The 68,474-nt window shown below is 49.9% G+C and overlaps 6 protein-coding genes across 10 annotated transcripts in view; 2 read left to right on the top strand and 4 right to left on the bottom strand.

Annotated features, from left to right (window-relative positions):
• The window catches only part of SYNC (syncoilin, intermediate filament protein), a 10,331-nt gene extending 3,572 nt beyond the window's left edge, over positions 1-6,759 (top strand). The window contains exons 3-4 of the mRNA XM_066638305.1: positions 5,120-5,244; positions 6,284-6,759. Of these exons, the coding sequence (XP_066494402.1) occupies positions 5,120-5,244; positions 6,284-6,344 (186 nt within the window). The 3' untranslated portion in view covers positions 6,345-6,759. The remainder of the gene's footprint in view (positions 1-5,119; positions 5,245-6,283) is intronic.
• Positions 6,760-7,779: 1,020 nt separating this feature from the next.
• RBBP4 (RB binding protein 4, chromatin remodeling factor) lies at positions 7,780-18,357 on the bottom strand. Of its 2 annotated transcripts, none has more exons than XM_066638303.1 (12): positions 18,146-18,357; positions 15,843-15,990; positions 14,753-14,898; positions 13,935-14,108; positions 12,193-12,308; positions 11,498-11,658; positions 11,238-11,364; positions 11,015-11,092; positions 10,424-10,500; positions 10,282-10,339; positions 9,186-9,296; positions 7,780-8,824 (listed from the first exon to the last, which is right to left on the bottom strand). In XM_066638303.1, the coding sequence occupies exons 1-12, from the start codon at positions 18,159-18,161 to the stop codon at positions 8,759-8,761; spliced, it is 1,278 nt and encodes a 425-aa protein (XP_066494400.1). In that variant the 5' UTR covers positions 18,162-18,357; the 3' UTR covers positions 7,780-8,758. The 2 variants fall into 2 exon arrangements, with proteins under 2 accessions (XP_066494400.1, XP_066494401.1); XM_066638304.1 differs by lacking the exon at positions 18,146-18,357 and adding an exon at positions 18,000-18,070.
• A 6,445-nt stretch (positions 18,358-24,802) lies between these two features.
• ZBTB8OS (zinc finger and BTB domain containing 8 opposite strand) lies at positions 24,803-33,168 on the top strand. The gene is made up of 7 exons (XM_066638423.1): positions 24,803-24,970; positions 26,446-26,470; positions 27,025-27,146; positions 27,561-27,643; positions 28,298-28,350; positions 29,143-29,179; positions 31,613-33,168. Exons 1-7 carry the CDS (start codon positions 24,883-24,885, stop codon positions 31,697-31,699), a joined length of 495 nt encoding a protein of 164 aa, XP_066494520.1. The 5' UTR covers positions 24,803-24,882; the 3' UTR covers positions 31,700-33,168.
• Positions 33,169-36,622: 3,454 nt separating this feature from the next.
• Positions 36,623-39,162, bottom strand: LOC136661460 (ferritin heavy chain A-like). The gene is made up of 4 exons (XM_066638737.1): positions 39,061-39,162; positions 38,205-38,351; positions 37,500-37,625; positions 36,623-36,790 (listed from the first exon to the last, which is right to left on the bottom strand). Exons 1-4 carry the CDS (start codon positions 39,160-39,162, stop codon positions 36,623-36,625), a joined length of 543 nt encoding a protein of 180 aa, XP_066494834.1.
• Positions 39,163-42,781: 3,619 nt separating this feature from the next.
• ZBTB8A (zinc finger and BTB domain containing 8A) lies at positions 42,782-52,716 on the bottom strand. Of its 3 annotated transcripts, XM_066638432.1 has the most exons (4): positions 52,604-52,716; positions 49,917-50,881; positions 45,132-45,301; positions 42,782-43,852 (listed from the first exon to the last, which is right to left on the bottom strand). In XM_066638432.1, exons 2-4 carry the CDS (start codon positions 50,857-50,859, stop codon positions 43,520-43,522), a joined length of 1,446 nt encoding a protein of 481 aa, XP_066494529.1. In that variant the 5' UTR covers positions 50,860-50,881; positions 52,604-52,716; the 3' UTR covers positions 42,782-43,519. The 3 variants fall into 3 exon arrangements, with proteins under 3 accessions (XP_066494529.1, XP_066494528.1, XP_066494530.1); XM_066638431.1 differs by lacking the exon at positions 52,604-52,716 and having other exon boundaries at positions 49,917-51,656; XM_066638433.1 differs by lacking the exon at positions 52,604-52,716 and having other exon boundaries at positions 43,760-44,264; positions 49,917-51,656.
• A 4,828-nt stretch (positions 52,717-57,544) lies between these two features.
• Positions 57,545-68,474, bottom strand: part of ZBTB8B (zinc finger and BTB domain containing 8B) — a 17,102-nt gene continuing 6,172 nt past the window's right edge. For both annotated transcript variants that reach the window (XM_066638601.1, XM_066638602.1), the window contains exons 3-5: positions 67,605-68,474; positions 64,352-64,530; positions 57,545-63,614 (exon numbers count right to left, since the gene is read on the bottom strand). The exon at positions 67,605-68,474 is cut by the window's right edge and continues 113 nt beyond it. In XM_066638601.1, the coding sequence (XP_066494698.1) occupies positions 63,303-63,614; positions 64,352-64,530; positions 67,605-68,474 (1,361 nt within the window). In that variant the 3' untranslated portion in view covers positions 57,545-63,302. The remainder of the gene's footprint in view (positions 63,615-64,351; positions 64,531-67,604) is intronic.

The raw sequence follows: 68,474 nt of genomic DNA, 5'->3' as shown, positions 1-68,474 counted from the left end.
CTGCAATTCAAAATGGTACATGTTTGGGCCTCTTCAGCCGAGAAAAGAGGTGCCTGAGGGGGGACATGATTGAGACATACAAAATTATGCAGGGGATGGATAGAGAGATGCTCTTTACGTTTTCATATAACCCCAGAACCAGGGGACATCCACTAAAATTGAGTGTTGGGAGAGGTAGAACAGACAAAAGAAAATATTTCTTTACTCAGCATGTGGTTGGTTTGTGGAACTCCTTGCCACAGGATGTGGTGATGGCGTCTGGCCTGGACGCCTTTAAAAGGGAATTGGACAAGTTTCTGGAGGAAAAATCCATTACGGGTTACAAGTCATGGTGTGTATGTGCAACCTCCTGATTTTAGAAATGGGCTATGTCAGATGCAAGGGAGGGCACCAGGATGCAGGTCTCTTGTTATCTGGTGTGCTCCCTGGGGCATTTGGTGGGCCGCTGTGAGCTGCAGGAAGCTGGACTAGATGGGTCTATGGCCTGATCCAGTGGGGCTGTTCTTATGTAAACTGGAGGAGCCACACTCTGTGCTGGTCATGATCATGTGCTTCAGCTCAGTCAATGATCACAGAGCAGGATCAGCCCAAGACTTCCCAGTGTTTGAGATGGCGCTTTGCCCAACTGCACTCTAGCCACGGCTTCTTCTGGTTGTCCTCCTTACACTGCATGGATTAAAAAAAAAGGGGGGGGGAATGGAGCAGAAGAGAGTGGTGGGCTAGAAAGGAAGAGTTGCCCCATCCGCCTCTCCACCAGCTACTCTGTTCCTCCCTTTTTTAATCTATAGAACAGGAAGAGATGGGAGTCCCAAGGCAATGACCTGGTCAGCCTCATGGAAGGTGGGCCAACCCTCTCAATGACATGGAGAATATAGTTTTAAAATGAGTTAATGTGGATGCAATCTAGCAAGCTTAGCCAAGCTTCTTTGCTTCTGCATTCAGATTGGCTAGTTTGTGAAAAAGGAGGCTGGGGAACAGGATTTCCACTCTAGTCCTTAAAGGACAGTTGTTATTTAATTGGAACTCCATCCCCTCAACCCCATTAAGCCTGCAGCTTACTTGGGAATAAGCCTGGGGGACCACGCAGATGTCTGTTTTATTATCCAGTTTAAATGTGCAAGAGGGATCTGAAGGCCTTAGGAGTGGGAAACCACTCCTCTCCCACTCCAAGTGGGAAACCCTGGCCTCTGAGCGGCCCGCTTGGAGGCAGGCTGTGCAGCATGGCCTTTCCCAGTTTGAAGAGACACTTGGCCAACAGTCTGAGGCTAAGAGGCAAAGAAGGAAGGCCCACAGCCAGGGAGACAGACCAGGGACAGACTGCACTTGCTCCCAGTGTGGAAGGGATTGTCACTCCCGAATCGGCCTTTTCAGCCACACTAGACGCTGTTCCAGAACCACCATTCAGAGCGCGATACCATAGTCTTTCCAGACTGAAGGTTGCCAACAAATGTTATTAAAACGCACCACTATATCAATATATCAAAACATACAAAAGGATACAAAAAAGGACAAAAAACTAACCGCAGCAACTGAACAGAGAAGAGCAATACTCGTAATTACTGGTACTGTTAGAATTAACTTAAAGGGAAGAAATGTAATCCTCAATAAGCAACAGAGAGCTCTGGCTGAAAATCACAGCCTAATTGTACATTTCTCTATTTCCCCAAGTAAATTAACATGTCAAGACCATGTCGCAACCACTTTTTTTGGATGGTGCAGAGGGAAATTCCTGAACCCAAGCCTCCACTTTTCCCCCCAGATTCAACACTAATCACTAAACTCGGGTATTTCTGTCCCCTTGAAAATGTTGCACAAGGAAGTAGCATTCACACATCCACGGCATTTGAGCTCCTAGAGTCTTTACGACTTGCTTGCCACGGTCTGCTGGTGACCGGAGCAAAACGAGGACCAGTGTAGGAGTTCAAGCAACAGCCTAGAAGGCCTTCTAACAAACATATGCAAAAGCGTGTTACACATTAACACATACTAAACATGGAGCCCAGGCAAGAGCTACTAGTTCAGATGGGTTAGAAGTTCCTGGGGAAACAGACGGCTCTGAGGCAGACTGCATGCTCAGAAATTAGAAGGCCTCAAAACGCTGGATGACAAGGACATCCTTTGGCCTGCTCTGGCAGGACAGTACGGAAACAACTGAAATGCGAGTGCCCTTCCTTTAAAAGGAGTCAGACATTCTGGAGTCCACCCTGGTCAGCACCCACTCCTCCTCACATCTGGAGGAACAATTACACGCTCATCACCCTCACTAGCAGCCACCTGTCTCTCTTGACTTAAAGGTTATTTATAGATGCTAGAAAATACCCAACTCTAAAAGCACTGCTGACCCAGCACTGCTGTCTGGTAACAGAGGAAATTACTGTAGCAGGAACCCAGATTGATGCAAGCACCTCAGGGAGATGCATCTAATCCCTTCTGTGCCTCTGCTGAGGACGCAAGCTCTCACTTTCAAGAGCTACATTCTGAATCTACCATCTTGCTTCTGTGGTGGAGACTTGCATTTGGCAGGTTCAGAAATATGCACGACCGATGCTTCAAGGTTTGTCTAGTTATCTGCCTTTGTTAACATTTCATTTAGAGTCCCCATGGAGGATGTCTGCTTTGGTCTTTTTTGTGTTTTCACATTGCAAAAATGTATTTGGAAGATGGTCCTGCCCTGCTTTTTCTATGTACTAGCCCATGAGCTATATTTATTTAGAGCATGTGATCAGTGCTCTCTAGTCACAAATAACTACCTATTTTTGTGGCAAGGCTAGGCTACAAGTATTCTGTGAAGAGGACTGGCCTGTTATGCATTCAGCTAAATGGAATCTTTGAGGGGAACCCAAAACATCTTGCATTAACATCAGAGGTGCCAGGAAGACCAAATTTGGGCCAAGCTCAACTCTGGCACCTCATTTAAATACCTGCCCCAAGTACTGCAACATGCAAAGAAACAGCCTCTGAGCATGCATGGAGTTCTGCCATGCCCCCCTACACAGCTGCACAACTATTTCTTGACCCCATACATTTCCAATTGAGAGAGTAGGCCTCTCCATCTTGACTCTTCAAAGATGAGATTAATATGCAGAAATTCAAACCATTCCATACTCTTAAGCTGAGGGACAAATAAAACTGAATCCTTAAGGCTCCAGGGTTGGTACCCTTCTGAGCAGAGGGACTTTGGCACACCTGGACAGGACTGTGGTCACATGCCAAGTCACTGTGACATTCAGCACAGAATATACTGCAGCCAGCCACTCCTGTATATTAAGACTTGTTAAATATCTGAAAAGTGACTCACCCTGATGGTGATTTGTTTTTTTAAAGCTAAGGATAAACAGTTAAAGAGTGAGATGAGTGGTCTGGGCATGACCTCAGCAAAGAGGCTTTCTTTACAATGTGTTGCCACTCTTGCCAGGCAAGGAATGCCTCTGCCAACAAACCAGGATACTGTTGTTCCCCTTTCAGCTCTACAACTAAAGTAACATTAACACGATTTTGGATGTAGGACCATCCAGAAGAGCAGGAAGTAGCTTGAAAACTTTTTTCACTTTTAAGGAAGTCTTATGGGAGTAAATTGAACTTTAAAAAGGATTTGTACAACTGGAGTAAATGTGCATAGCATATTCCGATTAGTGACTTGGCAACTGAACTTCCTTGATGATACCTGCCATTTGCAGCACACCTGCCCCACGTTAAGCCATCATCAGGCTTCTGGAGTGAAGATGAATATCTTCAGTGCCTTTACAACAGCTGCCTTGGGGATCTTTATATTGTGGAAATCAAATGAAATGCATTGGAAGAGGGGCTGCTCCAATCCCTATATGCACATGGCACTGCTGCTTCTCTTAAGTTTCAATCTTGCAGCCTCACCAGATGCAAAAATTAGGTTCAGGGCTGCGTAGGCTCCATGATTCCAGGCATGTCCAGAAAAAAAAGACAGCGTAGTAGATAATTTGGAGTCCTGAGGATCTCACGTACGTCTTTTAAAGCAAATATCTACCCCTCACTGCTGCAAAGATGTGTGGACACGAGGTGAAGTCACCAAAGCCAAAGGAAGCTTAGGCTGCAGTCTTAAACATTGAGGAGTAAACCCCATTTTACTCAACAAGGCTTAGACCCAGGGATGGGCAAGTCAAGCACAGGCTGAATTGAGTCAAGACACAAGTCCCCAACTTGACTCGAAAATGAGCCCTAACGGGTAGACATTCCAAGTTGCCCAGCACGTTTCCATGACTTGAAAAGACTTGAATCATGAGTATTCCCCTGGTTCCCCTCCTCCTTTTTCCTCCTCCCTGGTTGTCCAGCCAATTGTAAGGCAAGAACCCCCTTGGGCTCATCCTTCTGCCCTGCCTCATCCAAAGAAACAAATCAGACTGCCCATCCTTGATCATCAGTTCCTTCAGAGCTGGCTAAGAGAGGCTGTTCCCACCCCCTTCGCTCAATTGAAAAGCAAAACATTAACCCTTCTCTGCCTCCTGGCTAGAACTTCCTTGCTGCTCTCCTGGTCTGAATGATGGCCCCACGAGGTCTTTCACATCATGAAAAAAGTAAGCAAACACACCCAGACACAGACTCGAGACTGCATGCGTGGGGACCGATTGCCGGGTCAGTGGCCTCAGGCTCGAGTCAGTGCCTGTGTCATTGATGGAAGTGGCTCAAAAATCTGCACAAGTCAGCAAAAAACAGGTGTTTTTGTGACATGGGTCACCTGACTTGAGTTCCTATCCCTGCTTAGTTCCAAGTAGGCATGCTCAGGACTGCGCTATTAACATGTTCCACTGATCAGAGAAAGAATAAGTTATGCATATTTCCTTATCCACATAATTTGTACAGGTCACAGATGCTGTACAGCACTTGTTTTCATGTTACCTTGACAAAGATTTATTTTTAGCACAATGCACCAGACCAGTTACACAGAATCCGTGGGAAGGCAAAGAAGTCTTATCATATTTGGTCAGTGCTCGGTCAACTTTTCAGTCTCTCTTAATCCAGATATGAAATTTCAATGTTGACGGCAAAATGTGATATCTTCCATCACCATTCACACACTGCAGCCATGTTTATGTCCTTTCCAGAACACCAGGACAATTTAATGCTGGCACTTTCTTCCTATCCATAGGAGCAGGTGGAGGAGATGGAAGACAGACTTAGGGAACTGAAGAATGGAGTTCAACTTCAACAACAAAAGAATCAGGAGTTGGAAGAACTGAGGGCCAGCTTACATCAGGAGCTGTCCATTTACAAGTAGGTTCAACTGCCTTGCCCAGATAAAAGCAAAAAGGATTAGGTGAGACGTTCTCATCAGTCAGTTTTAGGATAACCAGCTAACCCAGGGGTGTCAAACATAAGGCCCAGGGGCCAGATTTGGTCCCCTGAAGATTTTTATCCGGCCCTCAGGCTCTCAGCTGCTGAGGTGTTACAGCTGAAACGGCAGCCCACATGAAAATTGGGCTTTCCCAAATCTTGAAATATGATCAAGATTTGCATACTTTCTCTTCTGTCATTTGCAGTTAACGAGTTTCTATTTGAGAACAAGGTCTGATTTCTGGCCATTAGCTGCTTAATGATGTCACTTTCTGCTTAATGACATCACTTCCGGTCCTCAGCCAGAGCCCTGAATGCTAACTTTGGCCCTCTGTATGAAACGACTAAGACACCCCTGAGCTACCAAGCTGTTGCTGTATCTACTTCTTTATTATCCATATGTAAAAGAAAAATAATTTAACATGGAAGTAGTTACTAAAGAGCAACTATGAAACACACAGCCCCAAATACCAGAATGTACACCAAATACAGTGTAGCAAGAATGCTTCTGCACCATCCACAAGTGGATCAGATGCCTGTAGAGAGGGCCCATTTTCTTTTTAAAAGCAAGATTAAGGTACAAGATGAAGGACTTTTATTATTTTCTCTTGGGAGAGATTCCAAGTGACCCAATGTAAACACAAGCTTAGCACTCCTATTCACATGGCCTGCTGCTCCATAAGTGCATATTTTGCAGGCACTATTTGGTCTTCAGAAGCATAGGGAACACTAGTCCATTACATATCCTGTAAAAGTCTTTAAAAAGTAGTACTAGGTAGAACAGCAATTTTTTTTAAAAACCCTACAACATATTTGCATTTGCAATACTGTATTTTTTTGCTCTTTAAGCTCATAGAATTATCTTTCAAAATGTATCTTATAGTAGCTCTCCTGCTTGTGTAGCTCATTTAAGATCTAGATTTTGCTTGTGAAATGTTCCTTTCTTGAGCAACTGGTGACCTAGTTTCAATCCTTACAGAGACTGCTTAGAAATCTATGGACAGTTTTGCAAGACTGAAGCAAAAAAAGACCAAGACTGAACCTCAGCTTTTCTTTGATTTCCCCACTGAGAACTACTTTTTTAAAAGGGGAAGAACGATCAATATTTTGTTATCCAAACACAGAGAACAGGCATTGGTCTTCCAGAAGATGGTTTGCATCTTAATTATGTTGTAAGGTGTTGCAAATGATTTTCCAAGATCTGGGACTTACGCTGGACTGTGGTTATGTCTACAGAATATCAGGTGTGCATCACACACAACTGCACAAAGAGGGTATGAAAGCCAACGTGCCAGCACGTTTGTCAACATTTCTTTAATGTTACTCTTCAGTACAAGAACTGTTGTTTGAGAACAGGACTTCGTTTTAAGGCATCTGCTTGTGATTGACATGTTTTAGTTATCAGAAGACCAAACCTAACTAAACATTGTAATTAAACACATTTTAAAAAGAAAACACATGCACAAAAAGAGCCTTTAAATATTCCTCCCATAGAAGTTAACTGGTGTTGTGGTGACGGTGGTCAAAATTTAGCCGTTTTCACATCAAAACCCACTTATCAGGGCAATTTGGTTTTAGATCAGTAGTCTACACTATTATCCCAGTCCTCTTTCCCACCTCAGTAAAGTTGCACCAATATTTCCGCAGCGAATAAAGCAGGACTTTCTATAGCGTTACAGTGTTCTGCTCTTCCAGTAGTAAAATGCTGTGGAGACAATGGAGTCCATGGTCCAACACAGCTTTTCTAGAGGTGCCAACAACTTGTATACCTATGCAGACAAAGCAGCCAAGCCAGTTAGACCCACTCCGCCCCCCATCTCTTCATGCAAGCCCATGCTTCACAGAAGTCATCCCCCCCCCCCCCGGACAACAAAGAAGTGCAAGGTAGAAGAGACAAAGAACCAGGTTCAGGCAATGCTAGCAAATGCTCTTTAAGACCCTGGAAAGTGATGGGTGACCACACAGACAGACACCTTTTCCCCCATTGTCCTTTTCGGGGAGTTATTTCAAACTGAGTTGGCAAAGGAATAAAAGTCAATCCAAACCACCCCCCTCCTCCAGATGTGAGAATCAGCTGTGACCTAGGGAAGCAGAGTCATCCACAAATTGGCAGGGAGAGCAAACTGCTTACCAGGCTTTCCACACTTTGTAGTGGTAGGGGGTGTTAAATGGTATCCCCGAGTTGCTCTTACAACAAGTTGCTCCACCATGGCTCTCTATAACTTGTCAGCATCAGTACCCTACTCGGAAGTACAAGTATCTACAATTTTAAAGTACACTGTCAGCTTTTATGTAGGGCCCATTCACCCTGACTCCTAATGGCAAAGTGCTCCATGACTATTCCAAGATTTCTGCTTCATCATATGACTGCCTGCCCCTTTCTCCAGCAAAGCTGTACTTCAGTAGGAATCAGTTATACCTTCAGCTTGGTTCCAGCAAACTTCCAGGTTAAGAGAAAAGAAAAGCATCACATCCTACGTAGAAAACCACATTTTATTTCATTTGAAGCACTTGCAGGGAATTCAATGAAGGATTCAATGGGCTGCTGGTGAAACAGTTCACCCTTACAGGAGATGAGCCAATACAAGGGGAAAGAGCAAGTCATTCACACTGACATCATTCTTTTACTATCCCAGTTGCAAGCCTGTGTGTCCAGGTTAACTGGGCATGCCATGTGCCGCCTGTCACTCAGCTGAAATGAACACTTTTACAACCGGGTGGTCCCCCAAGTTAAACACAAACATTTCACAGAAAGGAAAGATGTAACAGGAAAATACAGTTCAAGAAACACACAAGAGTGCAAAGTGATGTGCACATCCACATCCCGAGTTGCCTCATCGAAAAACCAAGATAGAGCAAGGTGTCATGGGAAAGACTTCGGCATGATTTGGACAGACAGAATTACTCTTAATGACTGACAGCGGCTACAAATGGGGATAAGAGATAACCTTGCACTTGGTTCATCTGCAACTGAAATTACAAGGCTTCTAGACCTAAAGAGAACTAGAACTCTGCGTACTCTTATCAAAAGAACCAAAGGGGTGGGAGAAAAAATCCCTCTAGCCTTAGATTCTCCTTAGAACATTCAGATCTTTCTAACATTTGTACTGCATTAACGCAGGTGTAGCTTGTATTATTTAAAAGCAAAAATGCATCCAGTAACAAGAGGCAAGAGAGCAGCATGTCAGCTCAACCGAAAAATGTTTTGGAAAGAAAAATGCCCAGCATTGTGTGGTACCAGCTCATGTCAGGGTCAAGCCTTCACTTTGCAAGAGCAACTGTTTACTTTCTGGATTTGGTGCAAGGCTGATAGACAGTGTCTACAAATGGGCTACTGAGTGTGTGCTGTGTATGTCTCTCACAAACACCAGCGCTGACAACCTCAGGAAAGTTGGGAGAACAGGAAAGGACAACAGGAGGAAAAAAACCAGCAAGGAAAAAAAGCGGCATTCATCTACGAGCCTTGCCCTTCGGGATCCACACTTCCCTCAGGATCTTCATCATTATATATGTTCTCCGCCTATCAAGGAAGAGGAGTGAGAAATTAGAACATTCCACCAAAATGGTAACTAGCAAGCACTAAGGAACTTCAACACATAGTGACACTGTTACACATTTGTCAGACATGATTTAGTTATTCTGCTGCTCCAATACTTCTAAAGAAATACAGTAAGGAAATACTCCTTTCTATGATGTAATCACATATCCTTGGAAAGATGTATTCATACTATGCTGTCTCTCAGTGGTCAACATTATTCACTCAAGATGCAATAGGAAAAAAAAAATGGAGCACACATCTGGCAAAAGAAAACCAGGATGTCCACTCGATTTTAGCTACTGAGTCCTGCATCCACTCTGATCACAAACAGTCCAGTACTTACCATCTGCCACACTTGCATGATATTATCTTCTGATACAGAACAAATTACCCAGGGTTCATTAGGATTCCAGGAAAAGTCAGATATCTTCGCAGTATGACCGCCATGAATAAACTAGCATTGAAAACCAGATAATTCATGTAAGTATACAATGCAGAGATGTAGAATTTATCAAGAGCCAGGCTGCAACTTAAAAAAACAAAACACCTGAGGCTGAATTCAGTTACTCCTGAGTATGTATGCACAGGATTGCACTGTTATACATAACTCGGATGCCCAGTGTGCCTCACCAACACAAAAACTATCAGTCTTCAACAAACTGTATTCTAAAGTCAGCAAATCAACTTGAGGAGACAAAATCCAAACCTAGATTACAGAATACAAAACATCAGCTCAATGACAAAACCAATGCAGCCCTACTTCTACTTAAAAGACAAGATCTGCAGCAATACGAGTGAACTGCTGCTACACAATCATGTCATACTTCTTCCTCTCTTTCCCTAACTGCTTGGTTTGACTTGCTTGCAGCCACCAAGAAACACCAATTGTAGATGAGATGTGTCAGGAAGCATCTTCCAGTTTCTGGGATATACACACATCAGTTTGCAGGAAAAAAACTTGAGTTGGCTCAAAAAAGCAAGGCACAGCCTACCAGATCCATGCATGTTCTTGGTCAAGGAATAATCAACTGCTTCACTAATGTGAGTTGCTCACCTAGTCACCAATCCTATGCATGTCTACTCAGAAGTAAGTCCCATTAGAGTCAATGGGGCTAACTCCTAGGAAAGTGTGGATAGGATTGGGTTGTAAGTCACTATCACCACCCAGATTTTTGCAGTTAAGGCAGAGGAAATGAACAGATGAAGTTGTCTTACACCATGTCAGATCACTAACCCATCTAGGGGCCACTTTTCCAGTGCTGGTGCAACTGTGCCCTTGAGGCGTGCACTGCATCCTGTGGTGGGGATACAGTCACAGAAGGCTCCTCAAGGTTGTTCCTTTACCTCAGGGCTGCATTGTGGCTGCACTGGTGCTGGAAAGTTGGACAGGATTGGGCCCTAGGTCAGAACAGTCTTGCAAAACTAACACACTCACTTACCAACAGCTCAGGGGGGCCATCTTCTGCATCTTCAGGAGATTGTTCTTCTCCAATTTTGCTAAAACGTAAGACAAAAATTGGAAATATAAAAAGCCTTCTCGGTAAATTCATTTACACAGCACCACACTCATCTGGGACTCACCTCAAATCCCAGACATTTAGCCTGCGATCAGTACCACTGGAAGCCAAAATAGTTTCATTATGTGGTGACCACTGAACCTGTGTAAAAAGAGATAAGGCACAGAGTCTCTCAATGTCCTGCTTTGATGCAATTTTCCTCCCCAACTGCAACCCAGGGCACATAAGCATGCTTTTTTCACATGCAGAAAAAATACCAGATCAGCTGTAGATCCTCTCCCTTGGCTGCTAACTGAACAATCACCAAAGACACATGAGCAAACAAAGTGTTTCTATGCCTGAATTATTAACAGCATGGCACCACATTGACAATGCTTTACTGGATTTTGGCCGCTACTGAGCACAAATCAAAGTGCTGGTGCTGACCCTGAAAAGTTCAGAACTTGGGTAACTAAAGGGACCACCTCTCCCCACATGCACAATCTTTGTGGTGTGTGAATTTTTTTTTAAATTACGAGCCACCCTGAATTTATTCTGAAAAGGTAAGATACACACTTTCTAAATACTAGAACATTTCAAAGGCTCTCTTCAAAACACCTATTGTGTCAAAGATCCAGAAAAAGGGATCCTATGGAATTACATAAGGTTCCTTTACCTGAAATATTTCGTCTTTGTGCGACTCAAAGGAGTGCAGCTTCAGTTTCAGGTTTCTCAGATCCCACAATGCAACAGTCTGAAAAGTAATATCAGAAGGAAAAAACATTAATTTCTGATACAGATATAATCCAAAGGGCCATTCCATGACACTATATTACAGATCCAAAGAACAAATCCCTTACAAATATGAATGCAGATAATCCTGAGTTCTGAACAGATACCTTATCAGCCGATCCTGTGGCCAGGATGAATTCACTGTAAGGATTGAAAGAGAGGCAATTCACTTCCGCAGTGTGAGCATCCACTGAGTGACTTGGCTTGGAAGTGTTGTTTGACCGGGTATCCCAGCTGCAAAGAAAGGAATTCACAATGAGGAGCAGTGCACTAATTGCAAAGGTAACTGTTAACCCCCCTCTTTCCCCCATAATCTTCCCCAAAAAAGTCAGGAAAGTGTTATTTCGTTTGAGTAAAATTTGCTTACATCATGAGTTTCTGGTCATCCGCAACGGATCCAAAGAGAGACTCATGTAGCAAGTGCCAGGAAACATCTTCCACCACTGCTGTATGGCCCGTAAAAATGGTCTTGGCATCCACAACCTTCCCTTCCTTAGGAACAGCGCTTATGTCCCACAAGCAAATAGTCTTCAGGTAAGGGGAAAAAAAACCAGACAAAAGACATCACTTCATAAGATAGCCAGGGCGCTGATATATAACAAGAAATACAAGAGATGAATGCTTTTTTCTGACTAAATATATATTTGAGATTGCCAGGACCATGCCCCTCCTCCCAATGGACAGAGTCTTGCTCGACTTGTTGGAAGTTCAGTGCAAGGGCAATCTTCTGTTCCAAGCTGGGGAGTGTGAAGAATAATTTCTAGCCCTCTTCTTTGGCTAGGAGCAGAAAGGGATGGGGGGGGAGAAAAGCCTGCTTTTGGCAGCTGTCTTTGGAAGGCATTTTGAGGATCTCTCAGGGGACCACCACAGGCAGCCTTAATCCCAAACCTGGAGTGTCGTAGGGGATGGGGAAGCATAGCTTAATTATGGGAGGGAATGATCCCCACCCCCTTTGCCTCTTAGGAGTAAATCTGAGGGTCATTCTGCTCACGGGGGGGAGGGGGGGAAGGTGATAACATTTTTTGTAGCAAGCAAAAATGTAGAAACCTGCACAAAACTCACATGATCATCAGATGCACTCAGCAAATGCCCACTAAGGTTTGGGTTCCACGATAGGCCATAGCCTTCTTTTTGATGACCACGAAGACGGAGATCTGGATTACACTCTCCAGAAGGATCTGTAAATTAGATAATGTCAGGAGTCTCTGCTGATTCTACTTATGCATCATTACAAAATTACAGGCCGGGATTCTGTTCCCGGAATCCCTGCAGATGCCAAAACCTGAAGATAATGGTATCAGCAGGTCAGGGCCCTCACCTGACCTCTAGATGCAACTGGAAGCACCTTCTAGTCGTGTCTGGAGATGTCAGAAAGGTACTTCCAGTTTTAGGGGGAAAAGATCATGGGCAGCCTCTCCAGGCCTCAGAAAACCTCCTGGGATTTCCAGTTGCATCCGGAAGATCAGGTGGGGTCCTCCAGCGCAGGTTTGGAACCCGTGCTGAGTTAAACGCATGGGTTCCAAACCCACAGATAAAAAGGGCCCACCTGTCCAAACAAAGATCAGGTTAACACCATGTATTTGTTTATCTCTCTCACAATAAAAGGGCACAAAGCCAAACACAAGCATACAGCTCATACTCCAGGACTGAAATTACAAACTTGATGATCTAGTTAGACCATACAATTAAACTGTCACTCCAAGTCTATTCAGTCATCACATCTGTGCAAAGGAACAGCAGTATCCATGGCCTACGCTATTTTTATTTGCCTGAATTCGCCAAGTACATCTTAACTTCAACAGTTTCTTTGGTTGACGCAAGCTCTTGCTGACCATGAGCCTTAATCAATGGCTTGAAAACATGTCAATCCTTTATATGATTCAGAAAATATTTTGGAAAACTATCTGCTATGGATAAGAGGCATTTGTGTAGCTTTTATCAATTTGCATTATGAGGACACCCCGTGTGCCAGCATGGAGACAACAGCACTAAGGGAGGCACTATGGGAGGCAACAGGCACTAAGTTGAGCTTTAGCATGAAATTTGATCTGCATGTCTCACTTCTGAGTGAGAACTCAATTTCTGAGACTAACAAGCATTGGCACCAGGTCCAGTATCTTTGCAAGCCTGGTGCAGTGGGGGAAGGGGGTCACTTCCTTGGTGGTCCATCATGCTTTCCACAAGGGGGTGTGCAACACTTGCCGCTTGAGTGCTTGAAACGGCAAGGGCAGAATGGGCCCTCACGTCTGCCCGTGTCCGCTTGGCTCCCAATCACAGCCATTGCAGACACTGGGGGGAGGGGTTTGGAAGATGATTTGCCAACAAAAGGGGGTGGCATGATTGTGCCATCATGCTACCTCTACCCTAGGCACTGGCAGGCTCAGCTACACTGCAAAATTATGTTGTTGTCTGGACTTTTTTGGAGTCATTTTTTACTCACTCAGTGAAGCTAAATTAAAATTGTAGGAAATGAGATGTTAATACTTTACAAAAAGGAGTAAAAAGCAAGCAACTGCCCAAACCCACAGATTATCTTCATCATAATTGTCATACCTGACAATTTACAACGCCTACTTTATCCCCAAAGAGCAGTGGTTCCCAAACTGTGAGCCATGGCTTTCTGCGGAGCTGTGGAAACCAGCCAGGGGAGCTGCAGAATCCTTGTGAAGAACCCACCGCCTATACAATGTATTGGGGAACCGTGGCCAATGGCCTAGTTAGTAGATCAGAGTAGCTACCAGTTGAAAAAGTTTGGGAACCAACGCCAATGAGAGTGAGACAAGGACACAAGAGCAAACACATACCTGGTTTAGAAGGATGTTTGGTATAATCAAATACAAGTACATCACTGGACGGAGTCTTTGTGGCAATGATGCATGGATTCTGGGGCATGTAGCGTGCTCTATTGACTTCTCCTTCATGGTTGATCTTGATTTCAATTTCAATTTTCCCGCTTACAGAGCCAAAGCCTCCAAACTCTGTGGGGACGACCGGGGGGGGGGGCACAGTGTTAGATTGTATAAAAGACAAAAGGAACTCTAAATGCAATACTGATAAACACACACAATAAAATTAACTTCTGAAAACTAAATACTGAAATCTCTCAAATAACCATGAAACAGTGAGATTTTAAATGGCTTCTCTAATAAATTTAGATACTTAACTAGTAGTTCAGTACTGCTGAAATAGCAGGCTAGAAGCTCTACATCTGGCAACTGCTGTATCAGCAGAACAGATTTCTATACCCATTCCCATTCAGAGCAAATTCAAGTAATGTATTAAAATAAAAATAGCTTTAAAACCATTAAACAAGATAACCTCAGACACCAGAAAACCAGTGTGCTGCAAATCAACCAGGAGATCCGATTAAACTAACATTTAAACACCCAGTAGCAGTAATTTACACCCCCAAAGATCCTTTAATATCAACCCAGAACAGAACATAAAGCTATGTCCAGTCTTCTAAAAAGACTTGTACTAATAGCCAATTACCCATTCAGATTTTTATTTGGTTCAACAGCAACAGCTCACTTTGAAACCTGTGACCGGCTGATTTAACAAGAAGGCTGTCAAAGGGTTTCAATAGGAATCCTATTCCTCATACCCCTATTTCTTCTCTTACCTCCCTTCTCGCTGTCATAGTGTGAGGCATCAAACTGTGCATCATCATTAGGGAGCTGGACGCTGGCGATCACAAGGTGGTTCTGTTCATCAGAGGTGTGAGTCCCAAGCACTAGTCTATGAATACTGAAGTCTTTGCCTTCAGGCCTGCAGTGTCACACAGTAAGGAGTTTTGTGTTAATTCACACTGTTTTAATTTAATTCTAACTAATTCACAGAACAATTGTGCATGTCTACTAAGAAGTAAGCCCCATTAGACCCAATGTGGGTAGAATTGGGCTGTCATTGAAGGATACTGGCTGCCTGAGAGCACTCCCGTCATTCATGCCACTATCCCCCCTATTCCAACACGGCTGAAACTAGGGCTGCTGATTTTCTTGGATTACCAAATCAAACAAGAATATTCTAGACAAGAAAAAAAAAACTGTGAAATAATTTTAGCTACAGCACATCATTCTAAGATACTTTTATCATTACAGGTCCAGCCTTGTAAAAAATAGATTTTTTATGCATGGATTTGACTCAACACGAATGGCCACTGCAAAAGAGAAGGAATGTGCTGATCCCTGGAGAAGGGGAAAAAACAGCATCCCTTTAAAATCAGTTTAAAAAACGGAACAGTCCTTTAACAATAGTCTCCTTAATGAGAGAGAGGGCAGCTGGCTGACAATCTATCAATCCTTCTCTCTCCAGGCGACCCCTCCCATCCCCCTGAGCATGTGAAAGAAAGGTGATCACTTTGCATTGGTGAAGGGAGGTGAGTGAAGCATCTTTCTAAGAGCTTGGAGGACAACTGATTGATGGACTGTCTTCTTAATTACTCTTACCTTACATCACAAAGGTCAGCAAGGCTGTTTTTAAATCACCAGAGCAAGGGAATTTTGTTTTTTAAATTGATTTGCTTTAGTACAAATCAGTTTTTGCCATCCACATGAGTTCTGGGAACTCATAATAAAAATAGACTCAACCTGTATTTAGTTTAAAGATTTATCTCCTGCCTTTCCAGGGGATAACATAACAAACCAAACAATAACAAATCAAGCTAACATGGGTGCTTATGTACCGCACCATAATAGGAGACAGAGAATTACCTGGTTACATCAGGAAGCCACTGAGCAGTCAAACTGGGCCATTCTAAAGCATGGGTCATTACAAGATCATAGAGGAAGGGAGTGTTCTTTTTCCATATTTTATATTCTTCATTGATCACACGCTCTTCCACTGCATCATCAAAGGCAGCTAATAATTGTAAGGGCAGAATGCACAGAATTAATACTGGCAAATAAGGACCCACTCCTAAGCATGTCTAATCAGAAATGTCCTATTATAGTCATTGGGGCTTACTCCCAGGGAAGTGTGGATACATTTGTGTATACACAAATTTTTCACAGGCCAATCTACACTGCTATGAGTAAGCAGACAGCTCAACAAGAGCTATAATGGGCACCGAGAACCCACCATGGAAGCACAGGAAATCAGACCATTTGGTGCTTCCAGCATGTAACATCCTTTAACAGTGCACAAGGAGCATTAAGGCTGTGACCCTATAACACTTACTGGAGAGTAAGCCCCACCAAGTACACTGGGACTTACTTCTGAGTAAACACATACTGTGTAGGATTGCGCTGTATGTTTTTATTAGGTCAGCAATACCCAAGTTCAGTGATTTTCAATATTTTGTGTCTTGTGGCACACTGCAAAGGTACTAAAATTGTCAAGGCACACTGTACTCCTAGCAGGGGGCTCACATCCCCCAAGGGCCCTAGCAGTAAAAAACCCTCTTCTAAACCCCTGCACCACTCCTGCAGACCATTCACAGCACACCAGTTGAAAATGGTTGCCCTAGTTGAGCTGCATCAGGCTATATACAAGCATATAAAGCTACATGAAATACTATATGCATTTCTCTTCCAGTATGACAAGAGGGGGAAGGCAATTCCCCCACACACTGGACACTCAAGTTGAAAGTATTCTGTGACTTACTTGCAGCCCAATCCTATGCCTGTCTACTCAGAAGTAAGTCCCATTACAGTCAGTAGGACTTATTCACAGGTAAGTGGGGATAGGGTTGGGCTGTTAATAAGGAAAAATAATAAGGAAGCTGGTGTTAGCACAGTGCAGCAGCTGAGGGCAGAATTCTTGGCTGGGAAGTTCCAGGGTCAAGAGCCACATTGGCCAAGCAATCACCATGTGGGTTAAAAACATAAGAGTCCTCTGGATCAGGTCATAGGTCCATCTAGTCCACATTCCTGTATCTCACAGTGGCCCACCAAATGCCCCCAAAACAGCCCAATCCTATACATGTATACTCAGAAGTAAGTTCCATTAGAGTCAAAGGGGTTTACTCCAAGAAAGTGTGAATAGCATTGGGCTGTGAGGCCAGTACAGCTGTGGTTCTCAAACTTGTAGCACCAGGACCCACTTTTCAGAATGAGAATCCGTCGTGACCCACTGGAAGGGATGTCATTACCTGGGAAGTGATGTCATGACCAAAAGTGACATCATCAAGCAGGAAAGCTTTCAGCAATCCTACCCAGGCGTAAGCCCCACTGACTATCACTGTTAAAAGCATATACATAGTAGCTTGTTAAGAACATTTCCCCAAGCACAGTCACTTCCCATGGGAGCATCAAGGGTAACATATTATATGTAAGACATTGAAATGAATGGGACCCACCTGAGTGGCTCGAGAGCCACCTAATGGGTCCTGACCCACAGTTTGAGGAGCACTACAGCTGCCCTGCCACAGTTTGCCCCATCCATAAAAAGGGGACCCACTTGAATGGCTTGAGACCCGCGCAGTGGGTCCCGACCCACAGTCTGAGAAGCAGACTGCCTCAGTTTGCCCCATCCATAAAATGGGGACCCACCTGAGTGGCTTGAGACCCACCTAGTGGGTCCCAACCCACAGTCGAGAAGCACTGCAGCTGCCCTGCCTGTTTGCCCCACCCATAAAATGGGGACACACCTGAATGGCTCGAGGCCCACCTAGTGGGTCCCGACCCACAGTCGAGAAGCACTGCAGCTACCCTGCCTCAGTGTGCCCCATCCATAAAATGGGAGCAAAAAGAGCGGCAGCCACTGCGGTCCGGAGCTGCGCACACGCCTGGGGGGTGGGCCGCAGGCAGGACTCGGTGGCCTTCCAGGGCTCTTCCCTGCTCGGCGGGGGCGGCCCCACGTGCAGGGCGGCCAGAGGGAAGGCCGCAGAGCCGGGCAGGGCGGGGGGGAGTGGCGGGGGCGGCGCCCACCTGAGACGTCCCGCGGCCCTCCCCGCCTCGTCCCGCGGCCTGGAGCGAGGCGAGGCGCCGGGAAGGGCTGCGGGAGGAAGCGCTCGCCATTGGGCGGCCCGGCGAAGGGGGCGGGGCGGGGGCCGCAGCGCCCTCAGGCCGCTCACCTTCTTTGTCGGCCATGATGCCGCCTCTTCGCGGCAGCGCGGGCGGCGTGGTGGCTCCTCGTCCGCCTGGGGGGCGGGTCGCTGGCTCCTCCGCTCCGCTGTGCTCGACCGGCCTGGCCTGCGTCCGTCTTCCTGGGCAGCCCCGACTCGCCCCGCAGCAGCAGCACCAACGCCGACCGTTCGCGCCAAGCTCGGCCAACGGGCGCGCGCACCGCCCCCTCGCGCTCAGCCAATCGGCGGCACCGCTGGGGGCGGAGGAGGCGGGCCCGGCGAGGGAGGTGCTGCGCATGCGCGTCGCCGGGCTGTCGGCAGTCGCCTGAGGCGGCTACGGAGCCGCCATTTTGTTTCTCGCTCGGTGGCGATGGGCCCCTCTGGCGGGCGGTATGCAGAGAGCGCTGCTCCCGCCCTGACGCGGGGGACGTGGAAGTCCAGGGACCTACCCACACTTTCCTGGGAGCGAGTCCCATAGACTACAATGGGGCTTACTTCTGAGCAGACATGCATAGAAGAAGCTTCTAAGGTTGCAACCCTACCCACACTTTCCTGGGAGTGAGTCCCATAGACTACAATGGGGCTTACTTCTGAGTTTCCCCTGGGGGCTGGGGATAAGAATAGGCCCTCAGTTTGGCTGTACTTGTCGTAAGAGGCGACTAAACAGCCACCGGGTAGATGGGACTCGTCAGCCTGGGAAGGCAGCTCATCTGAGAGAAGGAAAACTCTGATCCCAAACCTCCACTGCCTTGTGGCTACATCCAGTTATGGAAAAGGCTTCAGGAGTCAACCTCGAGGCAAAATCCGGAGCCGGAGTCCCTGAGGCAGTTCATGGCTGAACACAGTCACGTTCTGGCAACTCCTGCGACGCCGCTGGAACCAACCGTACTGGCCTCTGCCTTTCCATTGGACCATTTCAGCGACGTGGAGAGGGGGGATTTGCTGCATGGGTAACAGTCTATCCTCCATACCTACTTTACCCAGGCTTCGCGAACTGGAGAGGACACTCTGTTCCGGAACCATTCAGAGCGCGACACCATAGTCTTCCGAGACTGAAGGATGCCAACAAACAAACTTCTGAGTAGACATGCATAGAAGAAGCTTCTAAGGTTGCAACTCTACCCACACTTTCCTGGGAGTAAGTCCCATAGACTACAATGGGGCTTACTTCTGAGCAGACATGCACAGAAGAAGCTTCTAAGGTTGCAACCCTACCCACACTTTCCTGGGAGTGAGTCCCATAGACTACAATGGGGCTTACTTCTGAGTAGACATGCATAGAAGAAGCTTCTAAGATTGCAACCCTACCCACACTTTCCTGGGAGCAAGCCCCTTAGGCTACTTGGAAGTAAGTCCCATTGTAGACATGCATAGAAGAGGCTGCAATTCTAGCCACACCTTCCTGAGAGTAAGCCCCATGGGCTGTAATGGGACTTACTTCTGAGTAGATGCACATAGGATTGGGCTCTGAGGACATAAGAACAGCCCCGCTGGATCAGGCCATAGCCCCACCTAGTCCAGCTTCCTGTATCCACCAGATACAGCACTCCACCAGATGCCTCAGGGAGCACACAAGACACTAGAGACCTGCATGCATCTGGCATTCTGGGGTATTTATTTATTCATTCATTCATTCAATTTATATTCCGCCTGTCTTCCCAAAGGGCACCCAAGGTGGCTAACAATCACGTTAAAATACAAAGCAACAGATAAACATTAAAAATACGTACAAAACACTTTAAAACAATCAAAACAAGATAAAATACATAGCAGCAAATTGAAAGCATGCAGTAAAAGACATAATTTATAAGTTTATAAAAACAGCCCTTATAGTACCTCGAAGGCTTTCCTGAATAAAAAAGTCTTCAGGCCCCGCCAGAATGTTAATAATGAGGAAGCTGCTCTCATTTCAAAGGAGAGGGAATGCCATAGTGCAGGTGCCACCACCGAAAAGGCCCTGTTTCTGGCCAACATTCTCTTCACCACTCTCAATGATGGCACAACCAACAGGGCCCCTTCTGATGACCTTAGAGAACGGACCGGATTATACAGAAGAAGGCGGTCCCTCAAATACACTGGTCCCAAGCCATTTAGGGCTTTAAAGGTCATAACCAGCACCTTGAATTCAGCCTGGAAACGAATGGGAAGCCAGTGCAGCCGCCGGAGTAGCAGCATGACGGAGTCAAACTGCCGACCCCCAGCAACTACCTGAGCTGCTGCATTCTGCACTAGCTGTAGCTTCTGGACCATCTTCAGGGGCAGCCCCACGTAGAGTGTGTTACAATACTCTAATCTTGATGTCACTATGGCATGGACCACCATGGCCAGATCCACCCGAGACAGGTACGGCTGCAGCTGGCGCACCAGCCGAAGCTGGGCAAAGGCACCCCTGGCCACAGTCGACTCTTGGACATCCAGGAGGAGCTACGAGTCCAGGAGAATCCCCAAGCTGCGAACTTGCTCTTTCAGGGGGAGTACAACCCCATTCAGAGCAAGGCGATAGTCCAGCACCCGCATCGTGGATTTCTGCACCAGGATGACCTCTGTCTTGTCCAGATTTAATCTCAGCTTGTTCGCCCTCATCCAGATGCCAGCTGCCTCCAGGCAACGCTCTAGGACAGAGATAGCCATCCTGGAGTCAGGTGGAAAGGAGAGATAGAGCTGAGTGTCATCAGTATGCTGATGTGTCATCAGTATGCTGATGACACCCAACTCCAAATCTGGATGACCTCTCCCAACAGTTTCATGTAGATGTTAAACAACATGGGGGACAGAACCCTGTGGCACCCCATACCTCAAGGGCCAGGGTGCCGAACAGGAGTCCCCCAATACCACCATCTGGGACTTGTCAGCCAAGAAGGACCGGAACCACTGCAAAACAGTGCCCCTGATCCCCACCTTGGCCAACCGTTCCAGAAGGACACCATGGTCAATGGTGTCAAAAGCCACTGAGAGGTCCAAAAGGACTAGCAAGGATGCACTCCCTCCGTCCAGCCCTTGGCGTAGGTCATCCACCAAGGCGACCAAGGCCATCTCCGTCCTGAAGCCAGGCCTGAAGACTGAAGGGTATCCAGATAATCTGCTTCATCCAGGATCCTCTGGAGCTGAGACGCCACCACCTGCTCAATCACTTTGCCCAGAAAAGGGAGGTTCGAGACTGGCTCATAATTATCCAAAATAGAGGGGTCCAGAGAGGGCTTTTTCAGGAGGTGGTGAACCACTGCTTGCTTTAATGCCAGAGGCACCACCCCCTCCCTCAAAGATGAATTTACTACCCTCTCTGTCCACTTGGCCAGTCCCTCCCGGGCAGATCTAACCAGCCATGCTGGGCACGGATCCAGTGGGCAGGCGGATGGCCTCACACTCCAAAGGATGCTGTCCACATCCTCAGGTTCTACAAGCTGAAAAGAATCCCACAAAACAGGATTGACAGGTAACCTACTTCTAAAATCAGGAGGTTGCACATCCCCATCACAGCTTGTAACCTGTGATGGACCTTTCTGCTGGTGGTGAATCAAGTAGCGCCATTGCAGGGCTACTCTCTACCCAGAAGAAGGGGACAAAAGTCAACACCCAGAGCACATAGGATGCTGCGGCAGCCATTTTCAGCACTGCTGCAGCCCTGCACCCTGGACAGCTCAGGATTGGGCTTACACTCACAATTCAAATACTTATTGTCCCCTGGGGGCTGGGGATAAGAATAGGCCCTCAGTTTGGCTGTGCTTGTCATAAGAGGCGACTAAACAGGTAGATGGGACTCCTTAGCCTGGGAAGGCAGCTCATCTGAGAGAAGGAAAACTCTGATCCCAAACCTCCACTGCCTTGTGGCTACATCCAGTTATGGAAAAGGCTTCAGGAGTCAACCTCGAGGCAAAATCCGGAGCCGGAGTCCCTGAGGCAGTTCATGGCTGAACACAGTCACGTTCTGGCAACTCCTGCGACGCCGCTGGAACCAACCGTACTGGCCTCTGCCTTTCCATTGGACCATTTCAGCGACGTGGAGAGGGGGGATTTGCTGCATGGGTAACAGTCTATCCTCCATATCTACTTTACCCAGGCTTCGCGCACTGGAGAGGACACTGTTGCAGAACCACTATTCAGAGCGCGATACCATAGTCTTCCGAGACTGAAGGATTGTGCTTTTTTGCACTGTCCGTACAATTCTGAATAAGAATTCAGATAAAAACACCACCACTTACTATTTTAATCAAGAAACATTGGGGAAAAAAATCATCCCAAAACACCCCTAGTGCTAGGCCAAGGAATGTATACATGACACTTAACACCTTCAGATCTGGGAGGAAGCTGGCCTGCTACAGCAGCTCTTTGGCTTGTGGATTTGCTTGACTTGAAGGAGTGGGGAGGAACTCAGGGACACAGCCCCCTGGCAGTGTGGCTTCCTGTGTGACCCACCAGCCTGTGCGGTGCTGCTGGGGTACTGGTGGACAGCTTGATGAGAGTGTCAACCCAATGTGCAGTGGTGGTGGTGAAGGCTAATTCCATACTTGGAATCCTTAGAAAAGGTATTAAGAATAAGGGTGCAATCCTAACCAACTTTCGAGCAATGACTTAGCCACAATGCAGCCCCAAGGTTAGGTGACAAACATGCCCTGACCTAGAGGATGCCCCTTGACTGCCTTCCCACTGCAGGTTGCAGTGCGTGCCACATTGACACAGCTACGTCAGTGCTAGAAAGTTGGTTAGGATTGCGCCCCAAGGCGGCTAATATTATAATGCAATTATAATAATTGTACAAATCAATGGTAAGGCCGCACCTAGAGTATTGTGTCCAGTTCTGGTCGCCACATCTCAAAAAGGATAGAGTGGAGATGGAAAAGGTGCAGAAGAGAGCAATCAAAATGCTTCCTGGGTTGGGGCACTCCCTTATGAGGAAAGGCTACAGCATTTGGGGCTCTTCAGTCTAGAAAAGAGGCGCCTGAGGTGGGACATGATAGGGACATACAAAATCATGCAGGCATGGACAGAGTGGATAGAGAGATGCTTCTTTTCCTCCCACCTAACACCAGAACCAGGGGACATCTGCTAATATTGCTTGTAGGAAGAGTTAAGAACATAAGAACAGCCCCGCTGGATCAGGCCATAGGCCCATCTAGTCCAGCTTCCTGTATCTCACAGTGGCCCACCAAATGCCCCAGGGAGCACACCAGATAACAAGACGACCTGCAAGGCCTCCTGGGAATTGTAGTTAAGAACATAAGAACAGCCCCACTGGCTCAGGCCATAGGCCCATCTAGTCCAGCTTCCTGTATCTCACAGCAGCCCACCAAATGCCCCAGGGAGCACACCAGATAACAAGAGACCTGCAAGGCTTCCTGGGAATTGTAGTTAAGAACATAAGAACAGCCCCACTGGCTCAGGCCATAGGCCCATCTAGTCCAGCTTCCTGTATCTCACAGCGGCCCACCAAATGCCCCAGGGAGCACACCAGATAACAAGAGACCTCATCCTGGTGCCCTCCCCTACATCTGGCATTCTGACTTAACCCATTTCTAAAATCAGGAGGTTGCGCATACACATCATGGCTTGTACCCCATACTGGATTTTTCCTCCAGAAACTTGTCCAATCCCCTTTTAAAGGCGTCTAGGCTAGATGCCAGCACCACATCCTGTGGCAAGGAGTTCCACAGACCGACCACACGCTGAGTAAAGAAATATTTTCTTTTGTCTGTCCTAACCCGCCCAACACTCAATTTTAGTGGATGTCCCCTGGTTCTGGTGCTATGTGAGAGTGTAAAGAGCATCTCCCTATCCACTGTCCATCCCCTGCATAATTTTGTATGTCTCAATCATGTCCCCCCTCAAGCGCCTCTTTTCTAGGCTGAAGAGGCCCAAACGCCGTAGCCTTTCCTCATAAGGAAGGTGCCCCAGCCCTGCAATCATCTTACGTTAGGGCACACACAGTTAGGGCACACAAAAGAAAATATTTCTTTACCCAGAGTGTCATTAGGGCCCAGTCCTATCCAATTTTCCAGTGCTGGTGCAGCAGTGCCAATGGGGTATGCACTGCATCTTGTGGTGGGGCAGCAGTCACAGAGACCTCCTTAAGGTATGGGAATATTTGTACCCTTACCTTGGGGCTACATTGTGACTACACCAGTGCTGGAAAATTGGATAGGATTGGGCCCTCGCAGCCCAATCCTATGCATGTCTACTGAGAAGTTCCATTGAATTCAGTGGGGCTTACTCCCAGGAAAGTGTGGATAGGATTGCAGCCTCACAGCTCAAGCCTATGCATGTCTACTCAGAAGTAAGTCCCGTTAGATTCAATGGGGCTTACTCCCAGGAAAGTGTGCATAGGATTGGGTTGCTCGTCTGTGGAACTCCTTGCCACAGGAAGTAGTGGTGGTATCTTGCCTAGATGCCTCAAGAGGGGACTGGACACATTTCTGGAGGAAACTCCACCAAGGGTTCCAAGCCTCCGGAGGTGGCCTCTCTGAATGCCGGGAGCAGGGAGGGCAGCAGGACGCAGGTGCTTTGCCCTGTGTGCCCCCGAAGCACCTGGTGGGTCGCTGGGATGCAGGAGCTGGGCCGGGACCGGGGCGGAGCCAGCGGGGCTCTGCTGATGTTCTTGTGCTGGACGCGCCGCGCCTGCGCCCGCTGGAGGCGGCAGCGCTCCCGGACTCCGCCCGGCGCCCCTCCGCATCAGCGAGGCGTGCCGGAAGGCGGCTGTGCGGAGCTGCGGCAGGCAGAGAGAGGCTGCTGCTGCTCCTTCCTCCCCGGGCGGCATGGCGGGCGAGGCGCGGGACTACGGCCTGAGCGAGGCGCAACGGGCGACCAAGGCCAAGTACCCGCCGGTGCTGCGCAAGTACGAGTGTGAGTGTCTCGGCCGGCGCGCAGCAGCCAGGCGCAGCACCGGCCGCCCCGCATGCCGCGGGAGGGGGCAGCGGCTGGGAGGAAGCCCCCGGGCTGAGTATCTGCTCCTGTGGCGGGGGGGGGGGAGCCAGGGGAGACGCCCTACGAAGGCTGGGCACCAGGAACGGGCGGTGGGTGGGGAGGCAGATGAGGCAGAGCCTCCCCACTGAGTCCTTTGAAAAGCACCAGGGACTTGCGGTGGGTGGGGAGGCAGATGAGGCTGAGTCTTCCCACTGAGGCCTTCCAAGAGCACCAGGGACTTGCGGTGGGTGGGGAGGCAGGTGAGGCAGAGCCTCCCCACTGAGTCCTTTGAAAAGCACCAGGGACTTGCGGTGGGTGGGGAGGCAGATGAGGCTGAGTCTTCCCACTGAGGCCTTCCAAGAGCACCAGGGACTTGCGGTGGGTGGGGAAGCAGGTGAGGCAGAGCCTCCCCACTGAGTCCTTTGAAAAGCACCAGGGACTTGTGGTGGGTGGGGAGGCAGATGAGGCTGAGTCTTCCCACTGAGGCCTTCCAAGAGCACTAAGGACTTGTGGTGGGTGGGGAGGCAGGTGAGGCAGAGCCTCCCCACTGAGTCCTTTGAAAAGCACCAGGGACTTGTGGTGGGTGGGGAGGCAGATGAGGCTGAGTCTTCCCACTGAGGCCTTCCAAGAGCACCAAGGACTTGCGGTGGGTGGGGAAGCAGGTGAGGCAGAGCCTCCCCACTGACTCCTTTGAAAAGCACCAGGGATTTGCGGTGGGTCTGGAGTGAGGCCTTCCACCTGTCCCTGCCAATCACTGGGCATGCTGGTCCCACTCCCATCCCCACTCCAGGCCCCACCACTGTGTGAGATGCAAAGCGCATGACTTTGGTGTGCTTCAGCACCTCGCTCCGCGGTGGCGCTTTTTGATGGACTCCAGTGGGGAGATCCAGGGGAGGCCATGCGTGTGTGGCATCCTCCCAAAATGGTCTGTCAGCAGGGAAGAGCACCTGCTGGGCTGGGGAGCAAAATCGGGCATCAGGGGAAGGAACGCTCAGTGGGTGGGGCTCCAGTCAGATTGACTGGAATGGGAGCCCAGGTCTACCAGCTGGGCAAACTTGGGCTCCCATTCTAGCCAATGGGTCCAAATCCAGTCAGGAGCCTAGGTCTACCCACCCAGTGAACCTTGGCCACAAACACCACAAGCTAAATTGGGAGCCCAGGTCTACCTGCTTGGTTGACCTGGGCTCTGGAGTTGCTAGTATCATGGGCCCTCCCATGATACTAGCAACAAACAATCTGCCTCCCCGCCCACCACCTGTCCCTATCCAGCCACTTTGTAACTTAACAAGGAAGGGAAAGTGGGCGTCCTCTTGTCCCCTGCAGTCTTTTCAATGTGTTTGTGAAATTGAAGAAATTCTTGTTTCTGCTTGCTAGAGTGATCTCATCATGTTTCCATATTTTAAATCCCCATTTAGATCTGGATCATACTGCTGACGTGCAGTGAGTATTCTGTGATACAGTCCAGTAGATGTGAGGGGAAGGGGAGGTATCAAGATAATCTTTTCTTAAAATATTCCCCAGTTACACAATGCAGTGTCCGTTCATTTCCCCACTTTTTCATCAAGGTCAGGAAAAACTTATTTCAGTAGCTGCATTTCTTCTCTTGCTGGGGTTGCGTGCGTGTGCATGTTCTTGCATGCAAAAGGCAGGCTCCTGCAAGTCCCAATGAAAAAACCCAAAAGGCTGAGTGTTTCCCTTGGTGGATAGGAGAGAGCAAACTTCCTCCTTTCACCCCAGTTTCCTCCTCCACCCTACTAGGAGCAAGTTTCTAATAGGGTGGAGGTGCTAACTGGGAACACACATAAGGTTGGGTACCATTCTAGACCAATGTCTATGTGTGGGTTGTAAACACAGACTGCAGGCATTTCTCCAGCTAGAAGTGGCTAACTTCTCTTTTTTTTCTGTTACAAATGGAGTCAATTGTTCTTTTCTGTATTACGTTTTTCATTTTACGGGCACCATTTCATAAAGGGTTAACACCAGTATACCTTTAGGTTGCATGCCTGGGGAGATACCTTGGAAGAGGCATTTGAACAGTGCGCCATGGCCATGTTTGGGTACATGACGGATACGGAGACGGTGGAACCCCTGAACACAGTAGAGGTGGAGGCAGAGGGTAAGAAGATGCTCCCAAAGCATCATTGAATAATTAGGCAGTTGGGTGTATTAAAAGAAGACCTGCTAATATTTAGCTAATATTCAGCCTCATCTTCTCTTGAGTCTAGTCCAGTATTGTCTGCTCTCTGAATGGTATAGGATCAGCAAGGTCTTCAGCGCTGTGGCCCTCTACACTTCCACTCTATTCCTCTCTTTTCAGATTCAGGAAGAGGAAGAGTGGAGGGGGCGGGCGGGAGGGAAAGAAGAAAGAGACAGCACCTGCTTTAACTGGCCTCCTGGGCTGCCCATCCCTAATCAAGCCTTCCCTATGCTTAGAATCTCGTTTGGGGTGCTCACCTCACCCACTTGAGAATTGCTCCCTGGGGAGGGCATCAGGGGTCTCCCAGTAATTTTCCCCCTTTCTTTTTAACAGGACATGACATGCTTTCTCTTCTGTTTCACTTCCTGGATGAATGGCTGTATAAATTCAGTGCCAATGAGTTTTTCATTCCCAGGGTGAGTCTGTGCTGTCTTCAGCCCTGAGGGGAGGCCATTCCCCCCTCCTTGGATCATATTCTACACTGTGCCGCAGGCTGGTCATGCATCAGCCATACACTGCTATGTTTCAGCCATGCACTGCTATGTTAAGATCTGCCTCCCCTGACTACTCAATTCTGAGTTAGTTTCCAGAAGCCACAATGAGCAGTTGGCCTATGAAAGAGTAGGTAGTACTTTTGTTGGGACCCATTGAAAATTGCCAAGCTGCAAGCTCACTTTTGGGTTTCACAGATTTCTTGATCTTAAACAGAGAGGGAGGGAGGGAAAATGTGGCTGTAACAGAGAGTGGCAGAAAGTCCCTCTTCTACAAGTGAGCGGCCTGAAGTGGTGATCCAGGAAGCTTTTTCCAGGCTAACAAGGCTATATGAGAAGCAGTAGATGCTGCCATGTGGTGAAAGAAAAATCAGCAATGCAGGTTCACATGGAAACTCCACTGCTGATTAAAGGAAAAATATTTCAGTGCTTGAAATTGGAGAGACAATTCAGAATTGCTCTTCTGCATGGGCTTGTCATCGGTATTGGTGCTAGAATCAAATGAAGGGAAGAGCCCCTTCTTGGCAGCCCGTGCTTGTTTACATATATTTTAAAAATGCAAATATTCTTTTTTCACAGGAAGTGAAAGCGCTTCACATTGACCGAACAAAGTTCAAAATAAGATCAATTGGGTGAGTAAGTGGAAGCAGGAAATTGAAAATTGAAACCACCCCGGGGAACGAAGGTGTAATATATGGAGGGATTTCCATGGAAGGTCTCCCAGAAGTTTGTATGGCTTTTTTTTTGCCAAGGGCTGTCTTGTAGTGCATGGGATACCCAACTGCTGACTTTCAGAAAGCTGCATGAGCCCTTTCACATAAGCACCATCCATCCATTCCAGTGGTTTTGCATAGGCAGGGCAGCACCAATCTGGCAAGCTATTCTGACTTGCAGCCATTCTGATTTCCAGATAAACCTCTAGAACAGAACCAGGATGTTGTTTGAAGTGTTGGTATATATGGATCCCATTTGGATCCCACTCTGTGCAGGAATCTGCAGGGCGCTTGCTTTAAACCAGGAAAGCAACTGCTGCCTTTTAAATACTGGGCCAGTACAATAGGGCAAGTTACCCAAGCGAATCTCAGTCTTAGACAGCGTAGTGGGAATTCTGAAAATACTGTCAGATGCTGTGGTTCTCTGTAATGCCTGAGTTACTCCTGGACATGAAGAACAGCCTCTGTGATGCTCCCTTCCGCTGCCACTTGGGCACAGACTTTTCAGGAATTGGGGCAGTGCTGCTGTAATGTTTATCTGAAAAAATTATTCTGGCCGCTACCGAAAGGATAGCCTGTTTTATTTTCTCTGTGCGCTGGGTTTGTTTCTTTTTGGTTTTCAATTTGCCATACAATGTCCTTAGAGTTTTTAAAAACGTGTGATTTAATTCAGAAATCTCCTAATGACTGTTGTCATCTTTAACTTTCAAGGTGGGGAGAGGAGTTCTCTTTACAGAAGCATCCTCAGGTATGTTATAAATAGTGCGTGCATATACAGTTCTTATGAGTACAAGAGGGGGCAGACAGAGGTCTTCAGAACCCCAAGAGGAGTGTGTCAGCCGAGTAGGCTGGGGAGAACTGGTGTAGCATCTGTGGCTGAGAGACTGAGCTATGAACTAGATCTTGCCTCTGCCGTGAGCGCTGAAAGTAGCTGTAGGCATAAGAACATCAGAAGAGCCTTGCCCTATTGGATCAGGCCAAGAGTCCTTGTATGTCTCACAGTGGCCCACCAGATATCTCCGGGAGCACACAGACAACAAGATACCTGCATCCTGTTGCCACTCCCTTGCATCTGGCATTCAGAGACAGACTACCTCTAAAACCCAGAGGTTGCATACGGTCATTGTGACTTGTAACCTGTGATGGACCTTTCTGCCAGAAATCTGTCCAGTCCCCTTTTAATGGCATCTAGGCCTGGTGCCATAACTACCTCCTGTGGCACAGATTAATTACACACTGGGTTAAAGAAATCTTTTCTTTGGTCCTAATTCTCCCACCTCTCAGTTTTAGTGGATGTCCCCTGGTTCTGGTATTGTGTGAGAGGGAAAAGAGCTTCTCTCTATAGGCAGGACACTCCCTCCCAGCTCAGTTCCCCTACAGCAATGTTGGCATCCTTCAGTCTCGGAAGACTATGGTGTCGCGTTCTGAATGGTGGTTCTGGAACAGTGTCCTCTCCAGTGCGTGAAGCCTGGGTAAAGTAGGTATGGAGGATAGGCTGTTACCCATGCAGCAAATCCCCCCTCTCCACGTCGCTGAAATAGTCCAATGGAAAGGCAGAGGCCAATACTGTTGGTTCCAGCGGCGTCACAGGAGTTGCCAGAACATGACTGTGTTCAGCCATGAACTGCCTCAGGGACTCCGGCTCCGGATTTTGCCTCGAGGTTGACTCCTGAAGCCTTTTCCATAACTGGATGTAGCCACAAGGCAGTGGAGGTTTGGGATCAGAGCTTTCCTTCTCTCAGATGAGCTGCCTTCCCAGGCTAAGGAGTCCCATCTACCTGTTTAGTCGCCTCTTATGACAAGCACAGCCAAACTGAGGGCCTATTCTTATCCCCAGCCCCTACAGCAATATGGGTGATATAATATGTACTTTAGAGAAGGTTGTTGTGAGACCTGCATCACGCACTATACATCAAATTCTACACAAGTCCTCTTGAAGTACATCTGGTCCTTGGTATCCCCAAGAATCCATTCTTGAACACTTCCCCCCCCCCCCATAGATACCAAAACCTGCAGTTAATTAAATCTGCTGGTGATGGCCATCAGAGACTCTCCAGACAACACAACCAGAAGTGCTGTCCGGTTGCATCCAGAGGTGTTCACAGCACCTCAGAATGCCTCCCGGTTGTGACCTGATGGTGCTTCTGGTCACCTTTGGGAGGTCAATTGAGGCTCTCAAGTGTGGATCATCACATATGCTAGGTCAAATCTTTGCATGCTGAACCTGCAGGTAAAGACGGTCCACTACATTACTGCTGGCAACAGCGGCCAGCCACCCAGATTCATTCTAATCTGCAAACTGAGCCAAGATCTCCGAGGGCAATGCAAGCAAACCTGGACAAGTTGCAGGCAAAAAAACTTAGAAGTCAGCTGGTTCCTGCTACCAGCTGGAGATAGTGAGACAGGGCTCCTGTTTTGTAACCTGTTGGGGCTACTGTTATCAGACTAATATGGAGCCCATGAGACTTTTGTTCCCTGCTCTTCGTTTTGGGCTCAGTGCACATACTGTGTTGCCCCTGCTCCAAGACATGGCTTGTTGATTGACTGAGAGCACCCTGCAGGCTTGTCCATTCCTCCTCCTGTTTTGGAGAGAGTGATTTTTCTAACCATGGTTATTTTTGCACATTGGGGTTGGGCTCTCAAGAGGCCAACTGAGGGAGTTGCCTCAGGCAGTGGATTGCTTATTGATCTTGGCTACTTCTCTACTGAGACCAGAGAGAAGGACTTTCAGGGGTCCTTTGGCTTCATTGACAAATATATTTCCCAAGTTTTGGATGGCTCTATTTTTCTTCTGTCCCCAAGGAAAAGTGTGCTGGAAGCATGCTAGGCATTAATTTTATTGGAGCTTTCACAACAAAACAAAATATTAACACGTTGGGGCTTCTTCCCTTTTTTCCTGGTCGACAGAAGTGCTATATTTCCCTCCCCTTCTCTCTTTCTGTCCAGTCACTGCACTGTGGTGGTCAGTGAGGCAGCATTAAACCCACATTGCATCTTGGTGAGCTGAACAGAAGATGTGGAGTTGAATAAATGCAGCTGAACACAGACTTAACACAGCTGTGCTTACAAGCAGGTCACGTCACAGCCTTCCTCTGCCTCCTGGAGATGCTGCCTCTTATTGTGTAGTCAGACTCCCGGCTCTTGTGTGCCAGCTCATGTCCCTTTCCTTGTTCCCTCTCAGGGCACCGAAGTCAAAGCCATCACCTATTCAGCAATGCAGATCCACGAAGATGAGAAGCCAGAGGTCTTTGTCATCATTGATATCTAAAGGGAAAGTGTGTCACTAAGAAAGCTGCACCCTCCTTGCTTCCTGGCAGAAGCATCACACGCTCTGAACTGAAGGGTCTGCCTCTCCTGGAAAGGGGCCAGCATGAACTACAGTGCTGGTAACACTGCATTGGTTGTGGGCATTGGGTGGGAGAGTCCTTGGACCTGTCCAGCTTTGGGGTGTGCCACTTGTGAGTACAATATCATGCCAGGAATGCCGAAAAGAGACTGTGTGGCTGTTGAATGTCGAAGCCCAGAGGAGTGTTGGTGCAGCCTATAATACTGGATTCTTTAAAAGGCTCAGTTCTTGAGCATATAGAAGAATATTGCTGGGGGGTTCATAATATTGCACAGTGATCCCCTTAGGAGGGGACTTGCCAAAGGACTGCTTGTCACTAGGTGTTGCTGACCAGGGAAGCCCAAGGATGCCTATGGTCCCTTCTTCCCCATAAATTTGATTTCAGCCATGGTATTGCTTTGTGTCTGCATTGGTACTAACCATGGTTAGCACATAGTAGAATTTCCTTGTCATTGTAGGTTTACAAACCACTTCAATTCATAGATTACAAGGGCGGTTCTACCCACAATCTTTAGAAGAGATTACACAGTGACATTACACAGTGGTTCAAACTGAACGGAGGAAAGAATTGAAGTCTGATTGGGAGGATGAAGTGCTCCAATTGACAGCGTGCTTCCAGGCTCCTAACCAGGAGAACATGGCTGGCTCAAAACATCCTGGCGTTTGAGATGATGTGCCACAAACTTCTCCTGCCCTTGCTCAGTAATATGCCTGTCCCTTCTTTTTCTCTCTCTTTTCCCTCTTTTCCCCACTTCCTGAATTCAGAAAAGGACAGCGGAACACAAGAGAAGGAAGTGCAGACAAGGGGGCTTAGAGTTGCTCTTTCATTGCTCCAGCCCACCACTCCTTTTGCATACTTCTGCTGTGTTTCTCTCTTCCTCTTTGAATCCAGGGAATGACAAAGACAAGTGGGCACTTTCCCTGCTAATCTACTCCCTGAGGCAGTTGCCTCAGTTGGCCTCATAAATGGACCAGGTTTGCACAATTAGCGCATCAGGAGCGTTGCATCTGCATCAGGCTTAAGAAAGTGTGCATAGAAAAGGGACAATTGTAAACTGTGGGAATTGCATCATTTCATTAAGATGCTCAGATGTACATCATCAAGATGTACAAAATATAGCTGGCTGGCAGGTCTCTTCATCTGGGCCATTCTGTCCCTCCCTTTCTCACCTGGGTAAAAATGCAAGATTTTTGTAATGAGATGGTAGCACAAAGTATTTTTATCCTATGTAGGACAGGACAGAAGAGCCTGTGGTCTTTTGATTCCAGTGGTCCAGCTTAGGTACCCCACTTATGTGCACTATTCTGTGTTTTGTTCAAACAGGATGAGAAGATTCTGTTTTTTATTTAAAGTAACTTTTCAAAAAATAAAAGTCCGATTTTAAAATGTAGTGTGTTCATATTTGTGTGCAGATAATGGACTGGGGATATTGTTCTGCAGCAGAAGTAAGAAACAATATTCAATATGAAGAGACCACATGTTGTAGTGTTTGCAACACAGTAGTGTAGCTGTTAGAGCATGGTGGCCAAGAAGCTGACCATTGAATCAGGATTTGAACCTCACCTCTGCCGGAACCGCACTGTGCGGGCCTGATGCAACCACTCTCAGCGTGGTGGTCAATTATTCAACCACTTGCGTGAGCTGTGGGACAAGGGCTCCCTCTGCTACTTGCTGTTTCACATCTGATGCAACAACAGCAGCAGCAAAGTCTGGCCTTGCTTTGGGCAAAGACTTTTATAGGCCTTGAGTTATTGCAAGATACAAGTTCCATCTCTAATATATTCATTTATGTAAATTTATTCAAATTTGAAATGTAAATTAATTCTTTTTTTCCCCTGGCCCCTGACACAGTGTCAGAGAGATGATGTGGCCCTCCTGCCAAAAGGTTTGGACTCCCCTTGTTTAGACCATTCCCGTCTAAGCTATTGATCCCATTCAGCTAAACCATGGGATCAATAATACTTCATTTCAGAGTTGTCATAAGGACTGTGTCAAGACAGTGCATGTGAAAAACCCTGGGCACTTGAGGAATACTATACAAAAATATTTTGGTGGAACTGGGAAGACCCTTTCCTTTAGCAGTTTACCAGATCAAAATTTCATAATGCAATTAGCCTAAATGTTACTGTTTCTCCTTGAATTCTTATTTTAAGAGAGTACTGTCTCTAATTTTCCTAGTATTAAAACATAGTAAACAAAGCCTAAACCAGTACTTTACAGTTCAGGCAGGTGCTTGCAACAGCAAAATTCTGGGAGTTTGGAACTGACATGCAAGATGTTAACTCAGTGACTATCCAATCCTATCTACACTTTCCTGGGAGCAAGCCCCATTGATTCTAATGGGACTTCTGAGTAAACCTGCATAGGATTGGGCTGTGAGTCATTCAGAAAGCATATTGGCCAAAGGATACAGAGGCAGAAAGTTATTTGTTAGCATGACATGCAAAAGTTCCAGGTAACAAAAAGAAGGTAGATTGACCTCTTCCTCTGACTACTTGTGTTTCATCAGTGAGTTTATCTGCCAGACTAGTGCATTAGATCCATTTAGCACAAAAACTGGTTTATCCCTTTAATAGAGCACAATTTTTAGCAAAGCTGCTCTTATTCAGTGTGAATTCTGCTCTTCAGCAGGATTCAGTAAGCTTCACTTTAAAGCAAAAGCAGGGAGAGCTTAGGATCAGAAAACACAGAAGAGCCATTTTTCTTGCTTGCAACACGTGACCAGCAGCCACCTGTTGTCACCAAGGAGAATAATATATTTTTTTTCCCCTACAACCAAGTCATTTTTCCTCACCTGGGTAACTCCAATACTATGTATTTAAGTGTGTGTGGGGGGGGGGAGTTATTGGCCAAGAGTTGGCAAAGGTTATTGTTTGCAGAACCAGCACGTTAGGCTGCAGTTCACACACTATTTATGCAAGGGGGTGCTGGTATTAGCTTATACCAGGGGTGTCCAAAGTTCTTGGCAGGAGGGCCACAACATCTTTCTGACACTGTGTTGAGGGCCAGGGAAAAAAGAATTAATTTACATTTAAAATTTGAATAAATTTACAGTTTTCATAAATGAATATATTAAAGATGAACTTATATGAATGAATGAAGGTCTTGCAATAGCTCAAGGCTTATAAAAGGCCTTGCACAAAGCAAGGCTGGCCTTTCCTTTGCTGCTGCTGCAGCATCACAGACATGAAACAGCAAGCAGTGGAGGAAGCCCTCATCCCACAGCTCATATGAGAGGTCAAACAGTCGCCCTCACGCTGAGAGCAGTTGCGTCGGGCCAGTGTGGGCTCCAACAAATCTCCAGAGGGCCAGAGGCTCATTGGAGACTGGGGACTTGTTGAGGGCCGCACTGAGAGGCCTCGAGGGCTACATGTGGCCCCAGGGCACCCCTGGCTTATACTGTAGTACAGGGGTGCCTAAACCCTGGCCTGGGGGCCACTTGTGGCCCTCGGAGGCTCCCAATCAGGCCCTCGAGGAGCCCCCAGCCTCCAATGAGCTTCTGGCCCTCCAGAGACTTGTTGGAGCCCATGCTGACCAGATGCAACTGCTCCCAGCATGAGGACGACTGTTCAACCTCTCACCTGAGCTGTGGGATGAGGGCTCCCTCCACTACTTGTTGTTTCACGCCTGTGATGCAGCAGTGGCAGCAAAGGAAAGGCTGGCCTTGCTTTGTGAAGGGCCTTTTATAGGCCTTGAGCTACTGAAAGACCATCTATTCATATAAGTTCCATCTCTAATAAATTCATTTATGCAAATTTATTCAAATTTTAAATGTAAATTAATTCTTTTTTTTCCTGGCCCCCGACACAGTGTCGGAGAGATGATGTGGCCCTCCTGGCAAAATGTTTGGACACCCCTGCTGTAGTATATGGAAACCAATGGACGTTACAAACAGCCCATTTGATATACTGTATAAGAACATAAGAGGAGACCTGCTGGATCAGCTCAAAGGCCCATCTTGTTCACCTTCCTGGATCTCACAGTGGCCCACCAGATGCTTCAGGGAGCATACAAGACCACAAGAGACCTGCATCCTGCTGCCACTTCCTTGCATCTGGTGTTCTGAGGTTGGTTACCTCTAAAACTCAGAGGCTGTACATACCCATCACGGCTTGTCACCTGCAAGGGACTTTTCCTCCAGAACTGCGTCCAATCCCCTTTTAAAGGCATCTAGGCCAGACACCATCACCACATCCTGTCACACGTTGGGTAAAGAAATATTTCCTTTGGTCCTATTTCTCCCGCCACTCAATTTTAGTGATGTCAGTTTTAGGGTAGTGGCAATGAGATGCAGGCATCTGGTGGGCTGCTGAGATAGAGAAAGCTGAACTAGATGGGCCCTGGGCCTGATGCAGAAGGGCATAAGTTCTTATGATGGCCCCTGGTTCTGGTGTTGCAGGAGAGGGAAAAGAACATCCTTCTATCCATTCTATTCATCCCCTGCATAATTTTATACATGTCTCAGGCACCTTTTTCTAGACTGAAGAGCCCCAAACGCTGTAGCCTTTCTTCTTAAAGGAGGTGCCCCAGCCCATTAATCGTCGTGTATTACTTTACACTTACTTATAGCGAAATGCATCTGCCATTTTGCTGCCCACTCTGCCAGTTTGGAGACATCCTTCTGGAGCCAGGGAGTGACAGGAAGAGGCACAGTGAGGAGGGCAGGTGGCTGGTAAGATTGGTGGCATTTGCCAGGCCGCCCCAGGCACTGGGGAGTCTTCAGCAGACATTGCTGGAACCTGTCACTTTGGGAGGAGATATGGACACAAACCTCTGATGGGTCCAACAGAAAGTTGCTTTATTGCTGAGATTCTGCAAGGAATGGTCCCTGCCACCAGACTCCATCACCTTCCCTTGAAACTGCAGTCCCCCAGGGTGAGCTTGTCAAAGAGGTGCTCCCCCAAGCCTTCCTGGGGCACCCCCAGGCGCCGCAGGACAGTTAGGTGGTCGCCCAGATGCTTGATGGTGCTCACTTGTTCCTTCAAGAACTGAGACTTGAGGAAGTCACATAACTGCACGAGAGAAGGCAAAGGGAGGAACACTCGTGCTGGACTTGCATGGCAGCAGACCTTCCAGAAGAGCAGGAAACTCAACCCCCAGGTCTCCTGGGGTCAAAGGCCACTCCCCTTGTCTGGCAGTCTGCCAGCTGCACCCTCTGCTCCCTTGTTTGGAAACAGGCCAAAAAAGGAAGTGTGGAGGAGAAGACCCCCACTCACTTCTCCTCCGTGCTTCCTTTTCCATTCTGTTTCTCTCTTCAGTAGGAGAAGCAGCAGAAGCGGATGAGTGGGAGGTGCCCCCCCCCAATCAAACCACTGCCTCACGGATCACCGTTCATCCATCTCATGTATGGCTGCCTTTTATGGAAGGGCTAGTCCAAAGAGGCACCTTGATTCCAGGGAAGACCAGTCCCCCCAGTGGAGGAGCCACAGGTCAGTACAGAGCCAGGACTTTGCCCTCAGGAGGTGGTCCTAGATTCAATCCTCAGCAGTATTCCCAGCGGCAAAAATCTTGGGTGGAACAGCTAGCGATGCCTCTCAGGGCAGGAAGCAGCGTCAGAACAAGCAGGCCAACGTCATGACAGATGAGGCCCCTTATGAATGGTCCCTGGACCCCAAACTTGGGAGTATTGGGGTGAGAGCGCCTCTCCTCCTCTGTGCCCCCCACTCTCCAGAAACAACCATCCAGCTTTCTGCATTGGCCGCTCCACCCCCAGCCACCTACATGTGGGTCCTTCTTCTCCGTGGCCAGCCTGTGGAGGTCCAGCAGCGCTTCATTCACAGTCTCCTCCATCTGCAGGGCACTCTGGAAGGCCCCCAGGCTGCTGCCCCACTCGTCCTGCTCGGGTTTCTGTGGAATAGAGGCCAAGGAAGAGTCAAGGGACCCGTTGGAAGGCAGGTCTTGGTATTAGGCAAGACAGGGCCGGCCCAAGAAGACACCCTGAAGCCTGAGGCAGCGTGGCAGAAGCTGCTCAGGCCTACTCAGTGGCACAGGAGGGGCCAGCTCTGCCCCTCTGCCTCCCTCTCCTTTGATTCAAACAGGAAGAAGGTTGCATGTCAGAAGAGGAAGTACGCGGGTGAGGAGACAGGTGGCCGGCAGCACATCACAAAGCATGTCTGCAAGCACCAAGGACCAGCACTCGTGGTCACTGGTAGCCTGGCTGGAGGCCCTTTGAGGCTATTTGCTCTGCTGTCCAGGCAATGATCCCCAAACTGTCAGGTGCTGCAATGTTGACCTTTCGTTCTCTGTTGCTCATTCCCCCAATTTACTGCAGTTCAGGGCTGGAGAGATCCAGGCCTGAGTATTTGTAAGCATGACTAGACAAGTGCACCTGTGAATGAGCAGCCTGGCAGTGCTGGGCACTGGCCTGCTCTGTGCCTGGGCTGCCCTGAGGCCCCCCTGCTGAGTAGGAGGCCCCCTTGCCAGCACCTGAATGTCCTGCAGGATGATGCGCCCCCCTCGCTGGTTCTGGTATTTCAGCCACTTCTCCGCCTGCTCCCTACACTTGAGCGACTCTGCCCAGAAGAAGGCGGCCACGTGCTCGAGGGCCACGTCGTCCCGCTGGAAGTAGTAGGCCTGCAGTCAAGAGTGGGGAGAGAAGCGGCCCACGAGCTCTGGTCAGCAAAAACCGAACCCACCCGGCAATGTGGCCACTGTTCCATGGGCCAGATTCACACAACAAGTGACCTTCACAATCCAGTCCCAGCAAAGGGTGGACACGAGCAGGAAGTCTGACTATCTATTCACCTGGCCTCCAGATGTGCCAGTCAGGATCAGGATTGTCAGTGACAGCCCTGGTTCCATCCCACCTCCACTGCCCCCTGGATCTGAAAGGGAAGGGGGGGAAGAGGGAGTGCAGACAGAGCAGCCCACCCCTCTCTGCCCCACTCTTCCAAACTTCCTCCTCTGCTCCATTCCCTCCCCTTCCTTTTCAAATTCACGTAGCAAGAAGAGGTGCAGCAGAGACACACCAACCTTATCTCCTGAGTGGATTGTCTCAGGCAGCCTCATGGATGGGCCAGCCTTGAACAAGGAGAGCACACAGCGCCCAGGCATCCAGGTGGTCATTGCCTGCTTGGTGAAAATAGTCCCAGCCAGCAAAGACGCCCTGCTTACATCCCCCAGTCCCCAGAAAGCAATGCTCAGGGGACAGAATGAGGTCAGGATGCGTAGTGCTCCACATCAAGGGTTTTGCACATCTTCTTTGGGCAAAGGTGTTTCTCACCGGTCACCCCCCAACAGGCACTTGTGCCCCAGATGCAAGGAGGCCAAAAACAGCACTCACCAGGGCAAGGTAGACATAGCTGGCCCGCAGCTCCAGCTTCACCAAATCATTCACGGCAGCCTCGCATGCTATGTGGTAGTTGTGGTGCACCTGAGAGGCCATTGTGGGGCTCAGCGGAGCTGTGCCTGCTGCCGACCGGTCACTTCCAGCTCTATGCAGGGACACGTCAGAGAGCTGCCACAGAGCAGACCCACCATCTCAGGCCTCGTGCCTTGGGCCAGACGGTGCAGCTGCAGCTCACTCCCAGGCAAGTACGGTCCAGTGGGAAGGATGTGAATGCCTTTCTGCTGGCCCTGGGAAGTTTTAACCCCTCTCCACAGCTGAGAGCATGACCCTGCTACACTACACAAGGGTTGCCAGGGCACCTGGGAGGTGGAGTGATGATGCCAGGGACACAGCCAGGCAGAGACCCCTGGTGGGTGGAAAGGAGCGGCCCACATTTCCAAGGGGTAGACCCACTGTTCCTGAAGAGCCCCCCAGCAGACCACCCTTCCCAGTGGCTCTTTGCTCAGCCCCCCTTCTTTCTTTCTTAAGACTGTGAACCCTTCTGGGAGAGGGACCCAGGTTGTTCATTTTTAGAACTACAGATACCATGAGGCCAGGGAAACCAGGCTGGACTAGAACCTGTTTCCCCAACATGCTGGTGTTCCACTTTTGGGCATTCGTTTTCTCTTTCTCTGCTAAGGAGTGTGCATCATGGGAGATTCCCTGGCAGTCAGGATAGTGCAGGCGAACCACAGCCTAGTATCCTGTTTGTGAAATCTAGAACACTGCCTCGGAATTCCAGGGCCAGTGGCTCAAGACAACAAAGCCCATTCCCGCCTTAGCCAGCAACCTGCCAGCCAGTCACCTCTGCCACTCCTTTGAGTTTTAAAAGGAAGAGAAGAATGGAGCAGATGTGGGGAGAGAGGCTACAGTGGTATCTGACACTCTCTAGGCCACCACTCTCCTCTTCTCCACACTTCCTCTTCTGCTCTATTCCCTTCTTCCTTTTTGAAGCCAGAAACTGGGAGGAGGAGAAACAGGAGAGGCAGCTGTATGTAGGTGGTGGATGAGGCAACCGTTCCCCAACCTGAGACAACCTCCCCAGTAAGCCTCATCCATGGTCCAGCCCTGACACTTCCACATTCCAGCTTTGGCATCTTCGTTCTAAGTACTAAAACCAGAACTAAGTCTGTTCTTCAAAAAGAGCAAAGAAAGAATATCCGGGTAGCCAGTATCTGACTGGGAATAGTGTTCTGCAAGGTGAAAAGTCCAGGCTTTTAAAAATAGCCTGCAAGACAACTGGGGAAATGGGAGCCATCGCAGGTCTGCAACATCTTCTTGCTGTCATTGCTGCCCTTCTCTGGGTCTGTGGTTTGGGGCAGGGAAGTGCAGGGTTCACCTGCTGCTAAATCCAGGCATTCATGGATAGCTCTTGAAAATCCCTGCTCCAGCCACCTCCATCCTGCCATCCACCTCCTCTAAATCGCCTTTGACCCCAATCCTCCATGCGAGTCACCTTGTCACATGCATTTCTTTAAACTGAGCAGCATCCGCAGAAACCAAATGAAGTCACAGCATCAGCATCATCTCAGCTTCCTTGCCAAGTTGACTTTCAGCAGTTATTTGACCAGGTTTGTCTCTTGCGCATTCGGACTGTTGCCTTGCACAAGCCCGTCTGCTTGCTCGGAGGTTAGACAGAGCCGGCCCGGCAACTTGTCTCTCCTTCGGGCCCAGTGTGCTTTTGCCTGCCAGCCTGAAGTAGCCATCCTTTTCATGACTGATCCAACATGGTCCCTTCTTGCAGTTCATGCTTTGCCCCACAGCAAATGCCAACCCTTGTCCACTGGTGAAGCAGCCACCTCCACCCTTCCTAGGCCTTGAGAGGGAAGACGAGTGGGTTCCCACCATGAAGGATCCCCAGCCAAATGCACACCTTTAAAATTGCTTCATACCAGGTTGTGGGGAGACCACAGAGGTCAAACCCCTCCTTGGCCACGGCCCTGTGCGGCAGGCCTCGTGCTAGTCACTTTTTCTCAGCCCGACCTACACACAGGGTTGTTGTCAGGATAAAATCAGGAGTTTAGGAATTGCATGCCGTGCTCTGAGGAAGAAGGGGCTGCAATATTAACGCAATACATATTACGTTAATATGTCATAGACGTATTTGTGTCCCCCTTTTTTGGGGGGGTCTTGTTTTCATCATTCTGATTTTCTATTCACAAATAAAGATGGGGAAAAATATGCCATAAAGGGAACCCACGTTCCTCCTTCACCCCTCCGCCTGAGCATGCAGACCCCTACAGCATGCAGCCAGATCCTGCACCTGATACCCCTGATACCGCAGAGCAAGTTCATTGGAGTGAGGCAGAGGAACGTGAGGGGCCTTCTGGATTCTCCCCACTTTGCTCCAGCCTTTCTCACTCCTCTGCCCTTTTTAAGTCCCCTTGAAGGCTCACAGTAAGGCTTATTCTGAACTGGATCCCTCTTGGTTTGAACTGGTCGGGCCAGCATTGCCTCCCAGCCTGGAGAAGGCCTTTCAGGAGATCTTGTGTGGAGGCGCCAGGGGTCAGGCCTGCAACCAGGGAACTCTGCCCCCAAGCCATTCCCAACAAAGGAAGGCACCCTATATCAAGTCAGACCAGGTCAAGCAGTTGCCAGCCAGAGGGAGGCCTTTCCTTCTCAGCCTGCCTCCTGAAGACTGAGCCCAGCGCTTTGGCCAAGTCAGACCCCTGGTCCACAGCACTCGTGGTCATCTACACGGCTTGGCAGTCATTTCAGGCATGGTCCTGTGCACACAAAAGAGGTGCTGGAGCACTGTACTGCAGCCCCCCACATCTCCCCTCTTCATCTCTAGCTGAGGACTGGCCACTGCTAATCGCCATGGGCTGTTCTTTCTTCCAGCAGATGTCACAGAACGAAATCTATGTTGGAGGACGGCATTAAAAAAGGTGTTTAATAAAGCAAAATGTACAAATGTAGCAGAAGTTGGTAAGAAGAGAGCAAGTTCCTTGCTTCTGAGTGTGGCTGCAGCAAAGGCGGCAAAGACCACCAGGGAGGGGAATCACAAAGTGATCGCTTGGACCACATTTCTCTGAAACTTTTGTCGGTCCAGAAGACTCTCCTCAGTGTTGAGAGTCTTGCCTGGCAATCAAAGATGCAGCAGCAACAACCCCTGAAATGCGCCTGGAAGCGTCTCGAAGGAGTAACCTTTGCCACAACCGCAATGTTCTGGGACTGGCCTGAGATCTGGAGCAGAAGGCAGTGTGGCAAATGTTGCCGCCCCTTACCTGGTGACGTGTCCACCTCTGCCCCTCCCACTCTGTGGACTGGAAACGGAAGAGGGGGCAGAGCGGAAAAGGAAGTGTGAGTGGACAGAGGCAGGCAACCCTTGCCAGTCTGCTGCCTGAGGCGACTGCCTCAATCAACCTCATGACTGGGCCAGCCCTGCTTGCTATGAAGGATCATCCAATTATTACACTGTCTGGAACTTGGACCTACTAACAGAGGAAAGAAATTATGACGGGCTGGAATTGGGGGAGAGCTCAGCAAACACTGGAAGACATCTTGAGTGATTTCACATGCATTTAAGTACCTTTTATATTTGCATTTTCTTTAAACAAAATTTCAATGCTTGCAAAAGTCTTAACAGAGTAACTTAGAGCAGGGGTGTCCAAAGTTTTTGGCAGGAGGGCCACATTGTCTCTCTGACACTGTGTCGGGCGCCGGAGGGGGGGGAAGGAAAGAATTAATTTACATTTAAAATTTGAATAAATTTACATAAGTTTACATAAATGAATATATTAAAGATGGAATTTATATGAATGAATGAAGGTCTTGAATTGCTCAAGGCCTGTAAAAGGCCTCACACAAAGCAAGGTTGGCTTTTCCTTTGCTGCCGTTACTACATCACAGTTGTGAAACAACAAGCAATGGAGGGAGCCCTCATCCATAGCTCACGTGAGACGTCAAACAGTTGCCCTCATGCTGAGAGCAGTTGCGTCAGGCCGGTGTGGGCTCCAACAAACCTCCAGAGGGCCAGAGGCTCATTGGAGGCCGGGGCCTCCCTGAGGGCCGCATTGAGAGGCCCCGAGAGCCGCAAGTGGCCCCAGGGCCGGGGTTTGGGCACCCCTGACTTAGAGAGAAGATGACTTCATGTCCAAATGCTTCCTTTCCCCAACATTGAAAAATGCTTGAGAGGAGACCCATTTGAGGCTATTAAAAAGACATCACTGTGGCTGCTGAGCACTCCATTGCTCTTAAGTGATGCTCTCCTTATGCCACAAAATACTGATACTTCCAAGTAACTAAATTAAAAGTAGACACAACAGCATGTCTGTCAATGCATGCAAGTTTAGCCCAAGTCATAGAAAACCCAGAGAAGAGACTGTATGTTAATGACAGGCTGGCTGAAAGTCAGTGGTCAAGACACAGGAGGGGCAACATAAAAAGGGGGGCCATTCCAGTCCACTCACAACTACCTAGTGTTTGGCTTTATATCCTTCTCTTCTGTTTCATCATCACTGTCATCTACTTGCTGGATGACAAGATCAGTTGACCCATCCTCCACAATTTCCACATCCGATCTGTTGTCTTCACCGTAATTCCAGCTGGAATCCTTGTCTTCGTCTAGAGGGAATTCAGGAGGCGGTTCAGTGTCCAAATCGATGCGGATACTGTCTATGCCGGCTTCAGACAGACACTCGTTGCAAAGTCTATAGCGCCTGGTCCCTTCTTGGACCACCTGCCCAGTCATTTCGGTCACGTGACGCTTGCACTTTCTGCAGATGGGCTTGCAAGCCTGATGGATCTGGGAAGAATGGAACGGATATCGCTGGTCATTTCTCCAAAGGAAAATAGCAAAACAGACTCATTATATGACAATATTCTCAATATCAGGGTTGGCTCAACTGTGAGGCCAACTGAGGCAGCTGCCTCAGGCAACGGTTGGTGGAAAGTGCTCGCCTTTGTCCATCCACCTCCTCTATTCCTCCTCTTCTGCTCTGTTCCTTTCGTTCTTTTCAAATCCAGAGACCAGGAAGAGGAAGTATGGGGGAAAGAAGAATCATGGACTTGTGCACTGGAGACATTCTAGCCCACCTCTCTCCACTCTTCCACTGCTCCATTCCCCTGTTCCTTTTCAAATTCTGGAAGCAGGAATGGCACCAGCAGCAGCAGGAGTGGTCGTGGAAGTGCCCCTGCAGGCGCCAGAACTTTCAAACCTTTTAAACACAAACCATTTTTAAAAGATAGTTACAACCAGAATTCGTTTTGGAAACGGCTGCTTAGATGAAGGCCTACACAGACAGATAGCGATCGGACAATATTTCATGGGATGGAGTCATTTTAATTATATACTTTGTATTCAGGTCAAGAGGTTTTCATCCAATTTTACTGCCAGGATTATCTTATCTGCCCTTTGTCTCAGAATTCAACCCAGAGCAACGTAGGGCAGAACCAGGCAGCTCAGTTTCACTGGGGAAATGTGAGTCCACATGGGAAATGTTCAAGCATGAACTGGCTCTCCCTTCAAGCACAGGGATTGCAAAATGTTGAGCTGTGGCTGGATGGCACCCCCATCCTCAAGCCCTATCATGAGGCCATTGATTGAGGCCACAGCTTCAGGGGGCAAACCCCCCCCCCCATTTCTGTCACCTCTTCCACTTCCTAGATATGAAAGGTCTGACGCTTCAGCCCAATACTCTCCTCTCTTCCCCCTTCTGCTCCATGCCCCGCTTTCTTTTCAAATCCAGAGAGCAGGGCGAAGAGCAGCAAATGTGGCAGCTGATGGGTGAGAAGGGGGAGCGTCTGGAGGGCTGCCTTGGGCACCAGAAGGTCTCTCCTGGAGTCCAGCTCTACCCCACTGCTCTTGGAGTCAGAGTTGCAAATGCTGAGAGCAGCAAGTGCATCCACCAATCCATTTCTCCATGATGGTAAAGGAACAGGTTGAGCTGGGAGAGGGACTGGGAGCACAGCTCAACTGCTGCCCAGCTCAAGCACTCTTTGGAGACAGACCAAGGCCAGGCAGCGACGCAGCACTAGGAGAGCACTCGCCAAGGGGGGCCCAGCTCCCAGGTAAAACCACGTACCGTTCGGAAGTGGCTGCTCAGGTGGTCCAGCCTGCTGAATCTCTTCCCGCAGGCTTCACAGGGATACGGCCGTTCTCCCGTGTGGCACCGAAGGTGACGCTTCAGGTCTGCCTTCCGCTTCACCACGTGAGTGCAAAATGGGCACTTGAATCGCATCCGAGGCAAGTCATCTGTGAATAGGAAGCAGGCCTCTTTAGACAGCACAAAACTGACCTGCCCAGCAGAAGAAGGAGGGAGTCTGGGGCCTTGTTCAGATGACTGCTAATGAGCCTGCTCTTCCTCAGGCACATGTGGTCATCCCGCTCATAAGAACGTAAAAACATAAGAACAGCCCCACCGGATCAGGCCATAGGCCCATCTAGTCCAGCTTCCTGTATCTCACAGCGGCCCCACCAAATGCCCCAGGGAGCACACCAGATAACAAGAGACCTCATCCTGGTGCCCTCCCTTGCATCTGGCATTCTGACATAACCCATTTCTAAAATCAGGAGGTTGCACATACACATCATGGCTTGTACCCCGTAATGGATTTTTCTTCCAGAAACTTGTCCAATCCCCTTTTAAAGGCGTCCAGGCCAGATGCCATCACCACATCCTGTGGCAAAGAGTTCCACAGACCAACCACACGCTGAGTAAAGAAATATTTTCTTTTGTCTGTCCTAACTCTCCCAATACTCAATTTTAGTGGATGTCCCCTGGTTCTGGTGTTATGTGAGTGTAAAGAGCATCTCCCTATCTACTCTGTCCATCCCCTGCATAATTTTGTATGTCTCAATCATGTCCCCCCTCAGGCGTCTCTTTTCTAGGCTGAAGAGGCCCAAACGCCGTAGCCTTTCCTCGTAAGGAAGGTGCCCCAGCTGAGTAATCATTTTAGTCGCTCTCTTTTGCACCTTTTCCATTTCTACTATGTCTTTTTTGAGATGCAGCGACCAGAACTGGACACAATACTCCAGGTGTGGCCTTACCATAGATTTGTACAACGGCATTATAATATTAGCCGTTTTGTTCTCAATACCTTCTCTAATGATCCCAAGCATAGAATTGGCCTTCTTTACTGCCGCCGCACATTGGGTCGACACTTTCATCAACTTGTCCACCCCCCCCCCAAGATCTTTCTCCTGATCTGTCACAGATAGCTCAGAACCCATCAGCCTATATGTGAAATTTTGATTTTTTGCCCCAAAGTGCATGACCTTACTTACTTACTGACGAGTAACATCTACTTCTGAACAAAGCAGAGTAGCCTGTAACATCTGAACTCAGGGAACAGTGCTAAGTGTGAGCAAACCAAAGGTTCCCAACTTCATGTGCCTGAGGAAAGTGGAGGATTTCATTCTCCAACCGTAGCGCTGGAAAGGAGGGGAAGCTTCTGAGGAGGGCAGACTTCTTCAGAATAATAATTACCTAATCCAGTGCTTCCCAAGCTTTTTAGCACTGGGACCCACTTTTAAAAACAAAAATCTATCATGACCCACTAGACCACTGTTTCCCAAACTGTGGATTGGGGCCCAGCAGTGGGTCATGAAACTGAAATTCACAAGTTTGTATTGAGCCCTATTGAAAATGAAACAGCTGCACATGCACGTTTACTTGCAAGTAGGCAAACATGCCTCAGCCCACTTTGAAAAGCAGCCTAAGAGGAATGCAAGGTTGCCAGAATGGTTCCAGTCACTGAACATGGAACTCAACAAATGCTCCAGAAGGAGCGCACCCCACCAGAGTAAAAAGGATACAAGCAGAGGCTTGAGCAGCTGGTAAAGTGAAGCTGTTTTTTCTTTATTGTCTGTGACACTAAGTGGGTCCCAATAGAGTGACATTTTAAAAAGTGGGTCCCCATGCAAAAAAATGACACATTATTGAATCATAAGAACATAAGAAGAGCCCTGCTGGATCAGGCCCAGGGGCCCATCTAATCCAGCTTCCTGTATCTCACAGTGGCCCACCAGATGCCTCAGGGGGCACACACAAGACCACAAGATACCTGCATCTCACTGCCATCTTCCCCACATCTAGTGTTCTATTTATGCTCACACCCCCCAGCAAAGACACCAGATTGCAAATGGGTTGAACTTGTGCTACTTCAAACACAGTGACCAATTTTCAATGCATGAAACCTACTGAATATCCCTTCCGTCCCTTGCCAGTCTGGGGTATGTGAAAAAAAACTGCCATCCATGGCCAATTTGGATGACAGAAGAAAATTCCTACCCAGCCCTCATAATGAGTGACCAGCTAATCTCAGACTGTGCATACCCAGTTTGGCGAGTTCTGGAGCTCCTCACAATCCATTCTGGTCTTCACCACTCGGAAAAGTTTAGTGTCACCTGCAAACTTGGCCACCTCACTACTTATCCCTATCTCCAGGGCGTTTATGAACAAGTTGAAAAGCACTGGTCCCAGGACAGATCCTTGGGGCACACGGCTTTTCACCTCTCTCCATTGTCCAAGATCCTTCTCACTACTTGGCCTGTGCTGCGCTCATTCGTTCCACAAACATCTGGCGCCACCAAGAGCGTTCCACCTCTCCGCTAAAAAAAGACTAAGATGAAATAATGTCCTACAAAGTGCTACTGAGCATTCAAAATACAATTCAGGAGCCAAATTGTGCAAATCAAGAAGACATGTAGGTGGGTATGTCCAGGAGGCACCACCACATTCATGCAAACATTTAATTTCAGGTAGGGTTGGCCCATCTGCAAGGCTGACTGAGCTCACCTGCCCACATCACTCCTCTTCCCCTCCCCCCAGGCTCAAAAATGAAGAGAGCAACAGACCAGAGGAGGAAGAGTGGAGGAGAGTGGGCTCTGATGCTCTAGCCCACCACTCACGTCTGCTCACATTTCCTCTTCCCTTTCAAATCAGAAGAAAGAAGAGCAACAGGGGTTGGAACACTGAGCAGGTGGCAGTATGAAGGGAGGCACTGTGAGGACTTTAGCCTTCATCACTACTGCAATCTGGAGAGACTGCATGTCTCCTTTCAGCCCCCTCCCCTGCACCGAACACTCTGCCGCCAAAATCTTTCACTCCTCTCTTGGCAATGACCACAATTGTTCCTCCAAAAATTCCCCCACTGGCTCCCTGCCCACTCCTGCAAAATCCAGTGCAAGTTCCTCATCTTGACCTTCAAAACCCTGCCTGGCCTTGCCCCTCCCTGCCTCCCCATTCTTATATCCCCCAACATCCCTGCCTGTCACCTTTGCTTTCCAGTTCAGCATCCTAAAACTCCTCCCCCCGCAAAATGTCACCCATTTCCTCAGCATCCCTTCTGCCTGGAACCACCTCCCAGCAGGTCTCTGTGATGCTTTTCTGTAAAGACTTCACAGCTGGCAGGGCCCAATCCTATCCAATTTTCCAGCACTGGTATAGTCACAATGCAGCCCCAAGGTAAGGGAACAAATGTTTCCATATCTTAAGGAGGTCTCTGTGATTGCCCCCCACCAGAGGATGCAGTGCATGTCCCATTGGCACAGTTGCCCCAGCACTGGAAAACTGGATGCAATTGGGCCTTAGTCCCCAGATTCTGCTGCAAATAAAATAATTGCACATTTCAACATAAGAAGAGCCCTGCTAGGCCCAGGGCCCATCTAGTCCAGCTTCCTGTAAGTCACAGATGCCCACTAGATGCCTCAGGGAGCACACAAGGCAACAAGATACATGCATCCTGTCGTCACTCCCTTGAGCCAAGCACTCAGACACTGTCTACTTTTACAACCGGGAGGTTGCACATAACCATCATGGCTCATAACCTGGGATCTGTCCTCCATCAATCTGTCCAATCCCCTTTTAAAGACATCTAGGACAGATGCCATCACCATATCATGTAGCAAGGAGTTCCACAGACTTACTACATTTTAATGTTGTCTGTTCTAAGTCTCCAGACACGCAATTTTAGTGGCTGTCCCCTGGTTCTGGCGTTCTGCGAGACAGAAAAGGACTTCCCTCTATGCCTTTGGTTCCCAAACATTTTAGCACCTTTGGTTCCCAAACTTTTTAGCACCAGGACCCACTTTCTAAAACAACACTCTATCAGGACCCACCTAGGTTTACCACTTTTATAAAAAAGAAAAAGAAAAAAGGACATCTAGAAAGAAATATTTATTTATAATAATAACCAGAAAAAGATCATCAAACCTTCATCTCATCTCCCTATATTTACCCATGTTTGCAAACTGCAGGAGCTCAGCTCCTCGTAGGGCAGTTAGCAGCTATCTGATTTTTGAACAGCCTCAGGGCTTGAGACAATGTTATCTGATCTTTCCATCACTCTTTGGACCCACCAATGGGTCCCAACCCACAGTTTGGGAACCACTGCTCTATGCACTCTCTCCACTCCATGCAGAGTCTTCTATGTCAGGCAGCCCAATCTTAACCCACAATGGAATGACCTGCCCAGCTGACCTGCCCTGTATCCAGCACGGGGTTGGGGCTGGCTGCGGCTCAGCCCAGGGCAAGGAGAACTGACTCCCCTTACCCTGGGTAACACAGCAGTGGCCCCAATGAGGCGACTTGGATCTGTGCCAGCTAAAGAGGTGGTGCAGATCTGAGCAGCCCAGCACTGCGCTAGGTCACCTGGGAGTGGCGTAAGGATCTGGCCTAAGTGCCAGATTCTGGCTCCACCCCCCAGGCTGCCTATGGGCCCACCCGCCCGCCCCCCAGTATGACTCCATTCCATTATGGAGTATCCCGTATGACCCCATGTTTTATTTTTTAAAACAAGACCGCCCTATGCACTTTACAGCAGTCAGGTGTCAATGAGACACTTCAGGGATGACCCCCCCCCCTTACCGTCAGCCCAGCTGCCCATGACACCCAAGACAGAGGGAATGCCCGCATACTGCTCGTCCACCTTGGAGGATTTGGACTTGCCAGTGGAGTGTGGCGATTCATGACCTGGCTGTGCCACTGACAGGCCCCGGGGGACAGGATCGGAGCCCTGGCCATACTGATACCCGGAGTGGCCAGAGTCCCCCTCCGAGTCAATCTGGACATCCTCTTCTGGCAGAGGAGCGTGGCTGGTGGGCTCAGGGGCTCCTCGGTCTTCCAGTTTGTTTGACTTGTAGTGAGAGAGGTCTGTGGGCTGGGGCAGCCCGATGTGCCTGCTGGGTTTCTTCATGGCCTCTGGCCTCTGATCGTGCTTGGCTAGCTGCTGGGCGCTCCTGGGTGGAGTTGGGTAGTAGCTGAAATTGCTCCAGGAGTTCCCACCTGCTAGACAGCCCCCCTGGTCTGGGCTGAGGTGGGTGTGTGGAGGGCTGCCCTCGGTTCTCCACCCGGCACTGTAGATGCACAAGCGCTCCACGCCATTCGAGCTGGCCTCCTTTTCTGAGAGGCTGAAATAGCGGTCCTTCTCCTTCTCGCTGATGTCCAGCGAAGACTTGATGAATGTCTTGCAAACACTGATCACGTCTGTCATTTGCAGAAAGCTGGCGGCTGACATGACCTCGATCACATTCTGCCCGGTCAGGGAGAGTTTGCCCGAATAGACAAAATCCAGAATCACAGAGAACGTGTCTGGAGAAAAGGCCTGGAAGGTGGCTGTGGTGGGCTGGCTGGTCTCTTTAGAGCTCTGGGAAAGGAGCATCTTGAAGTAGCCGCTGCTGGCAAAGAGCACATTCCGGTGGGCCTTGAAGACCTTCCCCTCCACCAGGATGCTGCAGTCACAGAACAAGTCCTGCTTGCGCTGCTCATTCAGTTGCTGCAGGAGATGGAACTGATGGGATGAAATCTCCATCCTCAGGCTGAGCCGTGGAACTCTGCAAAGGAAAACAAACAGTCTTATTTTCCTGCAGGCAAACTCTGCAAGGAACAGGCGCTGCTTTCTAAGAAGCCAAGCCATTCCTGTGTTTGTGCACATGCAGGCTGACAGGAACTGACCGGTGGACATCCCCTGCATGCTTCCACCAAGGGCAGAGCCAAGCTCGGTTTGATTGGGAAGATGTGGGGAGCGTCTCCTGTGGGGCTGGCCCACCCACAAGGCTGATGTGGCACTCAGGCCATGACGCCCGTCTCCACCAACTGGGCCACTCTGGATTTGAAAAGAAGAGACAGGAGCAGAAGGGGGAAGGAGAGTGGGAGGTCCAAGATACTGCAGCCCACCGCTCCTCCCCTCATCCGACTGCCCGGCATTCGACAAGCCCCACCTGGCCAGGGGCTGGGGGGCTCTGTCCCCATTTCTGCTTTAATGCAACCAGAGGGCACAGGCGGATGCGGGACTCCGTGGGGAAGACCTGAGAGGAGCAGCAAAGTCATCCAACTACTTTCTCCCCCAGAGAAAAGCCACCCAGCCCGCAAGCTCTGTTGGGACCCCAGGTTTTCGCACCCACCCCGCCTGGCTGGACGCCAGTTCTGCAGACACCGAGAGCCCCATCCTACGCACGTCTACTCAGAAAAGTCCCAGTAGATTTAATGGGGCTTACTCCCAGGAAAGGGTGGATAGGACTGGGCTGTGGGGCTGGCCTGCAGACAAGGAGCAAGCCTGGGCAGGGCCGCTCCCCACGTGGCAAAGGGTTCCCCAGGAACCCTCACCCTCCCTTTCACTAGGGGTGGGCGCGGCGGGCCGGCCCAGCCCGCCCACCACGGGGCTGGAGCGAGGGCTGTGGCCACTGTGGCCAGCGGGCTCGCCCTGCTCCCCGCACACCCTCCCCAGGGACCAGCAGCGCCTGCCCGCCCGCCCGGAAGGGGGAGGGCTGCAGCCAACTCGAGGCTTCCAGGTTCCCGCAGCGGCCAAGGAGTGCCCGCCCGGCTCCCGAGACCGCCCCCCTCCCGCGGGCAGGGGCTTCGAAAGGAGCGCGCAGCGCAGGAAGGCTCCGCGGGCTGCAGAGGGTCCCGCGGGCTCCGCCGCTGGCTGCGCCTCTGCAGGGCGCAGAGGGAAACGCCCGGGGGGGGGGCAGCGACTCCTGCTGGCGCGCATCAGGCCCGCCTGCGGAGACCGTCCTGGGCTGCCCGGGCCCCTCCTCCGCTCAGCCCTGCCCGGCGTCGCGCAGCGCCCGCAGGGAGGAGGACCGCGCGCTCCGCCTGCAGGACGGCGGCGGCCGGAGGTGCCCGGCAAGGCGCCGCAGCGTCTCCCCGTCCGGCCGCCCCGAAGCCCGGCCGCGGTCCGGCACAGCCGCTGCGACGAGGGCGGCCCCTCCGCCCGGAGGAGGGAGCGCCGCGCGCAGCGACGCCCCGGCTGCAGCCACCGCCTGGGGCGCCCTCCTGCCTGCCGCAGCGCCGCCCGCCCCGCACCGGGCTGGGCCGTCGGGGCGGGGCGCCTGCCGCGCGCCCGCCGTCCCGGGGAGGGGGCGGCGCGGGCTGCGTCCCGGGGCGGCCGGGCGGGGCTCCGGTGCCGCAGCCGCGGGGCCCCTCCGGGCGGCGCGCGTCCCTTTGTCGCGCCCGGGCAGCAGATGCGCGGGCGGGGCGCGGCGGGCGCAGCCCGGACTCCCGGCGGGCGCGGGCTCTGCGCTCCGGGCGGGCTGCGGAGGCGTCTCGGGACTCACCGCTGGCCGTGCGCGGGGGAGGGGCTGCGGAGGTCCGGGCGCCGCGCCCGCAGCAGGACTCGCCCGTCCGCCGCCCGCCGGAGAGGAACAAAAGGCGCTGCTGACGTGGGCGCCGGAGAGACGCCCGAGGGCCGGGCGCAGTTAAAGGGGCAACGCACCGCCTCTGCCGGGCGCGCAGCCGCCCGGCCCGCCCCGCGGAGGACGCGACGCCCCCTGCGCCCGCCCTCGGGCGCCTCCCCAGCCCTCCTCCCGGGAGCCCCGCGGCCGACGCCCGCCCGCCCCCTGCAGCGCGCGCGGAGATGCTCGGAGGGGCCTCTGCCGCCCGCCCCGCTTCCGACCCGTCCCCGCGGTCTGGCGCCCCGAGGCCGGCACCCTCCTGGCTGGCGCTGGCCGGGAGGAGCGACGCCCGCCCGCGACGCCCGGAGGAGCTCCGGAGCCCCTCGACGACCGCGCTCCCCTTCGCTCCTGCGCGCAGTGGGGTGAGCGCCGTGCAGCGCAGTGGGACTGGGGCGTCGCCGGGGCAGCCGGCATCGCCGGACCCTCCGCCCCAGAAGGCACAGGCGCGATGACCCGCGGCAAGCCCCCCCCCCCCGCTTGCAGGGGAACCTCGAGGGCTTTCCCCCCAGAAATAAGTCCTTGGCTACACAGAGCAGCACCCACGACGGAGCCCCTGCGCCCCCGCCCGCCCCCAGCCAGGGAGCCATGGCAGGTGGGCCAGCTCCATCTCGGGATCTGCCATGGGGTGCAAGCTGACGCCCCCTCAAGGCCTGGCACAGTGCACCCCCCACCCACCTGAGCTACACCACCAGTCCTGTCCAGCTTCCCAGCACTGGCAGGCAGGGCAGGCACAGAGACCTCCTCAAGGGAGTGTGCATTCGGATCAGATAGGATTGGGCCCTTACTTCAGAGCAAGCATGCTCAGGATTGCACCGCTTGGTGACATGAACAGTGAGTCCGCCAAAGTTCATGCCCAAATAGGCCAGCCTTCTCATGCCCCCTCACTTTCAGCTTAATCCTATCCACACTTTCCTGGGAGCAAGCCCCATTGACACTAATGGGACTTACTTTTGAGTAGACATGCATAGGATTGGGCTATTGGGCAGAAGGAAAGCAGCAATTACTACTGTTTGGCTTCATTATCCTGTTTGGGAAGGACAACTCTTCTGTTCTTGAGAGGAAAAGCCTTTTGCCATAACTCTTGTTTGCAACCTCCAGTTTTCTAGAGCTTTCCCTGTTAAGCCATTGTACACAGGTGTACACATTTGGTCCCTGTTGCATGTATGCAGCATTGGGCGGAAATGGCTTAAGCAAAAAACTGCAGCTAGAGAACAAAGGGCTGGCCAGGTGATCAGGGCCTGCACAGCCCCCCAGCTCTCACTGTAGCCTGGCTCACAATTCCCTTATGAACCACTAAGAATCCTGCTGAATCAGGCCCCAGGCCCTCTCACCCAACAGCTGGTTTCTGGGCAGCTTTCCAGTGAGACTCAGCATTTGTGTAGGACTTTGAGTGCACCAAGCGCTTAACTTTTTAACATAATTCTTATTAAGATCCTGTAAATTCTGCTAGGGCTACTCTCTCCACATTGTCACTGAGGGCTCAATCCTATCCTACGTACTTTCCAGCACCTCTGCAGCTGTGCCAGTGGGTCATGTGCTGCATCCTGCAGTGAGGGGACAGTTACAAATGCCTCCCCCAGGTAGGGGAACATTTGTTTCCTTAAGGCTGCATCCAGGTTTGATTTGTTGGCAACCTTCATTCTCGAGAGACTATGGTATCGCGCTCTGAAAAGTGGTTTTGGAACATCGTCTAGTGTGGCTGAAAAGGCCAATTCGGGAGTGACAATCCCTTCCACAACGGGAGCAAGTGCAGTCTGTCCCTGGTCTGTCTCCCTGGCTATGGGCCTTCCTTCTTTGCCTCTTAGCCTCAGACTGTTGGCCAGGTGTCTCTTCAAACTGGGAAAGGCCATGCTGCACAGCCTGCCTCCAAGCGGGCCGCTCAGAGGCCAGGGTTTCCCACTTGTTGAGGTCCTTCCCTAAGGCCTTCAGATCCCTCTTGCAGATGTCCTTGTATCGCAGCTGTGGTCTACCTGTAGGGCGCTTTCCTTGCACGAGTTCTCCATCTCATCCTTTGGGATCCGGCCATCATCCACTCTCACAACATGACCGAGCCAACGCAGGCGTCTGTTTCAGCAGTGCATACATGCTAGGGATTCCAGCACGTTCCAGGACTGTGTTGTTAGGAACTTTGTCCTGCCAGGTGATGCAGAGAATGTGTTGGAGGCAGCACATATGGAAAGCGTTCAGTTTCCTCTCCTGTTGTGAGCGAAGAGTCCATGACTCGCTGCAGTACAGAAGTGTACTCAGGACGCAAGCTCTGTAGACCTGGATCTTGGTATGTTCCGTCAGCTTCTTGTTGGACCAGACTCTCTTTGTGAGTCTGGAAAACGTGGTAGCTGCTTTACCGATGCGTTTGTTTAGTTCGGTATCGAGAGAAAGAGTGTCAGAGATTGTTGAGCCAAGGTACACAAAGTCATGGACAACCTCCAGTTCATGCGCAGAGATTGTAATGCAGGGAGGTGAGTCCACATCCTGAACCATGACCTGTGTTTTCTTCAGGCTGATTGTCAGTCCAAAATCTTGGCAGGCCTTGCTAAAACAATCCATGAGCTGCTGGAGATCTTTGGCAGAGTGGGTAGTGACAGCTGCATCGTCGGCAAAGAGGAAGTCACGCAGACATTTCAGCTGGACTTTGGACTTTGCTCTCAGTCTGGAGAGGTTGAAGAGCTTTCCGTCTGATCTGGTCCAGAGATAGATGCCTTCTGTTGCGGTTCCAAAGGCCTGCTTCAGCAGGACAGCGAAGAAAATCCCAAACAAGGTTGGTGCAAGAACACAGCCCTGCTTCACGCCGCTTCGGATGTCAAAGGGGTCTGATGTGGAGCCATCGAAGACAACAGTGCCCTTCATGTTCTTGTGGAAGGATCGGATGATGCTGAGGAGCCTGGGTGGACATCCAATCTTGGGGAGAATCTTGAAGAGGCCATCCCTGCTGACCAGGTCAAAGGCCTTCGTGAGATCTATGAAGGCTATAAAGAGTGGCTGTCTCTGTTCCCTGCATTTCTCCTGCAGTTGTCTAAGGGAGAATACCATATCAGTGGTGGACCTGTTGGCTCGGAATCCGCACTGTGATTCTGGATAAACGCTCTCTGCAAGTACCTGGAGCCTCTTTAGTGCAACTCGGGCAAACAACTTTCCTACAACGCTAAGGAGAGAGATGCCACGGTAGTTATTGCAGTCACCCCTGTCGCCTTTGTTCTTGTACAGCGTGATGATGTTTGCATCCCTCATGTCTTGAGGTACTCCACCTTCTCTCCAGCAGAGACAGAGGATTTCATGCAGCTCAGTGACGATGATCTCTTTGCAGCACTTGAGGACTTCAGCAGGGATGCTGTCTTTTCCAGGTGCCTTGCCAAAGGCAAGGGAGTCCAGGGCCACGTGAAGTTCTTCTAGGGTTGGTTCACTGTCAAGCTCCTCCAGCACAGGCAGGCACTCAATGTTATTCAGCGCTTCTTCGGTGACTACATTTTCTCTGGAATATAGCTCAGAGTAGTGCTGCGCCCAGTGTTCCATCTGCTGCGTCAGATCCTGGATGACCAGGGTATCAGGAAATTGGAGAAGGAGCAGTGGTGAGGGAGGGGCAAGAGAGGGGCTTGTGGGTATCAGGAAATTGGAGAAGGAGCGGTGGTGAGACAAACGGGATGCAGGGGGAGGGGCAAGAGGGGCTTGTGGGTATCAGGAAATTGGAGAAGGATCCAGGTTTACATCAGTCCTATCTGACTGGACCCTGAGGCTGCCAAGGACAGACTTGGCTAAGAGTGCGGACCAAATTCATGGCAGAGGTGAGATTCTGAGCCAGAGAGGTCCCAGTCCATAGCCTAGTCTCTTAATCATGACACTGGACCAGCTCAGTCTTGGAAGATCATGGCCGCCACCCAGCTTCACTTGTGGACATCCAAGTGCAGACACCACCATCAGTGATCCCCCCAGTCAGGATATGCATCTCCATTCAAAACTGCCTCCAGACACCCCCAATTCAATGGGGGTGGGGGTGGTGTCACAATTCAGATGAATGTGTGCATAAAGTTGCACATCCTCTCTGGCCACGCCCAGGACAGAATGTCTAATCATGGCAGACCCCCCTTCTTGGTCAGGACAAATGCCATAAGGAGAGGTGGGGAGAAGGCCAGCCCTGCTGCTTTTGCCCCTTCAGCGCACCACTGGTCTGGGTGCACACCTCAGTGCACACTTAAGAATGTATACAAGAGTGTACCACATTTTCACTGTTACCTTGATATTTATTCCCTCAAGTTCTTTCCACATGGTCATCTATAAAAGTATTGGACTACGACAATATAAACGGTTATAGGTCATATACAGTTTAAACACACAGACTTGATAATGCAGCACTGTAGAAACAACATTACGAAAAGCACTTCATTTATCCCCCTCCCCAAAAAAGACCACAAAACAACGGCTGGAGTGTGTGTGGGGGGGGGGGGTGGTATGTGCAGATTCCAGACTTTGGTTTATTTGATTCTTCTGCCCCAACACACACAAAATTTCCTCCAGTCAGGGAGGGATGTGCTGGAGGTCAGGCAGGAGGCAATGGAACCTCTGCCAGATTAAGGTGCCCAGTCTTAAGAAGTCTCCAGAATTCTTGCCACTTGGCCACAAGTTTTCCACCACCTCCACTCCAGTTCTCCTATCACACCCTTATTGTGCATTTGCTCAGTCCTTACTGTTGAGCAAGCTTCATATATGCTTGGAAGGCAAATGCATCCGTGAGTGGCTTGATTCTTGCGTCTTGCAGGCAGATCTGTGGACTACTCTAATCCAAAACTGCACAGGTGCAACCTGTGCAGAAAGTTCCCGACTGGTTGCAAAGTCTGATAGTTCTCTGCACACAGCAGAGACGGCTACCCCCAATCCTGCAACAGGAAAGCTGGATGCTCAGGACAGGTGTGTTCAAGTCACTAGGTGTGCAAGGAGCATCTGGGTGGGGCCTGTGCAGTGGAACATCACAGAGCACAGTGGTGTCTTGAGGAACTAGTGGACATCCACAAGCCCTTTTAAGAGTTACAAGCCTGCAGCTACTAGGATATTCTGACTGCTTGGTGGAAGCCTCTAAAGAGTGTCGCTTATCCTATTCTTGCTGGTGTTCCCAGGAGCAGCCTGGACACCTAGAAGGACCACACCGTCTCTTGAGTCTTCTTCCTGTCTCACCAGGAAAGCTATGGGCTTGGCTTCAAGGTTCAACACCTGCAAGCGCAGGGCCTAGTTTGTCAGGGTTCTCCCTCCCCCAGCCTCCTGGGTGCTCTGGAATCTTTGCTGGCATGTGGCACTTGTAGTCCAGTCCAAGCACAGGTCAGCAGCTGTACTCTCATTCGGTCCCACCCAGTTTTAGAGTCCCTGGAAACAGAAACCCATCCCCATTCTTTGCTAAAGAAGCTCCCAGCACCTTGGCACTACAGGAACAATATCTGTGGCTTAAAGCTGACAATGCCCCCAACCACTGAAAACAAATGCGAAACCTGATCAGGGCTTTCCGTCAACATCCCCAAACCGTCCCTCTCCCTACATCTATCCCACTGGCTGTGGGAGAGGGGCCCCAGAAGAGGACGCAGTTCTGGACTGCCAACAGGAGCTGTCAGGCACATACAGCCCAGGAAGACGGAGTTTAGTTGGCAACCGGAAAAGCAGCTTGGACCCTTCCCACCATTTCTTCACAGCAGCTGGTTTTTTGAGTGCTTTGGCTTTGTTGGTTGTGAAATGAAAACGTGCAGAAGTGCCCCTCCAAAACCAAGAATTTCTAAGGCTGGTTTTTATCTTCTCACCTGAGAACCACCACAACACTCCTGTAGCTGGGAGGATTCCAGCTGCCAACTGTTCACAGCATGTAAAGGCTTGAAGCCACAATCCAACCCCAGCAGGGAAACCATGGCTGCTGAAGCCAACAGGACCAATTCCCAGCTCAGCTGGTTTAGGCCTGAGATACGCACGAAGCAAGAGTTCCACCAAGCAGTATAATACCCCATGACTAGAGGTGTTTGAAATCAGTGCAATTTACTCAGAAATCCATTGTGTTCAGTAAGACTTAGGCTGTGTAAGCCTGTCTTACTCACTGGAAACCAACACCTCAACCCATTACATTTCCCAGTGCCATAAAAGGCTGTTTTAGAGTGGAAAACAGAGTGACAATCCTTTGGAGAAATGGGGGCTTCCCATGAGGAAGCCTCCATTTCCATGGATGAGAAAAGAAGAGGCAAATGAATGGAAGAGGAAACACGAAGGGCAGGAGCCTGGTGGGCTAGAGAGTCCAGTGATGCTCTAGTCCACCACTCTCATCTTCACCATGGTCCCCTTCTCCCATCCAAGAAGCAGAAGGTAGAGAGAGTAGGGAGACCTGGTCTAGAGCCCCCTGTGGCTGTTTTCAGAACTGCAGCACAAAACTACTTCCCCAAAACTACTTCTGACCTTCACAAGCAAAGAGATTCAAGGATGAGGGAGAATCTCAGGATTTGTGAATCTACAAGATCACCCATTGCAGGGGAAGGGAAGGAAGTGCACCCTTTCTCATTTAAGCACAGAATGGCAGACAGGATCTACTTGGAAAGTGTCCAGAGAGGCAGCATCACAAATATATTACTTTTTGAAAGTCTCAGAAGGGGAACAAGACTGGCATCTTGCTCCCACTTCCTCCCTCACATGACACAAAACATCAAAGATCCATTCTCTACTCACGAGATACACAAGAAAACTTCTAAGATCAGAGGGAGCAGATGGATGTGCAACATGTCTCACTGCTTTTAAAGCCAGAAGAGCTTTTGCAGTTCCTCTTCTGGTGCTTGTGAAAGTACCTTCGCAGATCACCACGTGTGTGTTTCATGAAATCAAGCTACACCACTCAACGCATTCGCCTTAGCTGAAAAGCCAGAGTCACATCCTCCATGGGTGTTACAATTCATACTCCTTAGTACAAGTGTGCGCCGCTTAACAATTGTTTGCTTAACGACAGACTGCAAATATCATGGTGGTCAAAGCACAATACAGATGCTCTCAGTGAGGCAATGGCATCTCCCACAGCCTGCCACAGAGTGTCTGTTTACAAAACAGAGAGGCTCTTAATGCAGAGAGGCAGCAATCTATCTGCACTAGCCTGTGCAGCCAGCTAGTGACTGGCAGAGAGTGTCTGTTTACACAACAAAGGCAATAGATTGGACTGAATGTTCACTTAATGACCCTAATCACATAACAATGGGGATCTGGGAAGTATCCCCATCTTTAAGTGGCACACACCTGTACTCTTATCCGTATGACAACCTGTCAGGACAACAAACATGGCATCCCCCATGCTCCAAGCCAATTGGTTCATTTGGAGTGCCAGTTACCCAGGAGGGCTGGCCGGACCATGAGGCCAACTAAGGCAGTCGCCTCAAGGACAGCTTGGCAAGGACGACAACAACAGTATCCATCCATTCACCTCCACCCTTCTCTCCCTGCACCTGAATTTAAAAGAGAGCAACAGAGTGGAGAGCAGTGGTGAGCTAGAATGGTACATTCATACACCTTCCTTCTCCTCCTGTTCCAATGCCTTCCTTCTCAAAACCAGGGACAAGAGCAGGAACAGCACAGACAGAAACCACCACGGTGTTGATTGCTGGGGGGGGCGGGTATCTGGCACACGGCTCAGGCACCAGTTCTTCGGCTGGCCTTGAATGGCACTCCAATCCTACTTGCAATGGGCAATCCCAGCAGCCACCAAATGGGAGTAATATTCATAAAGGAGCCCAAAACAAGGCTAAACTACATTGCAAGCCCTTTGGCTCAGCTCTTTGGAAAGCCTTGTCTCACTGTCACAGCTGAACCACTCATATTTTTATCCACAACAATTTATGCCTGACCTCAGGTTCAGGTTCTCCACAAACAACTACCTCAAAATATTGTCTCCAATAACGATACAAGCCTCTCTTTAAATTAGTGGCTGACAAAAACGCTGTCAGACTTACCACTTCTAAGGAATTTCCTCACAAAACTACAATTAAACAAAATGATTATTGCTTCTTCCCACTTTGCATCAGGACTCATCGATCCATGAGACTGAGATGGCAGATTGTGCCCAACCACATCCATGGTCCCTCTGATCTGGGAAGCTAAGCAGGGTCAGGCCTGGTTAGTACTTGGATGGGAGACCGCCTGGGAATAGCGGGTGCTGTAGGCTTATACCATAGTCTTTCGAGACTGAAGGTTGCCAACCAAAACCTGCTCCCTGGATTTGAAAAGGAAGAGGAGAGTGGACTGGAAAAGGAAGTGTGGAGGAGTGTTGGAGATGTTCTTGGCCCCCACACTTCTCCACATATTTACTCTGCTCCCCTCTTCCTTTTCAAACCCAGGGTGTAGCAGCAGAAGACACGGTAGCTGGCGCACTACCAGGTAAGCAGAAGACCACATTTGGCACGCTAAGACAAGATGCCAAGACATCTTGCACTGGTCCCAGTTTTCATCTTTATGTAACCTTGTAGTGACAGACTCCTCCGTGCATGCCGTTCTGGTCCTTTTTACACAAGTGTTTTGTGAAATCACAATTAAATTGACAGCTTTGTTTCCAAAAGCAGCAAGTGGGCAAAACCGAACAGTAAAGAAGGTATGATCCAACCCATCAACATTTCACAAGTTATACAGAACATGGCCAACAACACATTTTCCTGTAGATCTACCCAGAATTTCACAGTAACATCATCCTTGTTAAGGCAAACTGTCTTGTCCTTAGATGGCCATTGGCCACTGTCAGCACTAACACTTCATGCTTGATCCATGCTTATGCATCATCCCAAAGAGGCCTGATGATTGTCCTACACCTCTAGACCTGGAATTGTCTGCTTTGGCTTCTTCGTTATCTGATCTCCAGGGAGACTTCACCATTTGTATCACCTTCAATCACCTTTAGAAATTCAGCACCAGGCAAGTGATGCAACTGACCCCACATCCTTCAAGTAGCCCATTCCTGTTGCACCTAATTCAACAGGAAGAAGGCAGAGTTCAAGCTGGAATTTCAACAGTACACAAAGAAACAGTACACGAGACAAGTATTCATCAGACAGTACAAGGTAGAAACCAGCAGCAAAGACAACAGGAATGTGTATCGAAGGAAGGTAGGACTGCAAAACCTGGAAATCCAAGTCTGAGCTGAAAGCCTGTGGCCAGTTTGCGTATTCAGTCCTTACAATAACTGCATGAATATGGGGAATGCCAGGTCTTGGAAGGAGACAAGTTCCACTGCACCAACTGAGCATGTCCAGCCAGCCAGACTAGAACCTAGAAGGCTTCCACAGGATTACAGTGACCAAACCGGTCCTTCCAGCTCAGCCATGCCTATTCTGACCAATGGCGGCTCTCTCCAGATTTCCAGTCCAGGGTGTCTGAGCTACTTTGAGCCGAACACTGAACACGAGACTTTTTGTCTGCACATTCTGTAGCACTGAACTATCAAGAGGCCCACCTCTGGATGCTCTTGGGACTTTTCATGGAGTCTTCTCTAGAATTCCGTCTCATTGTGAGGGATTTATGGCTGCAATCCTGGCACTCAGAGATAGGAGCAGGCCTGGTTTTGCAGATTCATCTGAAGGAGGTAGGCCTGACTTAATTGGTCCAGACTGTGAGAAGTGCATCTTCAGTAAGTGCTGAACCAGTCTGCTAGAAAAACCTGTGCATCAGAATTGTGCCCGATTAGATAAATGACAAAACTACTCTTTCTGTGCTGGAACATTTTATCTGCAGCATGCGTGCTCATCATTCCAATATTCCTGAATAAAAAGTTAGGCATCTCACTAGTAATAGTACCCCAAGCCCTGAAGGGGGTGGATCTGTTTGGTGCCTGGAACGAGCGGACACTTAAAGCAGTCTACGGATTTCGGGGGCTACAGCTTATTTGATTCAACCAGATTCCCATCACAGCCTTCTTGAGGAGGACTGGAAGAGCCACACCCCGTGTTTTCCCCCGTTTTCAAATACATGGTGCAGTGAAGCGTGTCTCAAAATCAGAGCCATGTCCTTGTGCTTCATTATATGCAGTTATTCCTTACTAGACACACGCCTCTGTCAGCAGCGGAGGTCTTTCCTTGCTTGCTTGCTGTGGTCAAGTCCCATTCTGTGGTTCCAAGTTTTGGATTAAAGAGGACCAAGGAGGCAGGAGGCAGCAGCAGAAGTCCAAAACACTAAAGTTGTCGTGCCGACCTCACCTTTAGGGGAAGACAGCGTCTCTCACTGAGGCCAAAAGGAAGGGCAAAGGGGAGAGGCAGGAAACAGGGCAACAGGGATGGAGAGAGTACCTCCGATGGACAAGGAAGCGGACTTGCGACCAGACAAGCACGGTCTCGCCCTGGGTCCATCAGGGCTATCAGAGGGGCCAGGGACACAACTTCTGCTCACAAGATCCCTTTGAGAGGAGTAGGGTGCAGCACCAACACATGAAGAAGACATTTCCGGATGTCAGAGTCCAACTGTTCCTACCTGTTCTAGGAAACTGGAATTTAATATACATATAAAAACACACACCACAAAATCTGGATAAATAGTTTCCGGCTGTAGGGGGAGAATTCAGTCATAGAAGAAAAGAGGCCCCAGGTCTCTCCAGCCCCTCCTGGTGCTACATAAGTGCTCCTCGGTGGAGGTCTGGCTTGTCGTCGGGGTCCATCGGGTCAGCGTCATCGTCCTCCGGTGGGTCGTTCTCGTCGCCAGACTCCACGTAGATCGGCCAGTCATTGTCAGGGTCACTCTTTTCCTGCCCTTCTGAGGACGGCTCCATCAGACTGAGGTTGATGGGCATCGAGTCCTCGTGTGTGGTCGTGACGCACGTACAGCTGTCGCAAAGGCCAAAGCGCCGTAAGCCCTGAGACAGGCTGCTGGTGAACGTTCTCCGGCAGCCCTTGCAGATGATCGGCTTGTTGGACCGGTGGACCTGGAAGGCGAAATGAGGCAGGCAGGTCATCTGCTGGCCTCATCCCCAGGAGCTCCTGAGTGCAAACTGGAACCATCCAGAGCAGGAGGTTCGTCCTTCCCCCCCAGCCCTCCCCATCCTCAATCACTCCCCCAGCCCACCAACAATGTCCTGATAGCCTTGCAATTAAATTCACACAAAACGTTCTTTGTCCAAACCACACCCAAATTTGCACACAACCGTGCACGGATTCGTGGCTTGCTTCTCCACACCAGTGGTTTGGGGCACATATCACCAGCCAGGGACACCCCCCCCACCCTGGCCTTCTCGTCCAGTTTACAAAAAGCTCCTTCCCCTCTGCACTTGGCTGGAGTTGGCTCCTCATCCCAGGCCAAGGGCTACTTTGGCTTTAAATCCAACAGGCACCATGTGCATCCCTGTGTGCACATCATCCCTCCCATCAGCCCTCTGCGCAGAGTAGCCCCATGCTGGAGCGCAAGGACACAGGGAGCTGCCAACAGCTGCTTGGTCCATCTAGTGGAGCCAGCCGGCTTTGCACTGACAGGCAGCAGCAGAGGCTCTCCAGGGTTCCAGGCAGGGTTCCTGGCCTTTCCCAGCCTAACCCGGAGAGGCAACCAGAGGTTGAGCCTGAGCGGGACCTTCTGCCCGCCAAGCAGGTGCCCTTGAAACCCACACCTCTGCCCCCAGCACGGTCCTCTCCCCGCCCCCCCCCGAGCAGTCCTTCTGCTCAGACTTACGCTCAGCGCGTGGCTTCGGAGATGCTCCTGCCGCGTAAAGCGCTTGCCACAGACCTCGCAGGGGTAGGGACGCTCCCCTGTGTGTGAGCGGATGTGGCGCTTCAGGATTCCCTTCTGCTTGGCCGTGTATGGGCAGAACGGGCACTTGTGCAGCTTGATTGGCACCACCAGGACATCACCTGGGAAGAGAGAAACGCACTTCAGGGAAGCTGACAGGATGCTTTTGACTGGGGGGGGGGGTCAGAAGACACCAGACTTTTATGTGGTTTGAGCAAGAGAAGGAGAAAAAAAGACTTGCACTGCTCACCACTGGCCAGATCAGAAACAGGCATCCGCTGTGTTCACACAGGCAGCACCAGAAGGGACCAGGGGCCCAGCCCCTCCTCCTCAGAACTGCCGCTCTCCCCCCTCTCACTCCTGAACCTATTGCCAAGGCTAGCTCAAGACCTCCTGTTCTCTGAGGCCGCAACAAAGTCCTGCACTCATAGCACAATCCTATGCATGTCTACGCAGAAACACGTTCCATTACGTTCAGTGGTCCTCAGAAAATGTGTTTAGTGATTTGCTTCTGAGTAGCCACACATAGGACTGCACTGCAGGAATATGACCTTGAAAGACCTGCATAGAGGCTGCTTCAGGGACCAGGGCTCTAAACAGCCTCTACTCCGGCCCCCTGCCTGTAGTGGAAACTCCTCCCAGAGCATCTCCAGCAAGTGCTTGAAGATATCCAGAGAGGAAGACTCAACCACCTCCCTCAGCAATTTGTTCTACGGCCAAACCACCTTCACCACCAAGAATTTCTTCCTGACTTCTTCCAACCGGAATTTCCTCTCTTGCCATTTGTCCCCATTGGACCTAGCTCTATTCTCAGAGGCAGCTGAGAGCAAATTTGTCCCTTCATCCATATGACATCCTTCAGGTCTTTGAAGAGTGCTGCCATATCCCCCCTTGGCCTTCTCTTCTCCAGGCTAAACATCCCAAGTTCCCTCCACCTTTCCTCACAGGGCTCGTTTTCCAGCCTTCTGATCATCCACATCACTCTTCTCTGAATCCGCGCCAGTCTGGCTTTCTTAAGTCATTTCTGCCCAACGTTGCATATACGTAACAGGGATCAAATGCGTACACCTGTGGGCTGGGCAGAAACAGGTTAAAGTGAGGTGCCCAGAAGTGGACACAGGATCCAGGTTAGGTCTGACCAATGTGGCATTAAGCAAAACCACTACTTCTCTACCACTAAAGGGGTCCAGCCCATTCCATCACATCAGAACTACACCTCTTTGGGTTGGTTCAGATGGTGCTTTTGCACTTGGATCGGCCTCTCAGGAGAAAAAGATGTCTTCATCTTCACAGCTCCCTTTGCATCTAGAGGAATTTGGGACAGGTTTCTTCATCATGTGGGGGAATGGGCTGGTTTTTTTTGAACCACTTCCATATATGCTCTGATAAAAAGCTCTCAAGGAGGCCCCCACCTCTTGTGTGGTGTGAGGCAGCCAGTCTGGGCAAAAGAGGGTCACCTGAGCCACTCCTCCTTTGTCTTGCCTCAGCCTCACCAAGTGAGTGTGATACATGGATGCAGTCAAGGTTACACATTCACAGGAAGGAAGAGTGGCAGCAAAATTCTGCCCAGCCCCACATCAGATTGCAGTGGGGAACAGGATTTTAGAATCTCCTTCTAGCTTCTTCCATGCAGGGTACATTGTACATAGGGGGAAGATTCACAAATTGGATGCCCCACCTGCAGCGTGAAGAACAGCCCAAAATTCCCACCACCTCACTTTCCGCAACACAGGGCCATGCAACAGAGGTATCTCTGGATATCTTCTGGATATCTTCCCTCTTCTGTATCTCATTTCTCTGGTTTCATTCCATATTGTCTCTTCTTTGTGGCAGTAAAACAATACTCGCCTAAAGTCAATCTCACAGATAAGTCGAGGACAGGCTTTTGACCCAAAAATCATGGAATTTTCTATAACCCTCGGATAAGGTGGGGGGGGGTTAGACTTAGGGGGTTGTCTGACTAGTTTTGACTGATTTTACCCGAGGGCCAGATCCTGAAAAATAACCTACCAGTAATTGTTACCTAAGAACTGTACACTCTAATTTATTAAAAATATAGTAAAAGATCATAAGATATATTTTTATTAATTGACTTTTTAAATTCTGGTCTTCACAACCTTTTTGTATACACCAGGGGTGCCCAAACCCCGGCCCTGGGGCCACATGCGGCCCTCGAGGTCTCTCAATGTGGCCCTCAGGGAGCCCCCAGTCTCCAATGAGCCTCTGGCCCGCTGGAGATTTGTTGGAGCCAGCACTGGCCTGATGCAACTGCTGTCAGCGTGAGGGCAACTGTTTGACCTCTCGTGTGAGCAGTGGGATGAGGGCTTCCTCCACACCTTGCAGTTTCACGTCTGTGATGCAGCAGCAGCAGCAAAGGAAAGGCCAGCCTTGCTTTGTGCAACGCCTTTTATAGGCCTTGAGCTATTGCAAGACCTTCATTCATTCATATAAGTTCATCTTTAATATATTCATTTATGTTTACTTATGTAAATGTATTCAAATTTAAAATGTAAATTAATTCCTTTTTTCCCCCCTGGCCCCAGACACAGTGTCAGAGAGATGATGTGGCCCTCCTGCCAAAAACTTTGGACACCCCTGGTATACGCTATCAGAATAAGTGCACTGTAATCAACCTGCTCAATGCCTATTTGAAATGTTACCACTGATGACTCCAAACGTCCAGATCAACCACAACATGCAATTCTTTGAAACACAACATTTTATTTATGGAGTCGTCTTCATCCTACTTCAGTTACAAGAAGGGGGGGGTGGAGAGGGGAAAAAACAGGCACCAAAACCCAGCTGAAATGTACATTTCAAACACATACTCATTTTCAGTTACTTGTGGAATGTAACTCCAAAAGCTGAGCAGCTCAGCACTGAGGCCTCTTTCTCTGGAAATGCAGATGAGCTTGCTCTGTCATAAGAACAGACACATTTTCATCGGTAAGAAGTGCACACTTTACACAAAAAACTCTCTCTTGGGCTCCATTCCCACGAGCGTACAGAGCCCCTGCCAGGCCGAGCAGTGCCACTACTGTGTTGGGGCACATCTCTGGATGCCTAGCAATGATGTTAAGCAATGACGTCGCCACCGAATGGCTGGGCCGCCAAGCTCAGTGGAGACAGTCTGGAGCTGCACAGCTTGCCCCGGAATAGCAAAGTCACAGGGCCACCTGACCAACCGCCACCTTACCTGCATCTTCCCCGTACCAGTCACTGTGGAGGTCCATCATTGAGCTCATGGGCACTCCTGAGTCCTCTGGCCGTCCCTCAAAGCCACGGACAAAGTGGTGGACGACGTCCTCCTTCCGCTGGGCGGCGCTGTTGCGTAGGAGGGCTTCCAGGAACTGCTTCATGTGGTAGTTGTTACAGGCCAGGTCCATTGCCTGCCCACTGTGCAGCCCCTCCTCGATCTGCTCGATGGTCAGGGGGGGCGGGTACTGCGGGAGCCGGTCGCCAACCTCCACCTCCACTTCATCCGCATCAAACTCCACTTTAGGCTCCACCACTTTGGGAAGCGAGGAGTTTGGGTCCCCTGGGGAGTCACTGCTGACAGGGTCCCTCACCACAACCTCGACAGGTTGGCAGCTGCTGCACTCCCCGCAGGGAGGGTCTCGTTGGCAGTCAGGTACCCCCTCTTTCTCCTGCAGGGATGAAACGGAGGCTGAGCACTGGCCCTTGGTGCTAAATGAGGAGCCCTCCCGAGTGGAGCTGGAGCTCCCACTGTCAGCCTGGTAGAAAGCGGCTTCCCGCTCGATCTTCCGGCAGATGTCCAGAGAGGACCGAATGTATGTCTTGCAGAAGTTGACCACGTCGGTCATTTGCAGGTAGCTGGCTGCGGACATGACTTCAATCACATTCTCCCCACACAGGTCCAGCTTCCCAGAGTACAGGAAGTCCAGGATAACGGAGAAGGCTTCGGAGGTGACAATGTCCAAGGAGGCCGTGCTGTGCCGCCCGCTGTCCTGGATGTAGTGGATCAGCAGGGCCCGAAAGTAGCCGCTGTTGGCAAAGAGGATATTCTTGTGGGCCTTGAAGATTCGCCCTTCCACGATGATGCTGC

Source organism: Tiliqua scincoides, chromosome 10 (genome assembly GCF_035046505.1).
Source record: "Tiliqua scincoides isolate rTilSci1 chromosome 10, rTilSci1.hap2, whole genome shotgun sequence".
NCBI classification, from domain to species: Eukaryota; Metazoa; Chordata; class Lepidosauria; order Squamata; family Scincidae; genus Tiliqua; species Tiliqua scincoides.
The sequence above is the reverse complement of the archived record's forward strand: the minus strand, read 5'-3'. Positions and strand labels throughout refer to the sequence as shown.

Bases quoted from the DNA above. Each gene is read 5' to 3' on its own strand.
- LOC136661460 (XM_066638737.1), bottom strand. From the start codon at position 39,162: ATGGCCTCTCAGGTGCACCACAACTACCACATAGCATGCGAGGCTGCC. The intron at 38,352-39,060 runs GTGAGTGCTGTT...TCTTGACTGCAG, and splicing joins GCTATGTCTACCTTGCCCTG to GCCTACTACTTCCAGCGGGA. The intron at 36,791-37,499 runs GTAGGTGGCTGG...TCTCTCGTGCAG, and splicing joins CGGAGAAGAAGGACCCACAT to TTATGTGACTTCCTCAAGTC.
- ZBTB8OS (XM_066638423.1), top strand. From the start codon at position 24,883: ATGGCGGGCGAGGCGCGGGACTACGGCCTGAGCGAGGCGCAACGGGCG. The intron at 24,971-26,445 runs GTGAGTGTCTCG...ATCCCCATTTAG, and splicing joins GGTGCTGCGCAAGTACGAGT to ATCTGGATCATACTGCTGAC. The intron at 28,351-29,142 runs GTGAGTAAGTGG...TTAACTTTCAAG, and splicing joins TTCAAAATAAGATCAATTGG to GTGGGGAGAGGAGTTCTCTT.
- RBBP4 (XM_066638303.1), bottom strand. The intron at 11,365-11,497 runs GTAAGCAAATTT...CTTTCTTTGCAG, and splicing joins GATGACCAGAAACTCATGAT to CTGGGATACCCGGTCAAACA. The intron at 9,297-10,281 runs GTAAGTGAGTGT...TTTCAATGCTAG, and splicing joins ATGGCCCCCCTGAGCTGTTG to TTTATTCATGGCGGTCATAC.
- ZBTB8A (XM_066638431.1), bottom strand. From the start codon at position 51,021: ATGCAGGGGATGTCCACCGGTCAGTTCCTGTCAGCCTGCATGTGCACA. The intron at 45,302-49,916 runs GTAAGGGGGGGG...TCCTATTCACAG, and splicing joins CATGGGCAGCTGGGCTGACG to ATGACTTGCCTCGGATGCGA. The intron at 43,853-45,131 runs GTACGTGGTTTT...CATTCTTCCCAG, and splicing joins TGAGCAGCCACTTCCGAACG to ATCCATCAGGCTTGCAAGCC.